This window comes from Varroa jacobsoni, unplaced genomic scaffold, assembly GCF_002532875.2.
Source record: "Varroa jacobsoni isolate VJ856 unplaced genomic scaffold, vjacob_1.0 contig02303, whole genome shotgun sequence".
Classification (NCBI taxonomy): domain Eukaryota; kingdom Metazoa; phylum Arthropoda; class Arachnida; order Mesostigmata; family Varroidae; genus Varroa; species Varroa jacobsoni.
This window is the reverse complement of record NW_019214791.1, coordinates 1-56523: the sequence shown is the minus strand read 5'-3', so window position 1 is coordinate 56523 and position 56523 is coordinate 1. Positions and strand designations below refer to the sequence as shown.

The 56523-nt window shown below is 39.9% G+C and overlaps 3 protein-coding genes and 1 long non-coding RNA gene across 6 annotated transcripts; 2 read left to right on the top strand and 2 right to left on the bottom strand.

Annotated features, from left to right (window-relative positions):
• On the bottom strand, positions 1–15485 carry LOC111272451 (anoctamin-7). Its single transcript, XM_022853906.2, has 19 exons — positions 15407–15485; positions 14550–14743; positions 14179–14313; positions 13588–13712; positions 13035–13203; positions 11917–12170; positions 11397–11563; positions 10982–11202; positions 10216–10411; positions 9621–9667; positions 9222–9439; positions 8516–8640; positions 8053–8140; positions 7371–7488; positions 6995–7137; positions 6673–6757; positions 6075–6206; positions 3735–3843; positions 1–2679 (listed from the first exon to the last, which is right to left on the bottom strand). Exons 2-19 carry the CDS (start codon positions 14664–14666, stop codon positions 2675–2677), a joined length of 2454 nt encoding a protein of 817 aa, XP_022709641.2. The 5' UTR covers positions 14667–14743; positions 15407–15485; the 3' UTR covers positions 1–2674.
• A 7748-nt stretch (positions 15486–23233) lies between these two features.
• LOC111272454 (uncharacterized) lies at positions 23234–28677 on the top strand. Of its 2 annotated transcripts, XR_002687522.2 has the most exons (3): positions 23234–23640; positions 23911–24037; positions 28220–28677. It is a non-coding gene; the product is annotated as an uncharacterized LOC111272454 (long non-coding RNA). The 2 variants fall into 2 exon arrangements; XR_015315739.1 differs by having other exon boundaries at positions 23234–27488.
• Positions 28678–28831: 154 nt separating this feature from the next.
• LOC147751860 (uncharacterized) lies at positions 28832–32168 on the bottom strand. Of its 2 annotated transcripts, none has more exons than XM_086973283.1 (3): positions 32054–32168; positions 29621–29817; positions 28832–29024 (listed from the first exon to the last, which is right to left on the bottom strand). In XM_086973283.1, the coding sequence occupies exons 1-3, from the start codon at positions 32166–32168 to the stop codon at positions 28947–28949; spliced, it is 390 nt and encodes a 129-aa protein (XP_086829409.1). In that variant the 3' UTR covers positions 28832–28946. The 2 variants fall into 2 exon arrangements, with proteins under 2 accessions (XP_086829409.1, XP_086829408.1); XM_086973282.1 differs by having other exon boundaries at positions 28941–29329.
• A 1203-nt stretch (positions 32169–33371) lies between these two features.
• LOC111272452 (eukaryotic initiation factor 4A-I) lies at positions 33372–41354 on the top strand. Its single transcript, XM_086973284.1, has 7 exons — positions 33372–33449; positions 33887–34023; positions 36920–37007; positions 37246–37408; positions 37551–37936; positions 38108–38419; positions 38634–41354. Exons 1-7 carry the CDS (start codon positions 33372–33374, stop codon positions 38916–38918), a joined length of 1449 nt encoding a protein of 482 aa, XP_086829410.1. The 3' UTR covers positions 38919–41354.
• Positions 41355–56523: the final 15169 nt, after the last annotated feature.

Sequence of the window (56523 nt, the reverse complement as noted above, 5' to 3'; positions counted from 1 at the left end):
GATATGAATAGCTTATCGTTTATATCTCTATTTCCTATGGTATCGTAATATTTTTGTTGTCACACGCTTGTGTAGACAGATAGCCAAATCACGATGTTCTCCCTTTTCCTATATATTTTATATGATGTTTTTTTTATTACCATGACTGCTTTCGGTTTACTTCTCACAGTTCATTGCTAGCAAGAACATACAGCGATGAAGTTTAAATGGGCGGGAAGTTGTGCGGAGCATTTTGCGGTGACGTAACCTGGTCTGTGTTAAAGAAACAGTAGCTTACTTCTTTGCGAGAAGCAAACGATCATCATCGTCCACTTTTTTTCAGGTAGCAAAAGTGCATCTCCCATAAAGAAGAAAACACATGAAGCTATAAGGTAGAATTATATTGCAATGTGGATACAATACAGTTGCATCATCCTTCCGACTGTTTATAGGTCCTCAAAGAGACGACTCTGAGAAAATGATCGTACTATACCGACCTTCTTAATATAGAAGCATTGTAGCTGAATTACAGTTAATACTATGTTAGAATAATGTTAAATTCCAGAGGAAGAAGGGAATTAAGCAAAACATAAATGAATGATTTCAGCCACCGAAATCAGAACGTACCAACGAATATACCGAGACTTAATTTTTTATTCTACTGACCCTTACAATATATCGAAGACCCTATTTGAGTCTACGTTTAAACATGGGCGCCATTGTCGACAGTTAGCAAAAGCCACCTAAACACTGGACTAATTATATCATGCCACACACAAGCACTAACTAGCCTTTCATAAGAATGAAGAAGCTTATAGACATATATAATGTTATCTAATGGATTTTTAAAATCGCAATGATAATAGCCGATGCAGTAAAATCACTGATTCGTATTACTATGTATATAGCAGTAGTTGGAATGATTTTTAGGCGAGATAGGCAATCCTACAAATTCTGTTGTACCTCCCATTGAATATATATGGTAAACGTTGCAGTACTGTGTAACGACAATCCGGGTGACGTCCGAAAAACTACTATTAGTTCAATGTAGGTCAAAAAGAGATGAGCGATTCAGAAAATGGTGATGATTAATTGAAAAAAAAAAGTTTACGAACGGATTAATCTATTTATCTATTCTACTGTATACTTCTTGGAACTTGCATCCATTGTACATTTCCAATTATCACGCGTGCATTTGAAGGTTACTTTAATGCTTACTTCCTCATCACATAACATACTGCGTCCTCAGTCGATTTTCTAGAATAACGTGAGTAACTAAAAGTTATCGATCTATAGTTTCCATGATCAATCATTGCTGAGTAGCGTCTTTACTGAGTAGATCTCGTACGTCCACACCGAAATGAATAGCTGTATCAGACTTAGATTATCATCGCCACTGTGCCTAGTTATTAGGCCAGCAAACATCTGGCTTCAGCTTTCACTTCCATAGTTATCGTTCTATAGACGAAAAGGTTTAGGAATAGAGGAAAGACATTGTGCTGCCGTATAGGTTTCGTCCTTTCACATGATACAAAATGAAACCAATCCCAATTCGTCTTATTCGAAGTACAGCAGTAACGCTACTATCAGATGCCAGAGCCGTCTACAGCATCTCCTCGAAACTAGCCACTAAATGAATAACAACAAACGTTGAATTGATACGACCAAGTCGTAGATATGATGCAGCGCAGTCTCTCTACGGTTCAGAGCTGTGGTCGTACAGCGCTATATAAGCAGAACAGTTGTACGTTTCAGCTAGATAACTATTTTGTCAGTGTGGAGACTCGTAATCCTCTACACCCCATCATCGCAGCCAGTCAACAAACGGCCCATTCGTAACGACCCGTTCTAAAAATATCTGCTGTTTAATAAGCTGCATATTTCACCATTCTGATTTTCTTAAAGATGCGCGCTGACAAGACTACATGTTATAAGACAAGTTGAAATGAGGCCAGGCTTAACATTAATATTAGTATAGCTGGCGTCAAATATTGACCGCATCATACAACCAGTTTTCTAGTGTTTTTTTGTTGTCTAGGCATCGTACATCTGTTTTACTATCTGCAACTGGACTCGCATACACTTTTGAGTATTATTCAGTTCTCAGAAGTTCGGATTCAACGCCCATGACAAGCGGTTGAAGAACTTAACACGAAACGTCTTGGACCCATACACCACGTTTCCCATCGAGATGGAGCGAGACTAATTAATAAGATGGCTTTAACCGCCTAGCGGCCCAAACGTTGTCCATAAGCGAAATTTAGTTAAGAGAAATTATTTCGCATCACATGTAGGACAGTCCATGCTACAAATAACTGAATGCAGCTCTATAAAAGCATACATTGGTCACGTAAAGTCAATAATTGTACTTTTCAAATGGTGGAACTATTTATTAATAAACTGACCTATTTACATATATTTATTAATAAACCTAACTGACAGAGCAATGTGGATGGCCGATGATTCGTTGTTTGTAGACCTTTCCATTAATGAATCGACCGGTAACTAGACAGCAGATACGTTGCCTTTGATAGGCGGCCACATTTGGTAACGCTTAACTTCTCTATGTGCACAGGTAGCACGAATACATTATAGCCATATAATGTAGATCTGTGCTTGACTTTTCAAATGAGCAAAGTTCCTACTCTATCGATTGTAGGATTGCTGGATGCCCCATCTAGAACATTCAACGGGTTCAACCTAAAACAGCCATATATACAATAAACGTCAACAATAACAACTACCATTGACAATAGTAATAACAACGTAAATTTGTTGAAGAGATCGCAACGTGCCGCAAAACATTTCATATCACGCTTTTATCGCTAGTTATTCCGATTGAAATTGTTCATAACTGAGGCGCGAGCTTGCTGTCGTCGTTTTCTGTTATAACATAGAGGAAGATAGTTTTTTCCGATAAATTTTCCACGTATGTATGTAATGTCTCATACAATATACGGTGTATAATAATAGACTTTCGACCCTTATTTATATACACGATTATTATAATTATCACGATGTAGATACCCCATTGAAGATAGCGCCCACGCCGATGGTCATTGGCGCATAACCGTACAGCTTTCTATAAGGCGAGACGCTTCTCCAGGAAATGTCAACATATATATATGTGAAATCAAATCCCTGTTGATATGGTTGAAGCAATTCCCGATGGAATCATTTATTAATAATATTCACTGGTTGTGTGGCGCGATGATTTCCGTCTATGCTCGATAACCCCGAAAATTATGCTATGATCCCGAAGTACAGCGCCATAAACTTTCCAGAACGTGCCAGTATCAATTGTCCCCTACAAGCCTAAAAGCGGTTAATGTAGAGAGTAGTAATAGGGAAAAGACTGTCGTGTCAGTGACCTGTCTGTTAATCATATGCATTATGTTCTGTTATCGATGTACAATATTCCTTTCTTTTCGATCGTACGCTTTTCGGTTTAAATAATTCATATATCAGGCAAATGTCTTTATTTTTTTTTTCTCGATCAAATATTACCACGTTTCACATAGGTTGTTATCATAGGTAAGTTGCCTTTTGAGCAAGAGGCATATCACCAGCAAGATCGTCCCCTCTACGTACTGGATCTACGTACACATCTGCTACGGGCGATCGATGAATTTTTTGAGTTACGCTTTTAAACGTTGGAATCGCGTCCGTTACTATGTTCGGCTTCACAGAGAAAGTATCTGCTACAAATATTATCATGGATTAATCATCACTCTAACCCGAATTGGCTAATTCACCTGACTCAGGCAGATTCATCCGGAAATCAAAACTAGTTTCGTTGGTGTAGGCAGCACCTCGAGACGTCGCTCCTTCCTCCTCATCAAATGCATCTTCATTTCTAACGATCTGAAATTGATAGTGTAATTACATGTAAATAGACGCGGCATATGCGAACTAGATCGGTCACGAGATCGCAAACTCCCGCTAGCGTTCAAAATATTTACAACGCTAACGAAAACTTGTTCGCCAGTAGCGTGGCTGCTTTCCGGCCTAGTAGACTCGAGTCGTTTTACATCACTGAATAACTTCGAAAAACGCTAAGCGATTGGTCCCTCGCATAACTTATATCAACTCAAACGCGAAATCGCACTGCTAGTAATCACCGATAGACTCTGTAAGTATTATTGTAGTTTTCTGATAGATCACTCACGATGACGGTCTGTGCCTGACAAAACAATGGCAGAGGCAACTCGCGCACCCGTCTTTGCTAGTTATCTTCATTGCGATTTCAAAGACCGACTGCATGCAAGTAGATTCGATCGAAGCGCCACCACCTCGGCGAGTTAAAGGAGGTGGCTAAAGGACGGTATAGAGCTGATTTTTTCACTTCATCGTTAAGGGGCAAATTAAAAATGGCCATATTGAAATTTTTTGTATTTTAGTTTCCGCTTTGTTATAGATAGATAGTTTCAAGTGACGGGAACATAATAATAATAATAATAAATATTCAACTCGATCGAGCGCTGTATGACGGAGTAGGCGAAAGGCTAGACCTGACACTTACCTCAAAGTAGCTAAGAAATATTTTCTGCCGTTTTCGCTGCCTCTATTTAATCCTGTAGAAATTGTAAGTCATATTTTGAAGGCACGGATTCGTTTATTATTCTGGTGCAGCATGTTATTATTATTGTTATTATGGTCACCTTTATATCTATGCAGCTTTTTCAAAAAAAAGTTTTTCCAAATATGTTTTACATTGTCAGCTGTTAGAAATAGGATTCGTTAGGGTATCAGTTTAGAAGCGTCAATTACCTAAATAAAGATGTAATTTCGTTTATTTTGCGGCACAGATGAAAAACGACGGATATGAAAAAAACAAAGTTGAATAACTTTGCTATATTACGCGCAAGTTCTGAGGATTTTGGCTTATACACATTGGTACACATAGTTAGCGCACACAGGATTTGATAGGTGGTAAGGGGGAAAAATGACAGGAATGTTGAAGGTAACCGATGAGAGATGAACAGAAGAAAGTACCAAAAAAAAAAAAAAATCGAGCCTTTAACGCTGTATCTATAATGGCTTATAAAAAAACCTTTACATGACGTCGTTGACAGAGAATTGTGTATTTTCTATAGAAGACTGTGTCTTACTGCGTGACTATTGCATCATGCTATTTCTAACTAAGAGCCGGCACAAGGCCCAACTGAAGGCCTGTTTAGGCTTCCACAGTGCATGTTTCCAAAATATATTTAATAATACACGTTCTATTTAAATTAAGTAACAAAGTATCATCAGTAATGATAAATCGATGCCCGATTTCTTCAAGTTTCTTCACAGTGTTCGTAACGTCATTCATTCAATCAGCCTAATCAAAAACTGCAAAGATGTCAATAACAAGAACGTTTTCCCAGATTTGTTGAGCGATTTACGAGCGAGGAAATGCTAGATCACTTTTTTAATCGATGTTTTGTCCCTCTTTACTGCAGGGTACCACACACACGTCAAACGATGATCGGTAAACAAAATACCCGAGGAAGGAAGCCGACTGAAGAATAAACAAAACGATCGCAGTGCATGTTTTCGGTAAGTAGCCGAAAACAGCACTTTCTTCCTACCCCTATAGCAATGGGGAGATATATCAATAAAGAAAAGTTTGCACACAGACGTGCTGTCTATCATTTTGCATCGCTCATAAAAAGGTCAGGACTACCATATTTCTGCAGCAATGTGCTATGATGTGGGTACGTCAACAGCAGGATCACAATCGCAGGATCCCTATTCAAATTTTTATCTCAACAAGTGGTTCCCAGTTCAATAGAGTCAGTGCATATAATTGTAGTATTTTTCGTGTTTTACGTCCGGAACCTACGCCCTTAGGCTTCTCCTCAGACGGCTGGCTCACACCACAACCTGCAATGTGTCTATGCTCAGATTCGAGCTATTAGAGGGACTAAAAGCTTCGAGCCTTACCAGTCAAGTGCCTTTCACTGTTTATCTGTGGTAATGCGTGTTTTTTCTATAAAGCCCGTGCCATTTGTCCACATGCACTAAATTAACGATTCAGTGGGATATGAGTCAAATAAAAAAATTCGTCTCTACAAAATGACTGTTCTGGAAATATTTGCGTTATGTACCTTGAGGATGTGTTCTGAATCGGTGAAAGCCTGTTTAGCAAGGTAACGCTCTCGTTTCACTTTGATGGTAACGTCCTGGGGCACATCCGGTACCAGTAGGTCAATTATGTGGCAAATTGCAAAGACGACATGCTAACATCCGACAAACACAACGGAGTAAACAACAAAATTTAAATATTCACATACTTGGAGCTCTGACGATATGATACTATACCTTTCATTTCTGAAGGTCTGTGCCGTCTGAGTATTGGATCTCCAAGGATATCAAATATTATTGTACCTTGGTGGCCTTTCGAAACTAGATTATCTCATAGCACGAATGAGCCGAAAAACTATAAAACAATTTGCTTAAATCACCGCACCCTTGCTGATGAAATTAGTCAGTAAAAATAATTAAACATGGTTCATCTGGAATAAGGTTCTGTACCAGAGTAATTAGAGCGTCTATCTTCTTGAAGGAAACGAAAACAAATTTTTAGAGCGGTTTCAATTAGCTTGATTAAAAATTATAAAATTAAATATATATTAAGGAAAGGTATAATCGTTAATACAGTAAAAATCACCCTTACACTTATTATTTTTTTTTTTAATCTATTACCTCGAAGATTAGTACAAAGGCAAATCGTGCAGCCAACAGCTTCCAAAAGAAGGTAGTGTGGACCCCTTGTGAGTCGCGGAAGTCTCTGTAAAGTGCAATACGCGTACGTACGTACGTATGACGCAGACAACATGAAGAATAATTGAGCTATTTGAGCTTAAAGCCTGATTATAAAATTAGGTCAGTAACATAAACCAGATACGTGCGAACGGCATCTCTACGTTATTCGAAGCGAAAAAAATTATCCAAAGGATCAATTAAAAACGGAAGTGATAGTAGTTTATGTTTGAACGGCGTTCAGAAGAGGTGAGCCATTCCTTACCTGTATCGGCAGCTCTGTGAATGTGCTCCATCTGGCGCTACGCTCAGTGTAAAATTAAGATAACCTTCTAGAGAGCCATGATCGTAACTATACATATACAACATCCGTGGAAGAAAGTCCGATGTAAACGCGATTAGAAACGCCTGCAATGCATCAATTACCATCCGTAAAAATTAGAAAAACTTTGAAGTTTTTCCTCGGGTCGGCGTCCGGCTCTTTATCGTCTAACAGTCGATGTTAGAGTTCGTTACGTAATCTCTCACTCAGCTGATTGACTAACGACCCACGGCATACTATAATAAGAAAATTTAAAAATACATCATAAAAACGAAGAAGAACTCATGGTTGACATTTATTTCATCGTACTCCAGCTTACATTGCTGATGACAGCCACACGGGAGAGTAACTCGAGTATCGAAAACCAAATCCCAATGTTCTGGGCACGTTCGGGTACGCTACGCCGTGTTTCACAGACGAACTTATGTGCATCTAGCCTGTAAAAGAGAAGCATACTTCCCACTGATTATTTCAAAGATGCCTAGCACTGATTTTGTGTTAAGTGAAAATATTAAATGAGAATCAATTTATTTTATTATATAATTTCATTGATAAAAGTTACTGACGCAATCTGGGGTGGGAGAACGATACTATTATTTCGATTGCCAAATACGTTGCCCTGCACTTAAATAACGAACATACACAATACGTAATAGAACACTTTTCCACGCCAAAAATCGGCCGAATTTGACAGAAAAAGAGATCTGACATATTGGTCTCACTAAACTTATTAGTAGAGAAAAATATACATCCTAAATCAGACCATTCTGCAACCGTTTCCTTGCAGTTATTATTTAACCAATATTTTATTTGTAGGGTTCTATTCATCTAAATGTATACCTGAGATTATACTGTGATTGTATACCGCATTTCTTTCACAAGGAATCTCCAAAGGAGTGTCACGTTCTTCGAGAACCGAAAGAAACTTTGCTCCCTTTTTGGGAAAGCTTCGTAACAAAGGCAGGATGCATCCACTGAGAAAAACAGTGAGTCGCTCTTACCTTATTTCTATCCAGTTATTGAGCAGCGCGAAGAGTGGAGCCAGTGGAAATGCGGCCACGAATATCGTGATAAAGCCAAATTGTAACACTGAAAATCGAAAACAGGCAACCGACGATAGCCATATTTATTACGTTGTCAATTACATGTTACTGAGAACGCGCAAAAGCCACTGAGAATAGTCAGTGGAAATAACAGGGTCCCAGTAAACCCGAATGATAAAGAATGTTTATAAAGGATGAGTCCCAAATTTCCCGGGTAGGTTTTCAGTGGGGTTTTTTTCTTAGTACGAAGCGCATGCACACATTATTTTGCGTAAAAACACGCTTTATGTTTCAAGATGCTAAAAAATTATAGAAACTGCTTGCTTGTAATTATGGACTACGGCAAACTGATCGTACATTTCTCGAAGATCAAAAAAGTTAATGAAGATAGTAGAATCAGTCCACAACAACTGATGCCTACCCATTTCGAGGTACTCTTGAAAGAGTCCTTCATTTGGCGACAGCGTGTAATCCTCTTCCCATTGCGTCAATTTGCCGTCCTCGTGGAACTGCGTCTTTTTGCGACTCCACCAGTTTTGCAATTTACTATAATGACAACAGTTCAGAAAAAACAAATATACAAAAACGCAGCATCTTGGACGGAATTACGCAAAGTCACATTGATACAAGAGGAAAAAACTGTACCGACGTACTCTATGATGGGGTGATGGGGAGCACAAATAAAACTCATCTTTCTCTATACACGACTGTAATTATTCAATATTAATTTTGTTGACATGTGGCCTGCGGCATGGAATTGAAGACTCTTCCACGTCTGCTAACCGCTTACTTAGATCGGAGCTTTATGATGCAAATGGCGTCTAGGCAACAAAATGTAAGTATAAATAAGTTCTCCATCAGTTGATATGTATAATAGATGCAAAGCGGTAGCAAATCACTAGTGAAAGTTCGCACGGTTCTTACGCGGTAACCTAAATACGACACGTCCTTCCTCACAGTCTTCTATTAGACAGAATAAACAGGTGCAGTTATACATCAAAGGTGTTATTCAGCCTAGTCATCGACAGTATCATACATAACATTCACTATAAATAGTAAAATGTATTTGTATCAAAAAAAAAAACGATTTCTAGTAGATAAGCAGCATCTGTGAAACGGGAACTTACGGGAGGAGTATTTCCTGTGCATTGTTGATTGTCTGTTTACCGATCATAATGACAGCTAGTTGTTGAGCAAGCTCAGACAAGCAATCACTGCCCGAACACTCTTCGTTGCGTAGGCCTAACATTTTAGTATAATGGCCTGGGTAGCCCACAAAACGACCTTTGAAAAAGGCGATGTAGAATATCGATGAATAGTAATTTACAAACTGAAACATGAACACCTGCGAACAATAATTAAACCAATCAAATCAAAATATGACCATTTAATTCTTGGAAGTCTGCTTTTTTGCCCACTGTCTCCCTGTCCCGGTATGATCGAGAACGAATAAATTAATACATATATATAAAAGTTTACACTAGGTAGACATTTTCCACTCCTCTACTCGTATATATTATATTTACCTTAAAGGTAAGGTTATTGTCAAATTCCGTCTGTGTGCGATGCATCTCTAAAATACGAAACAAAATGATTTTTATGTTAACTATGACAAATATCGAGCTTTTTAACACTAGTAACTATGCGACGATACTACCCGCGGAACCCAGTTTTATTATCGCAAAGGCCACGTGTTATAACTGTAGATGAATACCGAAAAGATATCAAAGGCGGTAGAAGGATTAGTACTATCAATAGCAAAAAAAAAATGTAATTTCTATGACAACTGCTCGTCACAACAGCAATAACATCACATTAGTGCTTCTACTGTGGTGGTATTAATCACGCAGTCACAGATCGTGCAGCCCGTTCTCTGTAAGTCGGCAATATGTTTAGTCATAGGTACGCATATGTACGTCGTCGTCAATGTTCTCTCCTTTTCTTTTGTGGTCACCAATACATTGTCCTATTTCAATAAACTTTCAAGCGTGACTATATACAGATAAATCACGGCCACTGCGTGTAGCCCAACTGACAAACAAGCGTTAGTGATCGGTTGTGCTTGATCCGATCCAAGGAAGACTTAACGTAACATGTAAACGTATTACCGTCGGTACTAACCCCATTGGGTGAGTTTGTAGGCAAGCTTTCGATAGATCCTTTCAAGGATCATAATGAAGATCAGGTTAACGAACGCTCCTGAGGAAGACGCAATCACTGAAGCAAAGCCCTTCAGTTGTGTCGACCGAAACAGTGGAATCGAGATGAGAACCCGGTAGATGATGACCGAGACCATGAAGACCAAAACTAGAGATATCTACAGCGTCCCCGTGGTACATTCGCATATACACACAGACAGATAGACAGAACGGTCAGATCGGCAAACAGCGCAGACGCTAAGCACAGTTGCAACAGCGTTAACGTTACAGATAACAAAAATTAGGCAATGTCGACAAAAACAGCACAATTGCGACAAGGCCAAGCGATTGGATGATCGAATAGTCACTATAGTAACGGCACATCGCCACGCGTAACAGTAATTAAAAGGAAACAATAAAAATAACATGAAAAATTTTCACCATTATCAGTCTATTCATTAAGAGCAACCGCTCAGGCTGTAAGAGAACGTAAGCAACAACGTATTACAAGATGCTTGCCGTTTTGTCAGTCTACATACTGAAGCTTATAATTTGACTATCGAGTAAGGATTATCGAACAATGTGAGTGATTTCAGCCAATCGTCTTATCATACAATACTTATACTATGCGAATTAGCGGTCAGTAGTATCTATAATCAGTAGTTAAACTTATTTACTCATGTTTAAAGAAAAACAGAATATAAAGTGGGTCGGATAGCTGGACGAAGAAAAACAATTGCGGAACCAACCATTAAAATAAGGATGGCGATGCCGGCAACGATGCGTTGCATGCGAATCCAGTGCGGGAACGAGGGCTCCCGTTGACCCGTGACCGGATTGCGCGCTTCGGAGTACGCTTTAGCGGCAAATTCGGGTCGAGGCGGTTCCTCTTCTTCCTCATAGTCCATGCAATCCCACTGGTGCGCTAGGCGCGAACATTGACGCTTCCAGTACTCAAGGAAAGTTACAGCTTTAGAACCGTATAAGATAAGAGATACTAGATGTAATCACGATAAAAGTAGGGGTAAACTGATCGATCCTACCACATCGTTGGAGGCTGGCAACAGGTTAAAATTATCGCGTTTATTGACTTCAATCACTGCGTACGACGACTAAACAACGTGACATACCGTTGACTTATGACCGCGCACACGCTTCACTTACCCCAAAACGAAAGAAAACACGAATAGAAGACAGTTCCCGGATGGTCGAAGAGGTACGTAAGCTTAGTGAAAATACAAATTTCCGAAAGATACCAGAAGTCGCAGCCGTAACGTTCCTCGCAGCGAGGGCACATTCGGTATATATAATCACTCGCGCAAAGCTCCGCACTACAACAGCGAGTCGCAAGCGAGGAAACCAAATTAGGGCCATAACATCAGAAATCAATATTGGAGAGGTTACACCAAGAGACGGCGTGAAATTTATTCGTAGACCATACCGGTCCGAACGAAAACTGCACGTAATCTACCAGAACTACATCTCTCTAAATCTTTCGAGGATTGATGACTGCTACTTCCATTTTTCATCGACTGCTATAGTTCCATGTCATTCGTTTACTTTTTTAGGGCTAAATCTGAAGGTTAAATCTTAGGCCTTATATGCGGCGGCATCTTGTACTCGAAACAGTGCGTATATAGTTCTACCTAAAGCATGACTGTCATCACAAGATAGGTATACTTACGTCGGCTTGTCTGTGGCAACATTGACGATACCGTATATGAACACGAGGATACCGACTCCGGCGGCAGGCAATAGCCAAGCGGTGTAAAGACCTAACCAAGCAAAGTAAATGGCGATCTTTTCACCAAAGTATTCGCGGATATGATTGAGTGGCTGGAATTTGTACCACCGACCCCATCGGACCCAGAACTCGAATAGCACCTGCCGACGTGAATACTCTCGCGGAAGTAAGTCTTCGGGTGGTTTGTGACAGCCCTACCGCATCATTCGAAAATACTGTTATCGAAGCACATACGTGACATACTTTGTGACAGTTCAGTAACAAGTAAGACTATCAGATTCTAAACGTAACATGCATTGCATAATTGCTGGCGCCAGACTACTGCGCAGGCTCTAAAGTAATAACCTCTCCTCTCATTAAAAATAGCCGTCTTCAGATGCGCACCTTTCGGAAAGTGCCTTCATTTGTTTCTATCGATGCGCGTATTTTTATCAAATCGTTGTTGTTTTGCTGATCTCATTGACTCTGCTGGTTAGGTCCAATGATATTTTTCGTTAGTTCCCAATACAGTTTTCGATTCCATCAATTTTTAACCTCTTAGTTCTAAGACCAATGTGGAATATTGCCACTTGCGTCACAATGATTGCATGAGCGTATTCAGCGCAAAAGGCTAAAACGACATTTACTTTTAATCGAACCTTCGCCAAACCTCGCGGCACTTTTCGAAACTCGTTATGCAAAACAAGTATGAAGACTTATTATTTCAAGCTTTGTTTGTACATGTCTGTCGTTTTATGATTAAGCTAATGTTCATTTTTTTTTAACAGAGCAGCCTGTATTACAGACATGTTAGTCGCCTGACGTTGATACTACCTTCGAAATCCAAAGTGCCAGATGGTAATATTAGGTCTACTAACTATTCGTTCTCGTTCAATACGAGTTTGCTTGTTCATTCCCAGGCAACGTGATGTTCCGGATCGATGAGCAAAGATTTCAGCGAGCCTCTAATGCATTTGTCTAAGCATGCCCGTTCTCATCGCACTAGCCGTTTCTCCGCAAGTAAGGTACGTGGGCAGCACATCAAGATAGGACCTACAAGCAAGACGGACCCAAATTACCTCGTGCAACGGGTAAGCAGCTGTGAAGATAGATTCTTCGAGAAGGCGATCAAGACCGATATGAGCTTTCCGTCGACGACCAAATTCAGTCTTCTGTAGGATCTCATGGACAATTCTAATACGCTGCGTCGTTGTGAAGTATTCGTCATGATTACTACTGCCTAAAAATCTGAACCTCACAAAAAAGAATTAAGCGAAATGTAGGAAGTCGTTGCCGATCCAGATAAATAGTTAATGTGTTGTGTAGACCGCTGACCTCGAAGAGACATTTATTAACAGGCCAACATTGCATAATGACTCAAGCGGGAACTAAGTGGGTTTGTTCATATACAACAGTACCTGCTATTCCCTCTACAGAAATGGATCAAGCAACGAGTATTAAGGAATCGCTTGGCGTCTCTTTCCATTTCTCTCGCTACTCTAATCGCACACGTTTTACATAACTTCGTAGTATTTAGCATTCGATAACAAACTTAAGCATATCGAACTACTACAGCGGCAGAGATTTTGTGCTTTACTGAAAACCCGTAAAAGTAACGTAAGCAACACTTACCTAACAAGTTTGGCCTTTTTAAATGGACAAGTATAATAGTCGATAGGTTCGTTTGGCACCTCCTGGTCGAAAATGTTTAGCGCTTGCAGGTAGTTACCCAGAGGACGCTCTGGCCATTTCGGTTTCTGGACAGATAAGCGAACGAAATTACAAGGCAGTTTTACAGTTGACCTTAGCTAGAGGATCGTTGTGAGTTTTGAACTATGTACTATAGATATAGTAACGATAAAAACAATAAACATTACTATACGTCATTTTCACTTGACCTGCACAAAAGCTTAAGTACGTAGCTGTTCTATCGCGTCGAACAAAAACACCCGTTCTGTAAACAGGCAACTAGCCGGGGCGAGTACTTATTAAAATAAGTACTTGCCTCGAGTAGTATCGAGAGAACGGTATTTATACCGTTTACAAACAAAGCGTTACATCGTTAGGATTTTCAACTAATTAATACTTTTTTTAGTGCAGTACATTGCATTGCATTGCATATTTCTCCTAATATATTGTCGCCTTTAAATTAACTTCCTTTTGAATAAATTAAGAAATTACGTCATTCTACTAAGAAATTTTATCATCATACGGTGTACATACCGTCATCGACTGAGTGTCTATTTGCAAAGGTGCCCGAAAGCACAATGCTTCAGCATAGTCTACGAGGACTTCCCACGGTGCTGACAGTTTAATAAAGTGCAGCTTTTTGCGTTCCCCCAAAACCTCCACAACCTCCTGAATACAGAGACAGGAAATGAAATGAAAATAAAGGAAAGTGATGTCGTGTCAAGACAGAGTGAGTTCGGCTGGTGTGGTCCCATCGAGGCAGTCTCCATTCGCCAGTTAGGACCTTGTAATTAAAATTTCAACATAATAACAACATGAACAAACGACCTGTCATAACCATAACCAGTCTGTGCTTAGCTATCTTAAACAGATTTAATTATATTTTGTTACAATTTGTAACTCACCTCCTCGATGTATAAGCCAGCTAATTCCAGATTCTGAAGAAACGAATCCCGCCAGCTTTCTGCTTTACGAGCTTTTCGTGACTGTTTACCCGTCTCCTCGGCACTATTCGATGCCATTTTTGTTGTGGCTTTGTTACTGGCGGTGTTTGACGAGGCATTCTGATCAACGACTTCCTCATACACCAACACATAGTCTCCAGGCAAATACAGACATATTACATATTATGGCATCTGATTGCCGTTCTATGTGGCACGATCCTCGTCAAACTAGATCAAAGTTCTATTAAGCATCGAAAAATTCGTGAACACTCAAAAGTCCTACTGGGTTTAGATATTAAAACAAGACGCACTCTCGCGCGCCATTAAAAAAAAAAGAAACGATTTTTTGCCATCTCGAACGAAAGCCGTCAGGGCAAAAACCGTAATGAGGAACGTATGGCGCATATCAGTGAATGAGTTGTGCCGTCGAGTTCTCTGTCGTGTAGCTACCCTACGAAGACAACTAGAGTAATTCGCTTCCACAGCTAATATGTTTGACTCCGGCACGAAGTAGTGGCGATTACTATATAAAACTACACCTCCCAACGTCTCCCAATACGTAATAATGGTAAGATCGGTAGGGCTATATCTGCCGGCTGAGCGAAATGTAATATATAACAGAGATTAAAAGCGAAATATGACAGGCTTTAGTAATATTTGCCACAATTTTTATCGGCTAAATCTCAGCTCGGACACGCACGGAACACACGTACATATAGAAAACACACAGGGGGTACGTGCACACGCCACTGGCTTGAGCACTGGGCTTCTATAGATAATAACATACACGTATGCTAGTTTCTCTTAGGCTACCATACCAATTTTAGTGGCCCCGTCACGAAAGACGTTCCTGTGTATTGGTCTTTGTAGACCTTTATCGCTTGGCGAAGAGTCGTTGTCATCCTGAAGCAACCAAAAACAAAGATTTTAAACTCGAACGCCCGTTACTAATATCGCTGGTCAATCTAGTAAACTTGTTTAGGAGATTTCTTATATCTGAAGATTTATGAAAATTCAAAAGTGTATACGGTTGTAAAGTCATCTAAAATAGAATCAACAACATTTCGACAGTGCTTACGTGGGCGTTGTAATTCCATGGATGTATTTTACTCAAAGAAGATCACTTGTCTAGAAACCGCACGCGTATTTCTACACGACGTTACGTAATTTCCACTCTATTTCACTTTATTGTACCGGCGACAAATCTAGACGGAATCGGGATGCCAACCATGCTATAACGCTTATTGTAAACGATTAAGGCGTGCTTCTGAGACTTTGTCTAGATTCGAGTTTGTCGTTTAGTAACCGAGCTCGTCTATCTATTACAGACGAACTCGGCGTGTCGCATTTCCCCAACTGCCGCTCCAAATCCAATTCGGATATCTATATATATTAGATAATAATACATCTTTTAAGCATGCTAAAAAAAAACATTTAGCAGGAATGATCTCGCTCATAAGGAAAATGTCGATTCAATCATATACATTATAGTTACAACATGACAGCACTCGATGAGGTTCTCTGGATATATTCGGTGACCGAAAAAAAAAAAGGTAACGCCACAACGAAAAATTATGTCACAAATTGTACTTGGGAGAGAATCGATCCGTGTGTATAGATCGGCTTATGCGAACGAAAAACTACAGGTCTTACACTTACAAAGCTACATGTTTTAACGTCTTGCCTTTAACTTAGTAGTATGTCCTACAAAGACACTCCCTTTATGAAAAAGAAGGTGTTCTCTATATGAGAACCTGTGTACAACATACAGGTTTCGATAAATCCGCAAGTATCATTCAGTCAGCTTGTCGTCAAAGTCGATTCTTCTTCATGACAGAGTTCAGCCATAGATCTTTGATAATTACGGCTTCAGTCGAATACGCCTAGATGATTTCTATATGATTGTAGATCCTAGTTGCACACCGTACTTTACACTACACATGGTGTCTTGGCAGTCGTATCGGCGTTGTGGATTCCTTTATGTAGGTTACCGATTCGGGCCAATCACTAATTTTGTTTACAGAAGATGTTGTTTATCGGCGTTCTATGCATGACGCCCTTGTTTTAAGTCCACCCTGCGTCGGCAAACCCCGAATCGACTATACGGAACAGCCAATAGCTGTACACTTGGTAGGCGAGTATGGATCAGACACCCTCTGTCAAGAAGTTTGCGCGACTGAACAAGTCGTGACCAGGGTCGGCCAAACGGTATTTATCCGACAAAGGTGGGAACATCAATCGACAACAGTTGCTCTTACTCGTAACCTACTCTCGTATGCGTCAGCATTGAACGGCTTGGCCTGAATGAGTACCGATCCTTCGTACACTAACGGCAAACGAAATGACCAGCGATAAAAGAAAGCGAAATTTAGAATTCTAAGCAATTAAGCCGACTATCATGTCCATGCAAATGTTCACTATTATATGAATAGATTAAAAAAAAATTCAAATAATTAACTTTCGCCTAAGTCTATAACACAGTAGACCACTAGGCCCATTATGTACTGAGTACACCCTCAACAGGAGAATGACTTAACTGCCCCTAATACCAAAATATAACCTACTACCAAGTAACAGTGAAATAATGCTGAGAAGATAGTGATATCGATAACATTACCGTACTAGGGTAATCCAACATCTTCTATGTAAATGTTCACATGATAATGCTTAAATTTTATTTCCTTTAATACATATTCACGTATATTTTTTAGAGTCGACATCAGTCGGAACACTTACTGTAATTTTCCTGGGCTGGAAAAAGTATGACAAATGTAAAATGAATGTAAATATAATAGTCGATTGAAGTAGAGAAACCCGTATACCGTCGAGTCCGCTATGGACTTAGTACCTTGCGGCCTAAAATGAAGACGCAATAAATCGTGAGTTCTCGAAACATAATCAAGGATAGAACCCATATTATTGACTCATATCGGCCCACTTGATGGTATGGTGATTTTGAGCGGAGGAGCCAGTTTGAGGAACTGACGCGGTCAGAAATCACTCTTGCAATCCTAGCTGAACATATCCTCCAAAACGGAGCTAGTAATGTTGTTTTCGAAAATAATCGATGATGAGAATAACGAGCTTTGCCCTTGCTCCTATTGATAGGATAACAATGAGTGACAAAGGTGCCCGCTTCCATTTCAGACAAACGGCTGCTTTGCTGGAACGACGATCATAGCTGATACGTCACTTCATGTGATTATGTTTGCGTTTGGCAGAAAAATACGTATCCCCTAAAGCCATTTGTATAAACTGAAACTGCCCCTTCGTTTATGATCTTTCGTATGCCCTCTTTGCCTATTCGGCTGGGCCGTAGATCGTGATCCTTCTACTGAAAATAACGACGAAGTTCGGCTGAGCCCTATGATGACAGGTTTTGATTGGCCTAAACACTGCCAAATCTACAAAGTGTTCGAGCTGTCCTGAGAAAACGTAATGATGTACCATAAAACCAACTTGGGTCCTGAACGAATCTCGGGAGTATCCATGATTAGCTGGCGTCCCCTTTCTAGCCAACGGCAAACGATGCTTAAAGTACTTAAAATACACTCTAAATACTTTCTTCTCAGTGATCCATCCGGACGGGCTTTAGGTCCATCCGGACAGGTGTAGCCATCAGGATAGCGGAGGTGTATTTCCATTTGACGACATGAAGGCGCGCAGTACAATGAAGGTTCTGCGCTCCTGCGATGACACTTGAGCGACGAGTTTCGTTTCTTTGGACCCAGCCCTTTAGATGAAAACTATATTTATAAAAAAGAAACATTTCGTATAGGTTAAAAATTTTTGAAGGAGTAGAAGTGCATGACTCCATGCAGTCTCGAAGAAAACTTAGACGGTTTCCTTATCTAAGCTCACTGTACGTATCAACGACGTCCTTTCGAGTCGGTATCACCCGGACGTCGTTACCCCCACCCCAGCCACTATGCTAATAATAAGAGCAACATCTCCGTGCTCAGTTGCGCGCGAACAACTGAGCAGGATTCGGGCATGGAAGAACTTTGCATGATCCCTACGGATTGGGCAAGCTGCTAATGTAGTTCCTGACCATATACCAAAACGCGAATAAACATGCGTTGAAGCAAGCTTGTTTGCAATAACCGCACCTGCGGTCTTTCCCTTCCATGGCTATGAACTGTCGTCGCGACGTTGATGCCAACACCACAAGCTGCCTTTCTATCGTCCTATTCTAAAATTTGCTTGCAAACCCGCAAAACATATAAACATACTTATAGTAGCCGAGCGTCCGTCGAGCTTGTTTATAGGTTTCGTCATTATGAACTCGCCAGCAAAGTGGCAAAACAAATCTCATATGGCCTATCATTTATTCGAGTGGAAATTTTCGACAGGCAATTATACATCGCCTCTTCCGCCGAAGAGAACCATACCCGATCTTCACCGTCGAATATTGTTGTGTTCCAGCTACGAAGCGGATATATCATCGTGAAAGCGCGCACTAGTCGCCATGTTAATAAACGACAGTCTTTCTACATATGGTACCATGTTGAGATTTTGAGCCAAGTAGCAGCTAACCACTATGGCCCCTTTGACGAAACAAGGTTGTTCGCTCCTGCATCAATGCACCAATGACGATAGGGAGTACCAGAGCGGATTGTTTTGAATAATCGTTAGATACGTAGCGTCTAGCGCTGATCAGCATTCAGTTGTTATATGCAACATGATGCATTTAAAAACATCATACATTTAGGATTTTGATACAATTGTTGCCAATGCAGTTCTGTCCGTGTATTATGAAGACACACTGATGTTTCGTCACGCCGCGAAATAAACCGGCCAAGCAAAGTCGAATTAATAGGTACACTCCTACAAGCTTAAGAAGCATTGTATTCGAACCCCTAGCGGATTGAAAGGCCTAGGTAATCGTTCTATGCTTATAGGTTAGCGCTGGTCAATAGAGTCGAAGCGCTTGAGTCATATAGGCGATAACGTTTTTTTTTCAACAGACAACGGTGACGCCACAATTTCTTTCGAGCACTCACTACCTTAGAAATATGCCACATAAACATAAGAATGCGATACCATAATGCAAGTATGACATAAATGCTCGAAGACAACTTAGTTCTTCCGATGCATCTGTATGATAAACAACCGAGAACAGCTCGTGTCATATAAGCTTGAAATAATACTGATAGTTGTAATCGAACTTCATTTTAGCTTATATAGCCCAAGATAATCAAGCTATATAACTCAATCGGATGACTTTTATAGAATGTTACTTTTAAAAAAAATGAGCCTTGAGACGTTTGTAAAAAAAAACTATTCTGGTAGTCTATCGTTCAATAAAATTCAATTAAATGCGAAGTAATATATAACCGTTTTGTACTGTTTGTATTATTGGCTGAATAAGTAATTGAACAGAATCGACGGATGTAAACAGCGCTAGCTGAAGCACGAGCTATGTTATGCTGTTTTGCAAATCTCTGGTCTTGGATCTTAACAAGCTCACATAGTATTAGATCTTGATTAACAGCTGGTTTAGTAAGGTGGTGACTCTTCAGTTGTATTGAAGTAAGTTATATAAAATGTTCCGCCGTGGGTTAGAGGATATGATCTATCAGTCTCTCAACTTGATTGAGCAGTCTTACCCATAAAACTGCAAGCAGATGTTAATAACGAGCAAGTTATTTCCGTTAAATTAACATGTTACAGAGAAGCCTAGCAGCACTCACTGCTCCCTCACTAGCAGCACAGCTTAAGTTACTTTAGATTATAACAAATTGCAATATCGCAGCTTGACAACACATAAACGAGCTCATCGATATTTCTAGAATGTGGGGCGTCCATCTCCAAATAGTTACATAGGCGATGTGTCACGACTCGCAATTTGGTTAAAGTTATACGCGACATATATAAAGTTAATACGCGAGCTGCAAACACAGCTGTTACGAGAAACCCTTTAGAAACTGTTTGTCTCACTTGAATTGATAGACGTTTGGTTAGAGACGTACTCCGTAACACGTCACGCAATTTATACAACGCGATCAACCAAAAACAGTCTAGCGAAGATAGATTCTCTGTAGCTAATGACCCTCTGATAATGCCGTCCACATACAGATTCACCTCAAAAAAAAACAACAGATCTCAGCTCTTCACATACCGTTATTATATCTCATCACTGACAAGCGACGCGCTTCAAAGTTAAATATCAGTCCCTCCCTTTTTCGCCGACAAAACATTTCTCTTCATGAAAAATTCCCGAATAATAATGCTGCTATAAGTAAGGCGTTTGTCGTCCCGCCTTTCATAGCGTTTATGCAATGGCATGTAGGCGCTTAGCGTGGAGCGTGCGTGAACAATCACGTCTGTCCAGTTTGTGAACTCGGATTTATTTTGGATGCAAATAAAGCGAATTCCCGCTTTCCTCAAGAGCTGTACCAGTCTGCGTCCAAACGCCAATGGCTCGTAGCTCGTATGGTCTGCGAGCCTTGATATTATTTGTGCTTATCACAATGGTTTCCATAGCTCTACTTGGAACTGCTGAAACATTCATAGTGCTCAAATCGGACGTCGCTGACATGACCTCGAGTCCCGTACACTGATCAGAACTTTCTTTTCGATATACGCTGGAAGACGGCAGACATTTACGACTAGATGGCTTGGCACAGAGGTAGAAAAGCGGCGTACGCATAGTTCATCATAGTAGTTAAGTACTGGTAAATGCCAACGAAACGCGATTCGATTTCAAAGTCTTACTTCTCAATGTCTATAGATGCGGTTATTGAAAGAGTCATTGGAGTCTAATCCTTTCTTCGAGTAACTTCTTGTCATGTTGCTCTATGCCTGTTTTAATCTAAGTAGGACACTTTAATATTGCGAAAATGTTAGATGAAGTGAGGTTATTTTACAGGTTATCCGCTAAACATGAATGCTTCACACGATGAACCTAACAGACAATACGTAACGCCATGTTTTAGCACGCACGGAGCGAGCATCTGTGAAGCATTGAAATTTCCTAAAAAACAAATTCTCAAATGAAGCTACTCTAACAATTAGATCATTTCCTTATTTATTTCTATTTGTTTTCTAGTCTATGTATACCATCCGCCGGGGCCTGAACCAATGGCTCTGACCACTTTTCTGGCTAGCGGGTCTGGATTGCCGTCCAGTGGCAATGCGGCGACAGCTATCTGGAGCTGTTTGAGTAAGATAAGAGCAGATGTAGACGGGTTCGAACATCTTCGGTTCATGCGTACAAAGCTTAATAAAAACTTTGGAAAAATAAATTGCCATTATGTAACACTGTCGTGTTCTCTCCCCTTCAGAGAATCAGCCGAACGTGAAATAGGAAACAGCAGTAACTCTCAGAAAGTTCAAATAAGATTATTCCTACGGTAAAGAGGTTACGATTACCAGTCGTTGTTTCTTTCCAAACCAGAACGCATACGAACGGTCGAAGTTCATTACGCGATAGTTGAACTCTTTTAGCAGGTACTTTTAGCTGCCGTGGCAGCCGCACTAACCATCGCGCGACAAATCCAAACGGAAATAATCGGCAAGCACGCTTCCGTTGGCGGCAACGTGTGCTGGACCGATAGGCCGGCTTTTCGAACCTGACTAGGTCAAACTGTCGCAGCGATACGAGCAGTATTACGCATCGCGACTGAATTAAATACTGTAATATACTGCAGTATTTGAGCAAGCCAAAAGGTCAACGCGGTCGCGGCGCCTTACGGTACTGAAGTGCTTGCTGTTGTTTCCGCGGTCGCTCGCGGCGGCAGCAGACTAGGCGCAATAGCCCGAATAAATGCCATTCATATTGAGGTTTATATTGAAGGATAGGTGCTAACTTCACAAAAGTACGTCATGGAGCTGTCGCTGTATCTGTCTCGAGAGCATGCTAGAGTATCCATTCGGAACGTATAACCACCCATGGCTACTTTCATTAACGGCTAGATAGGATGCTCAAGTGAGATATCTATGCTCTCATACGCTCGCGGCTAGTTACCTGATTATTATTTTTTATAGAATCATGTTAATTTTTCGTTGCATATGATTAGGTTAATTGTTACGGTGTCGAGAGCTATATGAGTTTCTTATATAAGCAATATCAGATGCTTGGTGATGTGGTCCCCTTAAATATGCATCGAGACGCTAACCGATAAGACGTAAACCGTGAAGATACGTAGCGGTAAGTTAAGTTTTTTAATGCTCCAGTTGAAAAATTCTTTAAATGATACTTATTAATAATCTATTCACCTTTAGGACATGGCCTCACCTTTCTGTAATAGTTGCGTAGCATCCGGAGGTATGTAACCGGACGTCTTTCATTCAGGGTGAAATGGCATAAGCCGTGTACGACACTACCAGGTCAGTCCTGAGAGATCAAAAAGAGCATACGCTCAATTCTATCCTTCAGCGCTGAACGTCAAAATGAATTTGTTTCCTTAAAACAAAACGCGCGTAGCAAATAACAGCCCATACAGCGGGTTTCTTCCCGCCGGTGAGCGCATCGAGAGATCGATAATCGTGCGCAATTTCAAGTGAATACGCTGCCGTGTCCACAGCACACGCATGCATCCATGGACGACAGTCCGCTAGCGATCGCCCGGCGAGGGTCGGTCGCGAAACTGACCACAAGCAACGCAGCGACAGAATCTTAGGACCCAGAAGGCATCCATCGCCGGACTAGGCAAGAGCGCCTGCTCGAAGCGACGGCTGTCTTTTCTATGCGGATCCCTCATAGGGCCAGTGACTACTTTAACTAGCGCTTAGTGTTATTTCGGATCCTAGGCCCCTTTTTCGTTCGTATATCGTATACTGTGTACGAAAATTGCGGAATACACGCCATATCGATTGACTAGACACAAACCGTAAGGAAATTGAACGCTATAGCATACAGCATACACGTACAAGTTTTGTACAAGGTGAAAAGTCCGAAAAAATGTGCAGAGTCCAATGAGCTCCAAGAGGGGTTGGCGTATCTATCTTCTCGTCGTGAAAAGTTCGCCCTATACGAAGGTTTGAGTCACCACTACTAAACAACTAAAGCTCTCTAATGTCTACACTGGTTGAGGTTGTATGTGAATCGGTAAGACATGAATTACTTTTTAAATAATTAAGTCCTGAATTGTCCTCCTCCGTCGATACTGATTAACTATCGAATATAAATAATTGTTCTGGAAACACATTGTTCGTCAATGACATCGGCTTGATTTCTGTTTCTTGATTCATTATTTCCGAATATTATTATTATTATTATGATAAGTCGCATAGAGAAATGCATGGCACTAAATAAAGAACGGCCGCCGGCTATCGGTCCTGCTGTTTTGCTATTTGTAATCACTTCTTTTTATTTCAGCGGCTTATCCTCAAGCCGATTATCCCGACGATACTGTTTCAGAACGATTCGCCGCTTTGTCTACCGCTCCGAATTATACAAATTGCAAATATACAGCTAAACTCTCAATTGATTACGCAAAACGAAGGTTTGTCAAAATCAATTCAGCTTTGTCTGAAAAACAGATGAAAAAAATAGAACAAAATTATCGAGCCTCTAAGCTTATATCGGTTAGCGACAAAGCGCCGATCGTACGACATAGTCTTAACCACAGGCCAAAAAAAAAAACATGAAAATTCTAATTAACCTAGTAAAATATCGTCATCTCTACCTCGGAGTGTCATAGTCCATGGCAGCTTAGAGACGTATTCGACGTTACGAATCTGTCAGGAACACTGCCCTTAAAAACGGCCGAATGAGATAATTGCTATCTCATTCGGCGGTTTTTTGATGGCAAAGTTTTGCTGGGTTTGTTATTCGAAACAGAAAAATGTTCAAGCTGATCGTTTATTCACTGATAATTAATTATTTTTGTTTAAAAAAAATACTATATCGGTTTGCTATGAACATAATGCACTAGCCTCCTGTAAACTGAACTGCTAAATCGCTGATGTGCCTTATTGATTCAAACAAGATCACACACTCACGGAACGAGTGCATTAGAAACAAACGTTTGTTGATAGTTCCCTAAGAAGTTCAGCGTTGTAGAATTATCATGCGCATCTGCACTGTTTTGCTATCTGTGAGTACCTCCAATACCTGTGTTTATAGAATAGGCCTTTTCCATGAAAGCACCTGAAAACACGTTTGCTCCGTCGGACGTCTATTCGTACAAGCCGAACCAGTGCTGTGTTCCATGAGCTTAATCATAAGCCCAATGTAAATTAGCCGCAATTAGCTGGAACTTCGTTACTTCAGTGCAACCGTTGATCGCCCTCCCAGTATACCATTTCCCAATTCAATGTAAATAAACTATTGATGACAGCGCCAATCTTGGGTTGCTTCTCCGTCACGTTCAAATCCTCTGTGCCTACAACTAAAATGAATTAACTGCCTCCTGAAATTCCGCTGTCGCTCTTTGGTGAATATTTCCAATGTACTCCTAAATCATGGTATCAGATCTTATGTTTGCAGTTATTTTTTAGATATTCGAAGTGTTACTTCTAGTCTTCACAGCCATGAGCCAGTGACAAAACTGCTAGTCGCATTTCATCCTAAATTAAAGCAAGCAGGAATACCCTGACTACCATAAAAATCCGAGAAAACTCTGATTCCGTAATCATTATTCGTGCGGTCCACGGAAAAATTCTTACTGGGACCATCCCGCAATAGCCACCAGACTAACCGATGCAAATGGAAGTCACCTGCTTTATTTACGTAAGAAACAGAAGTATTGATTAGTCAATGGTGTCCTGATTTCTATTCGACTCCCAACCTTGTTGAATATTCTTCGCCCTCGGCGTTGAACGAAGCGCTATGCCGGAGAACGTAAATAAATACGATATAGTCAGCGCTTCATATCTGTTTGGATTGTCAATAAAGACGTTCTAGCGAATGGTCAGGTCGCGAATGTATCTTGTGGTGAATTATTTAGCTCTACCTACGTACAAACTATGGTTTATAATGAAACAACAAAGTGAATCCTAACTTCTGCGTATGTTAGAAGCTTTGTATGAATGTCAGTGAAACAATCGGATAAATTTTCGATCTTAGAATAGAGTGCACTGCTTAATACTATAATATCATTTATGTCATCATAACAGGGCTGGCATATTAAACAAAGGGCTACACAAGATCAATGTAACTTGGTAAGGTAATGCTGAGTTCAGGTAAACATGGGTGCTTTCTACCTACTGGAAAGTACCGTTCTTAAGTGGCATTAAAAATTAAAAAGGGCCTGTTTGAACTTTCTGAAGTCTACTGTGCTTTGGTCACTGCGCTTTTTCTAAATGCAGTCATTACGCTGCGTTTTCCCTGAGAGTTCAACGTTTCGGCTTTTAATGTTGTGGTTCAGTTATACTGTATCAGATTCGTGTATCTCGGAGGAATGGCCTCGAAGGGTTCCTCTCTTCATTAAGCACACACATTCTAAAACAAATTCATTAAGTTTTCACTAGCGCGCTGCAGCCCACTCTTTATAGCCATTGCAGGTCAATGTCTGTAGACAACAAATATATAAAATTATATATAAAAATTCATAATGTCACACTATTTCTGTGAACAAAGTGAGTTATTTATACACACGGATTAAGGTACTGGAGGTAAGTGATCACAGCAAAATCCGTTTTATTATACTGCTGTAGATTGTAACTACATCTAGTCACGTCTGCTTGAACGTATAACATGAGCTATATTTTTCAATATATCACTAAATTGGACACAAATTTCGTATGGTCAGAGCCGTAGCAGTTTACGACGTCATAAAAATCTATAATTCATAACATACAACACCTCATGGTAGAGCTGACGAACTGTCGATTATGTAATCAGGCGTTACTCTCTGAAATGCCACTAAATAAATGTTTTGAACCTTACGTCCAGTACTTCCGTTAGGCACAGCTTGAAATGTTTGCTTCTGAATGCGAAGTCAAAGGTGTCCGTCTATGCGTGCTTGCGCGCCTAGAGTACCACACGTACTCGTAAGTTGAGTGTGTAAACGCGTTACCAGTGAAATAGTCAGATGAGGACTTTAAGATGCCATCAGACAGTACAGAGAGTACTGATTTACCCGGCTTTTTCTTTAAGTAAAAGAGGGATCAAAATACAAATAAAAAAGAACACCATCAATGCAAAGCTTATTCCGTGCGAAGCTCAACCCCGGTGGCTGAAGCCAACTTTTACACTATGCCCACCATCGACCATTAACCTTCAATTCCGCTCTTTTATAGGACGCTCGAAACCAACTCGGATCCTGGCTGAATAGTATTACAAAATGGCACTCCATGAAGCGTTTTAAACTGGGTCTCTGCTGTTCCGATAACCCGAATAATTGAGCTTGTCAAGTTCGTTCCCAGATAACGCATTATTTTCCATACGAATCATACATTCAGAAGCAGGACTAGCTGCAGCGATAGTAAGGAGCCCGCGAACGTCTGAACAAGTTTATCGTTGTATTACGAGAAAGGAATTTTCTGTTACCGACGATTGTATCAACAAGGAAACGTAATGGTTACCAACGATCCCATATTAGACCCGTAAGACAGTAAGGAAAACGGAGTCGTCTGTTTATTTTAACTAGAACTGAAGTGCTTTAGACTTCTTTGTATGGAGGATCCATCTATTGCGTTATGACGGTGACTGCAGCCGGTCGCCGTTTGGCACAGGTTATTGAAAAAGTTGAGAGGCAGCGACAATAGGATCAAGAAAAAAAAAAACCAAAATCGAACCTGAGTCGACCAATCAAACTGATTTGGAATTACAGAAGAAGCAAGTCTCACTCGTTGCTGAGAAAACAATTTGTGCTGCTTGTCATAGACAGTCGTTTACATTTACGATGACGCTGAGCCTTCATCGGCTTCGTTATGCCTTCTTACGATTTTTGCACGAAATACAAAACGGCGCCGATATACGTGTGAAGCAACGGCTTATACTATCGATAAGTTAGTTAAATTCTTATTTTGTAATCAAGATATTAACACTAATCTGTATGGAATCATGCAATAGTAAAAAAATGATGGCAAAACTTCTTCAGTATTCAATTGTTTCGGACGGAAACGGATACAATTGTTTCTATTATATGTAACGTTTGGCAACTTGGCTATCAGGTAATCATAGGCCTTGCAGAACCTCATCATCAGGTGTTTGTTTACAGTGCGTTGTTACTGCGATAAGTCTTTGATGAATGAACAACCCATTTCGAGGATCATATATACGTTTCGCGCAGAAAGCGACTACCGAATCCATCGCTGAATCGCAACATGGTCGCAAAAGGGTTAAGTGGTTTCCTTGAAAGAACAACGACACACCTAAGTTTCACAATAGTCAAACCCAAATGGCCTTCAGGCCTAAATAGAACGACCTAAAAGCTGTGCTATCCGTTCAATTAACTGGTGTCCCAGTTGATTGCTTTTACTGCTTCTCTAGTCTCATACCAATAGGTACAGTACATAGATGCATTATTTTGAAAAACAGGAATATCCCGAAGTGTTTTTTGCAAAAAAAGAAATCGCTGAAATTAGATAAACTCAGCTTGTAAACCTCAATCAGAAGCGGAATCTGCAGCTGTTCTAGCACTTGTTCGATGAATCTATTGGATGCATTCATGTTTCCCTTATTTTGCTTATTTCTGTCGGAATATTGTTTACACCGTTTTGCTGATAACCTTTTTCAGAAATTGTCGTAGTTGCGAAGTGCAATGCCAAGCAGAACTGACTACAGTCCGTATAGAAAGGGTTGACTGAATCAATCGAATGGCTTGCTGTAGGGTGCGCGCGAATTTTCGAATCGATTATGAGAGAAAAAATGACAGACGGACAGTTCACAGCGACATCTTCTGACGAGAATGATATTCATGAGGCAGATTGACCGAACAGAAATTGTTAACGCTCATGAGACAACGAAAAGGCGACACTCGTATACAGCCAAAAATTGGACAGAAAATAAGTGTTTGATGAAGCTATTATTCCGACAATGATGTCGACTCGAAAGACAACATGGCCGGGTTACTGTATTTCGACACAGAAGATATAGAAACAATACATATATTTGCATTTGATTTGATGAAGATCATTTTTGATGTGCCTATTTGAATAATAGCCCACGAACTCAAAGGCATTTACGTATTAGTATTGTTTATAAAACTTAAATTGTTTAACGCTCATGATCAACATTACGTTTTTTATGTGATGACCTTACGTAGTTTGTTCGAAATACGACGTTTCGCATAAAAGATATGCTTGCTATATATACCACAAAGCAACACAAGATGGTGGTTGTGTTCAGGGTGTTTAAGGTAAAACTACCATTTCAGGTGTGAGCTTCGATTACTGGAATCGCCTTTCCACTGCTTTTGAAAACTATATTTGTATCCATTATCACTTAGACATATTTGAAAATAATTAAGATCTGAATTTATTAATTCGTGTTTTTCCGCGCTTCCTGTACTTGTGGCGCCCTCTTCCTTCACTTCTATTTCCCTAAAAAGATGCTTCATGGTAAAATATAAGAATTATACATGATATACACTATCCTATTTTCCGAAAATCTTTTGTACTGAAAAGGTTCTTTATTGTTAGATTCAATTCGTGTTGATTAAGGGAAGTTTTTCTCTAGTCCCTTAAAATCCTTCTGTGCGTCAAGTCGGCTACAATTAAGGCAGATTTCGGCATTTTTGATATTTGTCATTAGGCGGTCGGCCGTTGCGCGAGCTTTTGCTTCGATCTCTGCCAGATGGCACAGGTAAATTTTTGTCGTATGGACCCACGATTAAACTGCACATCAGCTTAAATCAAACAGATGTTTGATGATGAACATGTTAATGATGCCCAATAGTCGGCTATTCTACCTATAGAAGACTAGCTGTGTTCGCAAAGTACCTATGTTAGGTTGGAGCTTATCGAGTGGTTGACACAGTTTGACAAAAAGGAATTTCTATCTGCTATTCGCACATGCACACGTCTACTAGAGTATGATGTTCAAAGCATGATACTATAAGAGTTGAATACATAATTATTGCTCCTTTTGATTCGATCTCGATTAGCTCACATAGGCAAAATGATCTCCCTCTTCTTACAGTAAACGGTGGGCTTTGACTGTCCTGTCGATGATTGATGCGCGCGGTTTTCAAATCGCCTACGTTCGATAAGTCGCCATACTTTGACTTAAGCGCCATCGGGTGGCCACTTGCCGAATTGCATCCCGAAGGTCCAGTTGAATGTGGCAAGAGGGCGCAGCGATCATCGTCTCCACCTCCGCCCGCCGTTAGTTGACCTGTAAACATAAATGTAAGGTTTATAAATGTAAGGTAAATAACGACTATAAGAAATACATATTTTTTTAATATACCAATAACAGCTACTTTATGTTACAGTGTCACCGTCAGGATAGAACAGATATATTACGTTGGTATTCCCAAAAAAATGATGTTCCGCTTCCACTGTTTATTTAATTCTATGCGCATTTCAAAAACGTTTTCTTTGGAAAGCCTGTCGTATGATTATATTTCGAGTCTAGGCTCCGAAGATGGATGTTCCTTGTGCGTTTTCGACACCTACTTTAAGTTACTTTTAAGCAGTTTATTAAGTTTATAAGCAGGCCGGGATAATTGTACTGTGTAGGACCGGGCCTCTTTAACTGAAATAATTTCTCGAATATGATTTGTTAAGTTCAAGGATTGTGTCTTAGACTGAAGAAGCGCATCTCTGGTGAAGTCGCCTATTAGAGGTCGATGAGGATAACTCGAAGCCGCATTTGAGGGAAGCTGGCGGATAAGTAATTCGTATATTGGGTAAAAAGAAAAACTGCTATCAACAATTTCAACTCGATGAGATTAATTATAATTACGAACTTGTATGCCTCATAATCAGTAAGGCCAAGTCATACGCGGCAAGGGTCGTTTAGGAGGTTTTTTGCATCAACCATGTTCCGCGACTTCGCACTGACATATTACGAACATCTGATCACTAACGAACTAAATGAAATAACATGTTAGTGAATAAAGTTTCTGAACTGGCTAGATGCATTTTCTAATATTAAAAAATTCTCCGGGCGTGACAAATAGAGCGGTTCAGAGGTGGACACGGTCGTAAAGAAAGGCAGCAAATACACAATAATTCGTAATTAGAACCTGAGAGAAATCCTGCATTGTTTGTTCAATGACAAACCGCGAATTACTTCCCAGTCAAATATGATGATTTGTTCAATACATTGATTACAGAGATGGCAGCAAAATGCATTTTATGCTGCGTTAATTTTGTTTGAATTTCACAATATAGGGTAAGCCGGGCTCACTAAATCGAGATAAATCATTGTACACGTGATGATGATTCTGACAAACGCACGAATGTTTTAGGTAAAACTTAATATATTATCAAAAATTAGCAGAAACCTCTATGTTTCGAATTTTTCGTTTAGAATTGTCATTAGATCCCCCAGAACATGGATAGAGTCTGTCTATACGCGAGTTCGAAACTAGACCACAACGTGTCCCGAAAATTACCACACGAATACGTTACCCACTAAGCTATCACGGGTGACCTAGTATGTTTAAAGAAGCAATTTTCATATTGTACGGTCAACATCGGCACGAAAAACGTGTTGTGTTTTATAAAAAATAAATTTTCTTTTTTTTTCAAAATTTGAATTTATTATCAAAAACGCTATTTTTTGCCCTGCCTAAAATATCATTTGGGCCACTTTGCTTTTTAAGATGTCTTAAGGCTTAAGTAAACAAAGTCATATAGAGCTATTCAAAAATAGCTCTTCGAAGCTCTTAGTATTGTGCATTTGAATCATGGCTAACAGTCATTGCCGGTTGTCCTGTTGGACATTCTAAAGTTCGATCGGTGGTTTCATATCACACCGATTGACCTTTACACAGGCGTATTATCCGCAATAAAGCTAACCACCAGTATGCACCTTCCTCAGCAACATCCCAAAATGCCTATTGTTAATAGGAACATATTATTCAAGTTTTAATACGTATTCAGCTTATCAATATAGCTGTTATTTTAACGGTTGACTGCTGACTTGTTTTTCAAAAGGGTTTCATCGGTCTTTGATATTAGCGTATATTCTAAAGGCAAGTTCATGGACGTGTGGAACATTATTTGCTATGCTTTGTTAGCGGGCTTAACATTTAATCCCTCGACTATATCTTTCATCATATAGCAGGTAACAATAATAATAATAGAAAGTCTTTAGCATACAATGCCAACACATTTAACTTTTGCTTAGAGCATCCCATCTGGTCTCTAGCTTATGTTATAGAGAAACCTAACCTATACACAATGAAGTGCTAAAAAAAATCCAATAGTCGTTTGTTTGCTTTTGCTAGCTGATAAACAACCGCGAATGTCTGGCTTTCGACGGTAAGCTACACAGGCCCCTGTATCGTAGTAAATGTCGCAGCCTAGATTTTTTAAGGGTAGTGCTGAAACGAATACACCTTAATCTGCATTCAAAAAATCATTCCACATAAGTCAAGAAGTACGAAATTTTGACTTACCTCTGTTGCCTGTTGGTGCGGACCTATTTTCGGTACACCTTTCTAGGGAGCCGTAATAAGTGACTGGAGTTGCCGAGATACTGGGCCCATGGAGCTCGAGACGTTCCTCAGCCATTGGGGCTCTGAGGGGTCTCAATCAAGCTTACAGATAGTAAAGAAGCAGGCGTTTCTCTTTCATCGTCGATTTGTAATATCGGACGCTTTTTTGACGCAACGAGCAGTCTACTGGCTTTATATAATCGTCTTCCAGAAGCGTTCCATTCTAAAGAGAAATAAAACGGAAAAAAACAGTAATCGTCATAAGAAGCCAATTTGACTTAGATTGAATCGAAGAACAGCCAGATTGCGCTGTGTGCCTTTGCATCGATGGCATGTCCGGTTACTATTACGCTCGTTGCTGGTCTAAAATGACAAATAACTGTAGCTACAATGTATAGAAAACAATACTCTAAACACAAGCAGTACATTAACAGGTATATACTTAATAATGTTAATATAGCTGATACCTTTTGCACTGAAGTAAACCACATGAAATACGTGTTCTGATATAAAGCCTATTGTGTAAATTGGGTAGAAAATAAAGAGGCATATGTGTATGCAATATTATAATTTCGTTGAAAATTTTTTAGATGTATTGGAGATCATCGGTATGCACAGGTGTATTTTTAACCGTACATGGACAAATACAGACCATTTTAGATATAACGTACCAAGAAATGGCTGTTCCTTCATAATTGTATATTCTGTTTCTAACGTACAAGCACGTACTTTCGGCTATTAAAAACGAAGCTTCATTTTGGTATCTGTTACTATTGTCTGAGACAACTTAAGATTATGTGCCGAATAATAATTTTGTTTAGAATCATCATTAGCAAACGGAATTACCGAGGTTAGCGCCAAAAAAGAGATTATTTATCTCTACCTCTCGCTTAATGTACTTCAGCAATCATTAGTCCGCCTTTTTTTTATCTGTCTCAACCAGCCAACCCTGCATTATCAAAGCAGAGTTTTCGAATCGAGTGATTTCCATTTAGGACGAATAAACCCCCATCATGCCAAATTTTGAGTACTGTCTTGTACAATATACCTTGGACTAATTTTGAGCCTCGCTGCTTTACAACCCTTTGCTATGCATATTATCGACGATACGTCATGGAGCCCTCCCATTCAGACTTTTCTTCCCGTCTGCGCATCTGTATGGTGGCGGCGGCGGTGGTGACGACAACAACAGCAGCCACATCAAATAAAATCGCTTGGATTTTAGGTTCAAAACAACACTAGCTTTGCAACAACAGCCGTTTAAAACCATTGGGGTTGTATGGTCGCTGCAGTTCGGGCAAAGTCACCGCATCATCGAATTGAATTTGCGCGCCATACACTTGCCCTCGCCCACCGCGTACCTACCGCCCTCCCGTTATACTTAAAGGCATACGTTGCGCCGCTATCTTAAAAATCATTGATCGCTTGAGGTGTTCTTTTCCGACGTCCGTTCTGGTTGTGCGTGCTGCGAGTGTCGAGAATTTTGGTGAAAATGTGAGTGTTCTAGTGAAGTTTCTTATTGATTTGTGCGGCGAGCGTGACCGATAGCATCGTCCGATTGTAATCTGCCTGTTTTAAGCTCAGATCTGTTTGATTGCAACGTCAGATATGTGCAATAGTGGTATTTGGCCAAGCTCCACGTGAGCGTTGCCGGCCGGGCCGCCGCAGGCCATATATCGAGTACGGCGAAGCTAGTGGCAAGGCATATATAGCTAAGTTCATATTTCACGAGCCGACCAGGACCGTGAATGTGCTCCCCTCCCAGCATTGTTTTGCCGGACCAGAAAGTCGTAGTGCGAGATTCGGGCCCCTCCCGGATCACTAATCTGCTCCCCTGATCCTCAGACCGTACAACTGACTACTAGTCCCTACGATTCGTTCGAGTCAGGCCAGCGATGGCGCCTTCCACGAGTGGAGCGGTACTGGAACAAGTAAATAGTGTGAAGAGTTTGGATTCGGGGGTAATGCTAACGATTGGGTGACCGTTGAAAACAGGATCTATGAGAATCGAGCGTAGGCCGTGAGTGATTCATTTAAACGGCTTCCATTTCTCATGTCCTGCCCCCGCTTTGGGTCCGGTGGACCGCCGCTACTGCTGCCGCCGGCGTCGCCACCGGCGAAGACAACGATATTCCTCCCTTGCCTAGGCCTACTGTTACCGCCCCGAACTAACGGAAGACAAGGCCGGCGCTAGGACTGGCCGTCTTCGTTTCGCCACAGCGTATAGGTAATATTTATGCTGCTGGGCGAGCCTATGTCGACGGATGGTTAACCTAATATTTTTTGCCCCAACAAGGCCTATTCAATGAGGCTATCGTTCGCTGTGTGCGCTCTGCTGTTTCTTTATTGTGCTGCAATCGGGACAGGATGCATTTGAGGAAAGAGAGAATGATCTATCAAAATCAGGCAGGACTGAGTGGTTGGCTAGCCGACAGTTTGCTGCCGTTTGAAGTGTGCTCCAACAGCAGCTGAATGTTTGATCCGTTCAACCCGAGAAAGCCGTTGTTGATTCAGCTCCGCTCGGTTAAATCTGGAGCGCGTCCGATAAAGAACGCGGCATCGCAGCAGCTGCTGTTAGTGTCTGTTAGTTTGTGCTGGTTGGTACCGAACACGGCGAGCGATCGCTGGTCAAGTGGCCGCTCGTTTGCGTTGCGCCATTCCTCAAGGCTCTTAGCAAAAAAAATCCGTTTTGTTCATGCTACTTGTTTTTTGTTTGACGAAGGAGACGATATCGGGCTTTGCGGCCGCTGTTGCAGCTAGTGAGGCCTCTGCCAGCGGCCGTCTGCAGTGATAGTGCTGTGGTGGTGGCTGGTCTGCCTTTTTCTGGGACTGATGGTGAGATATTTACCGAGAAATGGGCGAATAGAAGACGAAGTATGCGTCACAAACCGCGAGTGGCGGGAAATCGAGCAAGCTAGATGATGTGAGGGCGCGGAATAAGGGGGAATAAAAAATAGATAGCCTTTGATCGAAATATATCCTCAAGTTGCGACTTTTCGCATTTTGCGCCATTCGCCACCTTGTAACCGCAGATAGGGATGTAGAAGGCTTTGAACGGATCGTTCACTCACTTATTCGTAGCGAACGCTTTGAGTTCTATTGATATACATGTTTGAATGTCGCTGCTACCGTTGTGGTCGTGCTTCTAATAATTTATTAAACGGCGAAAGTATGGGTTTGGTGCTGATCTGTAGCAGTTCAATCTGTGTGGCAAGTAGGGACGGCGGCAGCAGCAGCTGTGGCGTAGCACTAAAACGTCTCTGGCAGGATTATGGCTGAATTCTTGAAGTCAAATGTGTGCAGGTGCCGCCGTGGTCACTAGCGTGCCATCAGCAGAAGTAGCGGCAAACATGGAGTGACAATGGTGCAATCGCGCTCTAGTTGAAAAAACGTTGTCGGCCGGCACCTTCGTTGTTTGGGAGACTACGATCGGTGGAAACGCCTTAGAGCGGTGTGATACGCATTATCGAAAAAATTTAAGCTAACCCTGCGTAATCACCATTTGTCTAATAAAGCCGATGCTGTTAGTCTTGGCTCAGGTCGAAGTTATTGTTAGTGTATAGCTTTTCACGTCTAAGTGTATTATAGTTTTTCTAATATTTAATTAAGGCTATTTACTTGTTCTTTTTTTAAGCTTATAGCAACAGGTAAACAGTAGGTAAGCTCGATTTCGGCTAATTCACCTGGTTAGAATCTTAGTGGAATTGTCGTCTCCTAACAGCTCTTAAATTTAAAATCGAAAACGCCACCCATGATTATAGAATAAATCTTTGACCTGTCCAATCGGCATATTTTAAAAACTGAAACGCGTCTCGTGCGTGAGGCTAGACAAAAGAATTATGCTGAAAGACGTGTCCACCTTTTATTTGTACAATTATACATACAATTATTTGATTACCAGTAACATTCCGCGAAAGCTTTGCGTACTGGAGTGACTAGGCGGTTCCTGACGTCTGCCTGCCTGCCTGGCTGACTGTGTGTGTGTGTGTGTGTGTATCGCTGTGTGGGAGGTTTGACTGGGGTCGTAATATCCTTCACGACGATGTTCACTTAAGCGGTGCTGGTTTAGTTCGACTGTGCGTAATCGATGACGTAGAGGGTGGCAGGCATCTGTCCGACGACCGCCATGCCGACAGCTTTTTTCTAAACGGAGGAGCGCGTCACGATATGACGTCACCCGTGGCGGCCTCCGCCGCCGTCGCCGGTGGCTCGATGAACATGATATGTCAATGGTGCTCCGAATGGCTCCCACGACTAGTGGTGGAATTTTGAATGAATACTTTGGCACATGTGGGCGAACAAGGAGCGGAAACAAAAGAAACTGGGTTCGATTTTGACGGTAGAATCGTTGTATGCAGCAAGGGGCGGTTAGATAATATCCAGACTTTGAATTGAACTAAAGGCGTAGTACTTATAATTAATATGCGGTTTTAGTTGCTATATATATATATATGTATATATATACTGCAACGGCGTTTATCGCGAGCCAATGTAATCATGAAATTGATAATATCGATGTTGATGGATTTTTATTGGAAAGCAAACTTGGCTTGACAAAAGGTCTACAAAAAGACACATTTTCATATATAAAACTACAGCGAACTGTACTGAATTTACGAAATTTGTTGTGCTTGACATAGAACAGACCGAGAAAGTGTTGCATCGTGGCACAAATCTTTAACGTCGATTGTTCAATAACGAGTGGAGACAGCTGAGTGATGTTGGCACCAATAATATCAATACTGAACAGGTATTACATTTAATAATTTTGGAACTCTGATAAACTAATTGTATCCTAATAAAACCTACTTTAATTGCCTTTTACAGGGCAACCCAAGATTGGGAAGGTAGTTACGGAGGTGCTTCCGGTGGAGATGGGGGTGTTCCCGGCATGGAGCCCGATGGAATCATTGAAGTTTGTACCTCTTTCATATGACCGCTTCATCTATTCTGCTTCCTTAATTATCAATGTTCGTTAATTGTGCTAGTATACTGTACAACACTGTAGTGAATACGGTAAGATTTTTAGCACAAACAAGCTGTCTTGTGTATAGCAAAATAAACTAAAAGCACTTTATCGAAACCATGTGAGATGTTCAGTTGATGAAGTAATTTACCACTTCTTAATGGCTCCGTTATGCGTTTGTTTTCAGTCGAACTACGATAAGGTGGTCGACAGCTTCGATGATATGAAGCTGCGTGAGGAACTGCTTCGCGGCATCTATGCCTACGGCTTCGAGCGGCCCTCGGCTATTCAGCAACGCGCCATTCTTCCTTGCATTGAAGGAAATGATGTCATTGCACAGGCTCAATCAGGTACGTTATCAGGTCAGCTTTTTGTTAAATATGCTTGGAACATTAAACATTTGCTGAAGGAAATTGATCTAATTGTCAGTGAGGTTTGCCCTGCATACTGTAGTGATGATTGCAATGATTGTCGTTTGTGCACTTTGTTTAGGTACTGGGAAAACTGCCACATTCTCGATCTCGATCCTTCAACAGATCGAAATCGATAACCCACAGTGCCAGGCTCTGATCCTTGCGCCAACACGTGAGTTGGCTCAGCAGATTCAGAAGGTCGTAATCGCTCTTGGCGATTATATGAGCGCGAAGTGTCATGCTTGCATTGGTGGTACGAACGTTAAGGATGATATCAGAAACCTCGAGAAGGGTATGCATGTCGTCGTCGGCACCCCCGGCCGTGTCTACGATATGATCCAAAGAAGGGCTCTGCGTACGGATTCTATCCGTATGTTTGTCTTGGACGAGGCCGACGAAATGTTGTCGCGTGGTTTTAAGGAGCAAATCCATGACGTGTTCAAGACTCTTAGTGACACGACACAGGTAATGGTTCTCGATAATAGGTTCACGACAGTGAAAACATTTAGGTACCGTGTAGGGAAAGCAAGAATAACTAGTTCAATGTTCAACGGCCTGATATTATCCCTACTGGCCTTTGTTTTTTTAATAATCATTATTATGTATCTTAAATGAAATGTTTTTTTTGATGCACAGGTCATCCTACTTTCGGCTACAATGCCGTCTGACGTCTTGGACGTCACCAAGTGTTTCATGCGGGACCCTATTCGTATTTTAGTGAAGAAGGAGGAACTCACCCTTGAGGGTATTAAGCAGTTCTATGTCAATGTCAACAAAGAGGAGTGGAAGTTCGACACTCTGTGCGACCTCTACGAGACGCTGACGATCACGCAAGCTGTGATCTTCTGTAACACCCGCAGGAAGGTTGACTGGCTCACTGATCAAATGACCAAGAAAGATTTCACTGTTTCGGCTCTTCATGGCGACATGTCACAGCACGAACGAGAGGTAAACTTTATGTTAACGTTATTCGTTAATTGACCACAAGTGACTTAGGTAGTAATATGAAGTACCCTATTTCTAGTGTCTCATTTAGAGGGAATATTCACAGAATCCAGTTTATACAAATCCTCTGTTTCTTTATCATTTTGCCTCCTTCCAATTACTGTGCTTTATTCAATGCTAATAATCACCATTGACGTCCTTGATCGGGCTTATCCAGGTGATTATGCGAGCGTTCCGTTCCGGCTCTTCGCGTGTGCTTATCACCACTGACCTACTTGCTCGTGGTATCGACGTGCAACAAGTGTCACTGGTCATTAACTTTGACCTGCCCACCAATCGTGAAAATTATATTCACAGAATTGGTCGTGGTGGCCGTTTTGGCAGGAAAGGAGTTGCCATCAATTTCATGACGGACGAGGACAAACGAACGCTCAAGGACATCGAGTCATTCTACAACACCGAAATCGAGGAGATGCCGGTCAACGTCGCTGACCTTATTTAGGCTGTAGGAACAGAGAAGAGACCCCGCGGCGGAAGCGGCAGAGAGTGGGTTCGTTACGATTACACGAGAAGAGCAAGATCAACATCTGCTGCAAATATACTTGGAGCGTAGGCGGGGCTGCAGTCGGTCGGCTTGACGTGGTTAGCCAACGTGTTTTACTCGCCTACGCCTTCACTTTTCCAATCGAATTTGATGAGAACGGGCAATTAGATAAATGGTGGACCACATGATGGATATATACGGATAAGAACAAAAAATCATACAAGCGCTGCCGGTGCTGAAATATATAAATAAGAATAAATTAAAAAAGAAATCAATTTATTTTTGGTCATCTGTTTCAACACTTCAGTTTTATTTATATTATTTTTATTATTGCTATAATTATCCTTTTGTAAATTTGTCATCATATCTTCGTGATATCTCCTGTACGAAAACGTCCGGCCGTTGTTTCTTCTGCTGTCAGCTATCTTTCTCGTTTTTCCTCCTTTATTTAAGTTTTCCATTTTATCTTATCTTCGGTGGTGAAGTATGGTGCAACGTTACGGTCACTCAACATATACGACAAAATTCAAAACAAATCCTATCACCGTGACTATTTCGATCGCATGATTCTTGTAAACTTACGGTCCGAGTTGACTCTAAAAGTTCACAGGAAATATTTGATCGTACAACAATAAAAGCTGCACAGATGAAACAGAAAAGAAATACAACGTTTCTCGAAATCGACACGAAAAGTGTCGCTTACAAGAAAATTCTCATTTAACCGCTGTTCTCTGGTGTTTATCACGAATATAGTAATTTTCAAATTAAGAATGATTAGCCCAATGTCGCGCTATATTTCACCACCGAAACAGTAACGACAACAACAATGGCAACAACAAATCACAGAAGGAACACCGCGACAGCAACAAAACAACAACGACAACAATAACAGCACACAACAAGAGCAATAATGAAAGAAGTCAGAAAGTTGTTGCGTGAAGGCACCTAAAAGTCAGCTGATCAGCGCTACTTTCACGTTCATTTAAGCCTTACTTTTACTACATTGTGGTGTGTATATATATATGCATACATGAAATGTGTGTGTTTGGTTTCTTATCTATATAAAAAAAGTTAAAGGAGGACATATAAATATGAGAGAAACAGCAACCGGGCGGAAGGAAAACGACTAAGCGTTTTCATATAGGAGATTAGAAGACGGCATGATGGTAGATTTACGAAATAGGTAAAAAATAACGATCATAAAAATATAATTATCAAAATAAAACTGAAGTGTTCGAACAGACAAGCAAAAATAAGCTGATTTCTTTTTTAATTTACTCTTATATATTTCGTATATGTAGTAGCTTGTTTAAATTATGTTTGTATGTCTGCATCTGATTCTTGTTGTTTGCGCACGCGTTTAGCAGACGAAAGCTCTCGGTTCTTCTGAGACAGAAGCGGAGCAGGCGCGGTAAACGAACATAAGCAAAATGGAAAATGAACTAAATGTTGGTCGATCATCTATTTATTTTTCGTTAATTGTCACTAATTGAAAAAATATCGTGTCGAATGGAGACGCGGGCAAACACTTGAGAGGCTGGCCCAGCATTGTAGAGTTGTATGTACATGTCGCCGGTAACATTTAAGTGTGACACTAGCGAGAAACGGGAAGAGCCCAGATATTATGTAATAATAATACTAAGAAGACTGACAAACATTTAGATACACAATAAACACCGAAACACTTCGAGCGCAACAACACTTGAAAATTACACACAGACAATGAATGGAGGCGAATTAGACATTAGGAACTATTATGCACGTAATAATAATAATACAGTCGTATATTAATAATTACATTTAATACACCCACAAAAATCATACAACACAGATTCAAAACCTATGCGAAGGCATTGATGGATGGACAACTACTACATCAGCCTACAAATAACACGCGGTCGATTAAATGGTGGGACTACGGACCGCCCAAACCCGTTTGTCGTCCGGTTTGCTGCCGACGGATCAACAGGAATTGCGATCACATGTCTGACAACACCAAAAAATGCAGAAAATATATTTAACTAAATAAAGGGACAAAAATTAATAATTTTAGAAAGTAAGGAGAAATCAAAGAGATCATAGGGCGCTATTGTAGAAATAAGGAATAATGTAGAACTAGTAAAGAGAAAGAGAGAACAGCTGTAAAGCTAAATACATATATAGTAACAATGATGATAATAATTATAATGAAAATATCTTCTAATTAAATGAATGATTATATTCTTACTAATTCCAATTATATAATAATCTGAAGAATTAAGAGAGCGAGGGAACCCGATACAGTAAGACCGAAGGCTAGGAAATGCGAAAAATGGAGTAAACACGTTTAACAACAAGAGAATTATGGAAAAGAGTAAGGAAAAATAAAATATAATCAATCGTTCTAATAATAAATAGGATAGTGTGTTTATTATTAAAGAGCGATTAGATGTGGGTGACTTAGCATAGTCGGGCCACAAATCTAAAACTTACTGGTAATCAAGTAGATACAGGGTATTAGTAATTTTTTAAAATAGGTTGTGCGAACTACTAGATATCCCACCAGGAAGTTTTTTCTGAGAATTTTTAAGTTTCCCGAGATTTTTATTCAGTGTAACTTAAACATAAATTAGAATTAGGATAGCGTTAGATAAGACGGGCGTGATTTGACAGACCGTGTAATTTTTCAAGAGCATGTTCATTTCGCGTAGTCCTCATCAAATTACCTTAATTTTTTTCATTAAATTGTGGGTATCGATTTCAGATAAGGAAAGAGACTTATTAATGAAGTAGACTAATAATACTTTCAAAGCTTTATGATCCTAGTTTTAGTTACTGTGTTAAATATATATGTATATATATATTTATATATATATATATATATATATACATATATATTTAATTATAATATAATTGTAATATATATACATATATATTTATTATATATAAATATATATATATATATATATATATATATGTATATATAAGTTAAATATAAGTAAAAAGTTAAAAAATTAATTTGCATCCTATGAAAAGCCTTCAAGATAGCTACACTCATTCACCACTTAATTCTAACCTTACATTCATGCAAAGCTGTTTCGTTTTAGTGTTCTTATCTATAGAATAGAGATTAAATATTCTTTGAAAGCGTATTTTTGAGAACTCTTAGGGCGTGTTCGGACTACGCAAATGATACGAAACATCCATGTTTGACGGTAGGACCAAATGTAAAGCTCGACTTCTTTATTAATGAGATACATATAATAATATACAATGAGACACAACTCGAGCCATAAAGAAAAAGGTTCATTGAAAAGGCTGAAGTCTTTAGAGTTATATAGTGCCGTTAAGGTATTGCCCTCCTGAAAAAAGGAGATTAAATCGACATTTGATATCCAGCTATTTGCCGTGCAACTATATGACCCGCCCCGCTCTATCATGGAGTTATTATGATTTGTCAATTTCGCAGGCAGAAATCTCCACTAACCGATATGATGATCTTAGGAAAAACTTACAGGTATGTAATTGACTTATGCAGAGTAATTTTCAACGTACACTGCTTAGAGTTTAAAATTAGCCATCACAAAACACTAAGGCTGATGCGATATTCTGTCATCAATAGGACTCAATTTAAAATAATTTTATGAGACATAGATATATTAGAAAGTCATCCATTACTTACATGTTACTTAATATCTTTTGTAGGCGTTAGTTGTAGCTTCATAAGTACTTGTATAATTAAAACTGTAAGAGCTTTGGACATTAAATTACGGAGTACAAAGGCATTGTCCCAGAAGTATATTCACTGGTTGGATCATTTTATATGTCGAATTTTTACGTGTGCAATTTTTCTAATAACAGAAGTAATATGGTTATGCAGTTTAAACGGCCAAAAATCTATCAGAAAAATGCCATGGAATCGTTTCTACCCATTTGCGCACTATGATCTCGTGTTATGACTAGAAGACAAAGCGAGCAGACTGAAGATGTTGAGTGTAATTTTTGAGAAAAATTTGAGCTAGGGGTATTGTTATACAAGAAAATGTCAGTACTGAATAATGCGTTAGTGATGTACTTAGATGATAACTTAGTGCGATGGCATTTTTGAACCCATCGCAACAGAGAGCATCGACCGCTTGCTTTTTAAAGGTGTAACTGGGACTTATTTTAGGGAGCCTTTTTGACTACTGAACATTATAATAGGCTTAAAATTCAGTACATTAAAAACACGCAACGGCTTCGCACCTTGACAGCATAATAAATGAGTTACCGCCGTCTACATCACCTGCAGCTGATAAGTATATATCTATATATAACTGAGTGACAAATTGTTCTTGTTCATATTTATATAAAATTTCAATGTTAAAGATTCTGCCGATATTGTATTTAAATATTTGGCTATTAATGCCTTTGAGCTCTCTATGGCTCTGTTCTTAAGTAATTGTTTATTGGTAAACGTTGGCTCAATTGCTTTCGGATACGTCCATCCGTACCTGTATCTATAACTACACTTCGCTTTTGCTTTTATTAATTTGGTGTTATGGCTTTAAACAATATATGCGATATTCGTTCTTAGAAGCAGTAGTTTAATGGAGCTGACCTGGAGGTATCTATAATAGAAGCTTTAGTATCTTCTGTCAACGTTGTTGTCCGTCGACTACTGCGTAAAGTACTACAAATAGTAATGAACCAGTCTGCTCAATAATGTTACCGCGAAACCTCGAAAAGCGCGTAATTGCGATTGATTACTGCAAGATCTCAACGTTTCCCAAAAATTTAAACAATTTGATTTCTCTCTACAGGACGTGGATAGGTTGTTCAGTCCATTATGATAAACATAATCGCTTATGGAAATATGCGTACATATATGTAACTTTTTTCACAAAAATGTTATTATTTCCGTGTCAGCATCTTACATCGGTTTTATAGCACAATCGGATAATGAAATCAAAGAGTTGTTCTTCATGCCTTAATAATTTTTTCCGTTAAAAAACGCGGTCGAATACGATGTTTTGCACAGCACTGTTCCTGTGATTGCGTAGTAAATAACGTGCTGCGTTGCTAAACTAGATTTGAATCGGGGCTTAAACATACTTTGTTCTAACCATCTGAGGCAATGCCTAACAGGTTAGGTATTGGGCATACAACACGGAAAAGCATTTGTCTTGATTTACATTTTTTCCTTGAGGAGGTCAGTTACCTAGCTATAAGTGTAGCTATAAGTGTAGTTATAAGTGTCCGAACAGGCGATACTGGGTAGGTGTGTGCTGCTGTGTGTTCCTACTGAGAAACACCGCTTCTCTATGTGTCGATCTATTGTTGACTACGTAAGATGGATGTTACCATCAGCTTACACTGAAAATCGATTTTCTATCGATGGGCCGACTGGCGACTTTCGAATTCGATCACGTCTTCTTAATTTAGTGCTGTGTTATATTGCTGATTATTTCAACCTACTGCTTGATAAGCGCGTGAGATGTACTGTTTGGTGCCCATTGTGGGGTAACGTTTCCAGCTTGCTGAGCATTTCCTAGTCTGGTCATCTCGCGTGAGTTTTCGACATTAAAGGATAATCAAGTGCATGGCGATGACAGGGGCACAATAACGTCTACTTGAGACATATTATGAGAGTCACGCTAGGGTAAGTTCACATGCGAATGAACGAACTCACCGCTGGACACTTGAAGGCGCTTGGAGCATTAAGCTTCTTTGGTTCATAAAACTTCATTTGGTTACGCGCAATTAACAAAGAGGAAGTGGAAAAGAAAGCGTAGCAAAGGTGCGACCGATGATTGAACGAAATAAAGAAATAGGTCCGAGTGCTTTGGGGTGCTGCAAGGTTGTTACATACGACAGGTGTTTAACATGAGACCGGACCCAGTTCGGTCGTCTGTGTGCCATAAAGTAAGGACCCTAAATTTGTATCGTAAAAACTAACTACGCCAAAAAAATTGAATCAAAATCCGTAAAGGAACAACATATTAATCATGCCTTTGCCGGTTATAATGTCCATAAATGTGGCTACAATTTCTATAAATTTTGGCACATATAGTGGGACACCGCTAAAGCTACTTTAGTGCTGTAGAATATTACGAGTAGACGAGCGGTACTTTGAAAGTTCCCCTCGCTTTAAACATGACTAATTTGTGATATTATATACAATAAGTTCGAAAAAGTTATTCGAATATTTTATATATACACAAATCAGTATCTCTATCTATTGTACAGATATAAAATGAAGACTCTCAAGGTGTCAAAAGATTGCGACCCCACCCTATATATATACATATATGTGCATACATATATATACATGTGTGTGTTAGTGTTTGTGCATGTATGGCGCTATGCTAATTTACATGTGCGTGCACATATGCAGCCAAGTGGCTGTTTTTAGATGTTTGTTTATAATTCAAGGATCCCCTCATAACACAACGGCTTCATCTATGTAAGCACATCCGACGGCGACGGTCTAAACAAAGTGAAGGAATGGAATTATATATGCTACATCACCTTATCCATGGGAGTTCTCGTCTACAGAGTGCATTTGAGCGGTAATAAGAAGCCCAAAACAGATCGACCCTGTAACGAATGACTTGTCTTGAAACTTCTGTAAATGTTGATGGCCTTTTGGGTTTTGATAGAAGCTAGTACTGGTGTGAAGATATCGTCCTAAAAGTCGATGTTAACGTAAGTCTGTTTCAATAACGTAGATGTTTTTTCAAACTTAATTTAGCATCATGGGATCTAGAGACTGCTCTGTTGCCGCTGTAACAACAATTTTCGCTGTATTTTTAACGGAAACAGCACCTGTGTCTTTGTGTCTACGCGATTATTGCAGAATCTATGTTATCTATATATATATATATATAATATAATCTATTGCAGAACACCCAAAAACTAACAAACCATGAACTCATACTTGAAGAAGTTTCTATGTAGTTCCTTTCATTCAACTTGAAATAAATTTACCTAATAGCTAGTATGAAATATCATTGCGACCGCTTATTGGATTGAACTGCCGTACGCGCCTGATAGAAGAGGACCCTTGTAGAGTACAACTTGTATTATTACGGAAAAACTGTTGTTCTCCATGAACCTCCATGCTTAACCTGATCTACAATAACAATAAATAAGACAGTCTTCTGCTTATGAGTAATGGTGGCCACGAAATTACGTAACTGCATTTCGATTCTCGGTGGGCGAGTTCCCAAACGATTCTGTCCTTAGCCAAAACATGGATCACATGATTTACCTCGTATTTATCTTGGTGAAGCTTTCGTTTCAATAGTTATTTTCGAAAGCGAAAAAAGTCGAAACCGTCTCTTCTTGTAGGGCAATTTAGTTCAGCCAGTTTCTTCCTGGCCAAACAACCGAAGGTAACGGTGCGGCCATAAAGGTGTTTTACGCAGCAAAGCTATATGATTTCGGTCGCTCTTTACCTTACAATAGCTTTTCTCGATTCGCCGCGGTTCTGGACATTACTGAAAAGGTGCAGCATAAGAATCCAAACCAAATATAGGAACTATGCTCTTTCTTTCATTATTTTCTTTATCCGAACATATCGCATTAACATTAGCCGATGTTTACTTAGGTGTTTTCTCTACAGAACGGTAATATGGCGGGTTATAAGGATGGATATTATATAGGGCAAATCCTATCTGCTATTTAAACTGTTCCGACCAACGACAAAAGGCTTGTAAAAGTCTACAGTGGAAGTCTAATATGGAAAGCTTAATACAATATGTGGTTGCTTTCATAGAAAATCGTTGATTGCAAATTTATTATACGTAAAGGCTGTTAGTTCTATTTCAGTAACAACTCAGCTGATATTTACATATTAAACGCTTAGGTAAGATAGCTTTAATGTAGCATCATTCACACATATGTTATGGTCGTTACCGTATTTTTATAGAGTCTCTACGAAAGATGCCAATGAATTTAATTGTTCTATGGTTGTATGTTGTAGGGCTTTTGCACAGTTGTGCTTATAAGCCAATTACAGAAAGGGCCATTAAGTAGTAAGTAAGTACATTAACTTTTTTTAAGCTTGTTCCTGCTGTCTGTTGACATAGTCTTTGTGAGCTAAACAAATAATGTCGATATTGAGAATAGACCAAAGAATCTACATCTGAAGACAACGTAATAGACTCCAGTAAACGTTAAACCAAAAGTATTCTTTACTTGAAAAATATTAACTATGTAGTCGTTGACGAATACGTAAATATCACCGATATTATTATATAGCGAGTTGTAAAACGAAATACTTCTGTTACCCAGGAGGAGCTCCGAGACCTATAACTTCTGTAAATGCCTATTTGGGCATGGTTGGAAAACATCTTTATAGATAATGTTAAAAGAATTTAACACCTAAATACCGAGCAGCTTTACAACGAATCCGTTCGGAGTGAAAAAAGACAAGTTCAATTTTTAAGCGGAAAAAATAATTGGATTTCTTGCATTTGGAAGGCTCAAAGACAAATGAGTTGTACTAGACGTTCCTTTTATGTATGAAAGTCTTCTATTTCATTTATTTTACAATCTGATCTAATTTACTATTCAAACGAAAACCTCTTTTTAAACAAAAAAAAGTAGAATAAGCGCAAACATAACGCTGCACTGCAACAAAATAGTATTTACAGTATATACAGGCTGAAAAACTTGGAGCATTTGTCACTGAGAATGGTCTGCTAAAGGTACGTAGTAAAATCATACCTTATAGGAAAGGGTAATTAATTCTATCGTGGATTAATATAAACTTTCAAAATGAATAAGAATTAAAGTTTGCAATTGCTTCAAAGCAAAATTCCCGTCAATCACCTATTATATTTTGCATCATATGGCTATGCCTGAAGCTTAATTAGTTGTGACCGTGTGAACTGCTACGATTGTAATTTCGGCGTATTTCGAACATGTTCTGTTTTCGGTACTGTCCAGGACAAATAAAGCAAGGACGTTATAACCTTCATCGCTGAAACAAATAGAAAGAGAAAGGTCTGCGAAAGATAGGCTCCAGCCGTCAGCTTTTCTGTAATCATGTTTCATGAAAGCAAACGAATTGAAGTTCTGTGATACTAACTAGACATCGATATATGCCTTTAGACGTGTAAAATGATTGCAAAATGGATACGTTTTTTATACAAGGGAACGGTTATCCCATAATGAAATGAAGGTCCACCAAGCATGTTCCGCTAGCTTGGATGTTAAAATTTCTCTAAGATTGCAAACCCTGCTTGCATTTTACGAACAGTTTATGTAGGAAGTACAAATTAACGTTATGGTAATTAGTGATTTCTGGTTATAATATTATAGACAGCGAGTTTTGGAATAGTCTATCGATACAAAAATGGTTGTAAAAAAACCCTGTGGACCGTTACATTTTTTCTAGGGATCACGACACTTGGTGGACGCTGATATACTATAACTATCGCCATAGATACAATTAGACACAATTAGTAAAACAAAAGGGAACTTATTTTCTATTGAGCGCCCTATATGAGCCTATCGTCTAGTTGTCCAGACAAGGTCTGATGCGATTACTGAATGGCAAAAGACACAGATCCATGAAACCTGCCAAGCAGTCATTAGGGCTGATAAGGTGTCTTGAACGAGTCATTAATAGCTATAGGCAGGCGAAGATAAGTAATAGGTATGGAATCTTCTTCTATTGCGATCGATAGTGACCCGTTCTTCCTATCATTGCGTAGGAGGTGGCAATAAATTTCAAGTATCCGACGTAAGCAAAGCAAAATTGTCTACTAAAGATGACATCGGTTGCACACATCATTGATTGTTATATATGCATAAGATAGTGTTTCTGTACCCAACACTAGAGTTATTACTGTGTAATTAACCTATCGGGATTTGACAGGTCCTTCGCCAATTTTTTTTACCTGTGCGCTTACTAAACCGACGGGGCAGCACTTCTAAAGAGTTGCGACCAGGTGGCCGCACATAACAAGAAAGATAACAGAGCAATGTTTTCTCAATATATCTTATTGAAGGATTCCATTCGATAATCACAAGGACAGCGACGATCTGCACAGTCGATCTTAACTGCAAGACTCTATTCAAGTGGCCTTTGTTAGGGTGTTCCTGAAAGATCGTGTTGGCGGATGGTGCTTTGCAAACGCTCAAGGTTTCATTCCGACGAACTGCATCGGCTCGCGGTCAGGTGTAAAAAACTTTGGAAACCGCTTGCTAAACTTTGCCGCCCGATGAATGAATTTGCCCTGGGGTCAAACGACGCATTAACATTGTCGACTAATATATCAGATGAAAAGTGACATTCTGTGATGTAGTTTGGTAAATCGGATGCATGGCAAGTAGTTTAGTGGGTTTGTCTGTAACAAGAGAAAGATTCTTCCCGCAGCTAGTATTTCTATAAAATCCCATTTCTGTGTCCCTGAAACGTTTGTTTTGTAATTCCGATCCGAGGCTTTTCCTTGTATTAATAATATTCAGTTCGTTCTGATAATTTCTTTGAAAGCGTTTCTAATAATTTCAACGTGAGGAATAAGACGGCGTCAAATAGCAGCATACGCTTGTTGCTCTATACGGTTGAATCTAGGCAAAACAGGCCTTGCATATAGATTTATGCTAGAAACAGGTTGCAGTAGATGAAACGTATGCAGAGAAAAATTCAACATAGTACACAAACATAAACGAATACAGCTCTATTCTTTATGTTCGATTTACTCTCACGTATATTCTGCTATTGTCGAATAACAACTTCGTATAGTACGCTCCCATTTGGTACTGACGGGATATTTCTTCAAGGCGTTACTCGTCGTTACTTTCTAAAGAGGTCTACTCTATCCATAATAACCGTTTTGTCAATGACATTATACAGATGTGAATTTAACCACTTCTAGAAATCTCTTATACAATGTTATCTGCGTTTATTTCGGGTTCGGCTTTTAGAGTTGAACATTTATTGCTGTTTAAGCTATGTGGCTAGGTGTTTTCGAGGGGTGCGCGTCCGAGGAACAAAGTATTACACAAGTGAAACAGGTGATTATTGTTAGATACAACGATGACCGCTAGGTTGTTTGCTATGACCTATACCCGTATCTACTGAGTCGAAACCGTATCGATGGTTATTTTTACTTAATCAAAAATTATTCTATGGGCGCCGTTTAATAACATAAATAGTGTGCCACATTCTCACATAATCGCATTGCGTTCATTTTATCTAGCGGCTTGTTGCTCAAGCAGCTGCATTTCTAGCTGGAGCAAAGCGTATCAGGGAAACAATTGGAAAATCAAAAACCAGACATTTTATTGCCTGTCACTATCAATGGATAAACGTATCAAAACGAAACGAGAGGTCAGCTGCCGACAGAACCGCTGCACGCCATCACATGCCAGAGCTGCACTTTTACAGGGCCCGATAAGCCAAATCTAATAGCATTTCTCGTTTGTCGGCGCCAGTTCAAAGGACATCGATAGCCGTTGGTACAGATCACAGAATCGACACTGTAGAGGACAAGTCGATAAGTTAAGGATGCTGACACATTACTATAATCAGTGTAATAGGGAAGACTGTTAGAAACTTGAAATCATTATGTGTTTCGTTAATTGCCAACTGCTGGCATACTCCAAGACAATGAGCCTAGTTTAGTTCAAATCATACTTTGTTAAGGACCTTCATTCTGAAAAAAGGCCGAGCTATTGCAGCCCTGCCTAAACTGCTTAACATTCTGTGTGTCATGTTAAGCAGGTAATAGTTAATATAATAATAACCCCTAAGGTATTGTTTTATGCATTAATCAGTTGGTTGCTACGTATTGTATCGGAGTTCAAAACCGATTTATATCTCAATCAATGCCCTACTTTTAGGCATAGTATTACTGAACGTTCGTTTATTCTTCCTGTTCGTATATTTATACATTATTATCGTTGAATCCCAAGGTATCTAGCTATTATGTCGAGTTTATCGCCATTACTTTAACGTTGCCTTAGGTAGTTATGATTGTTACGACCAAACAACAACCATATTTCATTAGACCTAGAGGTAATTGGCGTTTTGTTTACGGTGCAATCAACCGTGGATATTGTAAGCTGGATTGGAACAACACCCTAACCTTGTCCTCGTGCCCATTAAACTTAACGAAACCTGGCTATAGCCGTTTGAGGCAATGCCTAAGAGCACTCGTACCGTACATAGAACTCGAAATACGTATTTTACCACGCGCTAGTCTATAGTGACTTTATCGAAATAGGTCCGCCTTTTTTACTGTTTTTTTTCTTTTTTTTTTTTTGCTTACCTAGTTTATTGCTAATAGCCGACTTCGGCTGCCAAACAAATTTTCATTTATCTGAGACTCTCTCACCTAGTGGATTCAAGACGAAGTTCGAGAACTCGTTGTCAAACTCGATTTGCTTTAAGCCTTGACATGAATTGTGGCATGCTTAGCCTATCTGTCAGAGAGAAGATAAACTGAGAGAGCGCCCTAAAACTGTCAGGCAACCATCGTGAATAGGATGAGAAGGAAAAGAAATGCAAGTTTTTTCAAATCGTTTTTTTGTCTGCTGCTAACAGACTACATAGAAACGAGCTGTAGCTTGCCAACCCAAAAATGATGAGTTTTTCAATGAAATTTGTATAAGAAGGGGGCTGCCAGGTAAGAAAAACACTGTATGCCAGTTTTAATAGTTCGGGCAACATTTACATAACTTGTGAAAATGCCAAGTGTGTCTTGGGTGGGCCAGATGCCAATGTTAGCACTGACGCATCTTCCGAACTTGTACAAGTCGTGCGCCTACACTCGAAAGCTGAATGCTATATAAAACTGCTCACTGGAGAGACTCGTAGCACAAGCATGAACGTGTGATGCTGACAAAAACTTATGTACCCGAACAAAACAGAAATTGACATTGTTTCTTGTTATTTTATCATACGCGATTCGCTTATCCTTGTCTGCGACGACTCACATTTCGCACATCCTCACCTTTAAAAGTCCCCTTCACTTTGATCAACACGCGCACCAAATGGAGACGTCTTGTAGGCAGTATATAATGAAAATATTAGCTTAACGCACACGCCATAGTAATGGCGCAGTGACCATGTCTATAACGGTAGGAAAGCATTATAAGTAATAGAATAATTTCTATATATATAAAAATTGCGGTTTAAAGCTGGAACACAAGTTCTCGCATTATGCGAACCTTCAGCCAATTCAATTTAGGCGAAGTGTCAAGCAGAATGAGCATCGAGTTTATTTACTGATGAATATTTAATTACACTAGGAAAAACTGGATTTAAATTGGGCGGGTTTGGAATAGGAAAATTTCAGTGCTATAGAAACGATGGTTGTCTGTCTTCTGTTATTTTTGTAAAATCTACAGAATAATCTGTACAGTCACTTAGATAGACGCCAGATAATCAGGATATTGCGGAGGATGTTGTTTGTACACGTTTCGTATCCATATCATTCGTCATGAGTAATGTTTTCATTAAGGCAATCTGCATCTTATAGTGAGGATGATGATCTTTGCTTTCCCTGATTTTTACTCTTATGTATGACTGCCGTGCTTTCTACTATCAATGCTGGTATAATCGCCGCCTTGGGTATGGCCTTATGGTCCTATTTGTCGTAACAATTCAGGCGCCTGTAAAGTGTAAGACATCCTTGTGGACAGACTTAGGATAAGCCGATCGTGTCACGTTGTCGACAGTAATGTATAGTTTTACAAAATATATATAGAAGTTTGCAAACCAGGTCAAAAGCACTACATTTAAGCAAGTCATTAATACATTATGGTGAATAGCTGTCGTAATGTGTTATGTTGAAAAAGTTCAAGATGGCAACATACGGAACAGTTTTTGGAATGGCGGACGGCTCGTAAACATATTCTTCCCTTTCCGCAGTTTGGATAATTCTCTATAACTATCTATAAACAAACAGCATATACATGTAACACGCGCAAAGGCACGACTCGGCGTTAGGAGAAACCATATACTGCACAATCTTTATCTGAACTTCTTTCTTTTTCAGCGACTCTGTTTTTTTTTAATGTCATATGAGGACATGAAAACTGTTTCCAATGAAATACGTTACATAATGTCATTATGAATATACCTAAGCTCAGCATGAGTTTGATTTGTAATTAAATAAATATTCTGAAGGAACCGGCTTCGAGATCAAATTTTAATTAATTAACTCATTTATCCCTCATTAACCAGCTATGCATTGTCTTCCAAGAAGTAAATGAGGTTACATCGAAGCGCTAATGTATTATTCAACTCAACGGCTTCCTCATGAATGCGCAACCACACGAATGTCGGGTTGTAAAGAAAAGCGGAATTATCAGCGTTGTTCCTAATTGTCAATGACATTTTGGCTCATCATATTCAAAATAATCCATTGTCAAACGATAAACGGGTCACTTATCTGCCTAAGATCTCGATAAATCAAAAATATCACTAGGAACAGCAGGAGTTCCTTTTCTTGCACTATCTGTACAATACAATACAATACTCAATGTTGCATATTAATTCACGTTTTTTGAAGATTTTTTAAAGTTGTGCTGAGTTTGTAACTAATGTATCATACATTCTGTGTGGGCCTTAGACAGGTGTCGCACTAAATCTAAGTAAATCATGACAAACGAAGATTTTTCAAAGTCTTCTTAAGTACGCGCGCCATCAAGTCTCCACCGAAACGCTGCCTAAAAGTCTGTTTATACTCGAGATACAGTGGCAGTTTTTGTTCGTCCACGATGTACATACTACGCTTGCTCTCGATCACAGTTGACGGTTTTGAGTTATTTCCGCTGAGACCACCTACCCTAAATAAGCTTCATGAGAGAGGAACTAAGATCTGTTATTGATCACAGAACACCAGCTTGACTACTAAACACAGCTTCCGTATGACGTATAGGTTGCTCCGAACATTGCGCCGTGCTACCTAAGAATCACAAAATGGACTCCCTAAACGTACAGTTGTATCGTATTGTTATTGTAATCGTTCATAGAGTCCATGGCCAATTACCAGCTAAACGACAGGGCATCATTATGAGGAACATCTTCATTTCGTTTACTACAGTCGTGGCGCTCACAGAGAATAACTAAGCTTTCATTTATGCTCAGCCCAACCACATGGAATTAAATCTCTTTGCTGAAAGTTATCAGGACGTAAACTAATTACGTAGAGTAGGTGATTTGCGTGCTACTAGCGTTCGTGTCTATTTCATTCTTGGTATTTTGCAGTCATTACATTTGCGTTTTTCACTCAAGGTTTTTTAAAAACATCGCTTTATTATTGATTACCCACACAAGAGGAATCATGCTTACCTATTTACTTTTTCATTTTCATTTGCTAGGTAGTAACGAGAACAACTTGCTTCAAAAAACTTTTTGTCGACATCTGACAACTTCGACCTTGTGTAGTGCCACGCTTCCGTGTTCGCTGCTTTTTTCCCTAGGCACAATGATTCTTGATCTGGCCTTTGATTTGGCATGATTCTACTGTGATGTAAAGGATATTGGAGTGAACAAGCACACTGGTTTTGTTCGCGTTAGGCATCCGAGACCGAGCTGACCTGGTAAACACTGGTAACCAGTAATTCAACATCCAATTTGAAGGTTCCAGTCTGTTCTCATCGTGTCCGGGAAGCAGCAATCGACCGAGCCTGAACATGCATTGGTGTTCGTATGGTTTCATTCGTGGGTTGCCTCTTTGATGCTAAATCGCGAGCAGTTCTAGCGGACACATCACGCTTGAGCACGGGAAAGCAGTCGTAGAAAAACATCGAGCTAAAGCTAAAGCGTCCAAACGGCACCAACCATTCTGAAATGGGGCAAGGTGCCTAACGGGAAGCATGACGGGTATAGCTTTTTGCATAATGATTTGAACACATACGGTGTGAATTGTTAACTATGTCGATTCACATACAGATAAAAACTCTCCAGTCTAGTGCGACCTTCAACATCTGAGCCATAAACGGATATTTCCGGGCCTGATGCACCACTCCGAAGTGGTGGAGACTTCGGTCGTTGCTTAGTTTCAGCTCATTACACATTCTATGTGTGCTTGAAGCATCGAACGTGGACTAACTACGTGTTATAGCAGCTGAAAATGCTAAATTATTATATTTTGTGTGACGAAAATCATCGTTGTCTTGAACAAGAATCGAGTCAGCGATTTCTTATGTGGAAACACTCCGACCAGAGAAAGACTTATTAAGAAGACTAACTGTGGTTAATGGCGCAAACCGAGTAGCTAATATTCTACCAAGTATGTACAACAGTCTGACAAAAAACGAAGTTGGTGAGTGAGTCGGCGTGGGTCAGCACACATAAACGCCTTCGATACTTCTTCACTTAGCCTTTGCGTCGCTTTATAGCTCCGATATCGAGTTAACCAAAGGAAGTCGTGAAAAAGATGTCAAGCTCATCTTATTGTCCACAGGCAAGGTCGTTTGCTTTGGGTACTGCATTAAATGGCCATATAGCAAAAGAAATATCGTCAAATTGTTTGGACATAGCGGTGCTGCATTAGATCGGCTAAGAACAAAAGTTAGAATCATATATAGGTGTTCGTATAACAAACATTCCAGATCGATCTCCGAAGTTTACCGTAAGTAATATGTTCGCTTTAAGTTTAACAGTATGATTGAGCCTCATTTAGTAGTTAAGCATGTCATTGATTATTAATAACGTTTTGGTGCCCTTATAAACAAATAATTAACCAGATCATTTATCTGCGTGAACCTACGCATTACAATAAGAGAGATATCTTTGCCGTACAATTATTCACGGTTATTATTAGCCCGCTGTTGTGGTCTTAATAAACCAGCTTTCAGGAGAATCGAAAAAATCAACTCGGCTTCTGGCGCCATACCGAAATACGAATTTATGACCTGCATACGAAGGTCATTGATATACGCACTGGGTCTTGTTCGCTTTCATCAACTGCATGATTCTAATACAAACGGCATAAACCACATTCGGCCGTTTTTTGTCACCACCGAATTTCAGTATGTTGCGCGTACTTAATTTCTGTTTAGCCGTTCCTGCATGTACGCTCAGGCGGGTACGCTTCTAACTACTGGAAAATTTTGATTGCATTTAAGCCCGATCTGGCCATTCCACAAGTGGATAGGAAGTTACGGTGGCTGGCAAACAGAAACATCAGAGCGACAGGTTCCCTTGAAGGTCTACAAGTTCCACTACCGGCATCCCGCTCTTGGCGAACCTGATCCTGCACCTAATAGTGTATTTGTAATGCCTTCGTCTTCTCCAAGGACCACAAAACAGGCCATCATTTAGGACACCCTAATGAAGACTGCTGCACGGCTCTCCAATTAGAAAAACAACCGCTACTGTTTTGCGCGTTTACCGGTTTTAGCGATGCTTTATTAGGAAAGATAGTGAAATTACTGTTCCAGCAGTAAACTGCAATAGGAGAGAGAGCGAGACGTGGTAATAAATTATTCATCCGGCAATATGAAAGTATTTTCGAACAACAGGTCAGCAGCAGGAGCATTCTTAAAGTCGAAGTATCGTTTTTACGAGACTAAGGGCATGGAACATGTGCAATTGCAAAAGGCACCTCCTGACACCTATTCATTGCTTATATAT

Excerpts from the sequence above, each read along its gene's own strand:
- LOC111272451 (XM_022853906.2), bottom strand. The coding sequence starts at position 14,666 with ATGGCATCGAATAGTGCCGAGGAGACGGGTAAACAGTCACGAAAAGCT. Across the intron at positions 11,203-11,396 it reads GTGTTTTCTTTCGTTTTGGG|CTGTAACTTTCCTTGAGTAC; the intron begins GTAAGTGAAGCG and ends ACGGTTCTAAAG. Across the intron at positions 6,758-6,994 it reads TCACAGAGCTGCCGATACAG|AGACTTCCGCGACTCACAAG; the intron begins GTAAGGAATGGC and ends TGCACTTTACAG.
- LOC111272452 (XM_086973284.1), top strand. The coding sequence starts at position 33,372 with ATGGTCGCTGCAGTTCGGGCAAAGTCACCGCATCATCGAATTGAATTT. Across the intron at positions 37,008-37,245 it reads AGCCCGATGGAATCATTGAA|TCGAACTACGATAAGGTGGT; the intron begins GTTTGTACCTCT and ends GTTTGTTTTCAG. Across the intron at positions 38,420-38,633 it reads TGTCACAGCACGAACGAGAG|GTGATTATGCGAGCGTTCCG; the intron begins GTAAACTTTATG and ends GGGCTTATCCAG.
- LOC147751860 (XM_086973282.1), bottom strand. The coding sequence starts at position 32,168 with ATGGCTGAGGAACGTCTCGAGCTCCATGGGCCCAGTATCTCGGCAACT. Across the intron at positions 29,818-32,053 it reads CGCACCAACAGGCAACAGAG|GTCAACTAACGGCGGGCGGA; the intron begins GTAAGTCAAAAT and ends TTATGTTTACAG. Across the intron at positions 29,330-29,620 it reads GTCAAAGCCCACCGTTTACT|CTGATGTGCAGTTTAATCGT; the intron begins GTAAGAAGAGGG and ends GTTTGATTTAAG.